Genomic DNA, 68,548 nt, shown 5'->3' on the forward strand with positions numbered 1-68,548 from the left:
TGGAGATTGACGATTCATGTACCACCATGACTTTTCAATCTTCAATATAAAACATACAAGAAAATGAGTATTGGAGGTTGACAATTCATGTATCACCATGACTTTTCAAGTCTCCAACCTCAGAACATAATCGTAAATGGAAATTGAAAATCAACTATTCATGTATCACCATGACTTTTCGGATTTTCAAATTCAACAAACGAACATGTAAGTAAAATCAATAAAAATCGAAATTCAACAAAAATCGAAATATCGCGAAATAAAACATAAAATCATATACTGCGCAAGCGCGAGCATATTCATAAATAACGAGTAATTAACAATAAGCGCGCAAACATGAGATTTCTCTCGTGCGCGAGAAGGGACTCTTAGGTATTCTAGGCCGTTACGTCTAACCACCTATCCTAAAGTCAACGAGCTCTGATACCAATCTGTAACACCCCGACCAAAGGCGGATTATACATCGGGGCGCCACATATTGCTTCATTACTCGCGACACTATTGGTGTCAATATTTATTAATACACATTTTATCGCGCACGCGCAGCGGGGAAAATAAAGAACATAAATCAAACATAAATCAATATATTATAAATTATAACATTCAAACATAACTAACTTGTCCTGATACATTTTAATTCTAGGTCCAAAAGTAAAAACGTCCTACGTGTCCACAAGCTCCAAAACAGCTACTGCAAACCTGAACATGTGTTAAAATAAACGTCAAACACTTGCGTGTTGGTGAGAGATCAAGTTTAATACAATACATAGATAACAATAAAATCTGCGCGCAACATGTGTATGTCTGGTTTTCAACAAGGGTGTAATCTGATCGGGACCAACTCTAAGAGACAAGACTGCCAGTGCTCACAATTGAGCTCACAAACAAGACTAACTGTGCAAGTGTAACAAAAGAGAAAATCATAAACGATAGTTCTCCCGTGTTCATCTAATGGTACCATGAAAACTGCGGAATAGACCGACAAGACGGTTAATGATCCACACATACAAATAAACAGCCAAGTCTACGTCCTCAACACATGTGATACTGCGCGACTAAAGTTCATAAACAGTTTTAAGACTCAAGTTTTGTATGAACACATGAACATCCCAAAGCATTTAAAATAAAAAGGGATTAGATACGAGATAACTCACTTGATAAACGATGCGGTGTAAGATAAAGCAAGAACCAACTTTAAACAAGCACAAGTTAACCTATAAATAAGATTATTGTTTTAATGATTTGTTTTAAGTCTTGATTATAAGTTAGCATAATTAATAAGTAAATTATTATATATATATATTACCGGAAAAGCAGGGCAGAACAGGGAGGAAGACGGAGGCAGAGAGGAAGACGGCAGAGAGAGCAAGGAGCAAGAGAACAGGAGGGATTAAGTGTTTGTGTGTGATGTGTTATGAAAATATTATTATTATTTATAGGAAAACCCTAGGAGACACAAACCCTAGAAAAGGGGAAAAGATCTTTAACAGGATCAAGCAAAAGATATGGAAGATATGGCAGCTGCAGAGGCAAGATAAAGCTGACAGGGAACAGTAACAGGCATGGGCGGTTCAGATAAAGGTACTGGTTAAGCATGGCAAAAGCAGATCTCAAAAGATAATGTCAGTCACTTTTTCTACCAACCAATGGGGGTTGGTACGCATGCTGCGCCGAAAGTAACTATTCAGACATTAGATAGGTTAGGTCAACAGCACAGAAGATAAGACAACACAAAAGCATACAGGCTGGAATAAACAGAAGATACAAGGGTTAAGCGCGGGAAGGCTGAGTGCGCGAGCGCGAAGGCTGGCACAACAATCCTTAGCGTACTGCGGGAAGAATCACAAATCCTTAGCGTGCTGCATGAAGAACAAGAATTCTAAGCGCATCGCGGGAAGAACATACATTCTTAGCGCATTGCGGGAAGAACATGCATTCTTAGCGCGCTGCGAGAAGAGTTCTCTTCACGCATCGCAGGAACAAGATGTCTTCACGCAGGCTTCCATGTAAGGAGTCTGGCGCGTGGAGCTGCAGACATCCTTAGGCGGGAAGAACCAAAGGACAAGCAAAGAGTTAGAAGAAAAGAGGGAAACAAGGCGTAAGGGCGGGACGGCGACAAGAGGGAAAAGAAGGCGGAAAGAGAGAAGGAAGAGGGAGGGGACGGCGGAAAGAGAGAGAGAGAGAGAGAGAGAGGCGGGAAGGAAAAGTATATTATTATTATTAAAAGTAAAATATAAGTATAAATATTAAATAATAAAAGAGAGATCGGGTCAGAGAAACGGGTACCTGGGTCGGGTCGGATCAGGGCAGATGTTACATCTATTTAATTTATTAATATTGATCCTATGGTTTTAATGCATATCAACCATAAACTAGTCAAAAATACACAGTAGATGACCTAACAGAATCCTATTGTATGAAACAATCATCAAAGAAACTGTGAAACAATAAATTCACCAAACAATCCTAAGCACACATATGTATCGAATGAATAACAATAAATCTTTTACTTAATCATAAACCATAACAAAAACAAAATCCAAACTAAAATTCAACGTCAACAAAAGTTCATCATAACCTAGGCGGTTTGAGGATTTAGCCAACCACTATACTCAAGAACAAACCAGATAAACAAGGTTCAAATAATGAGTTCATGACGAAAATAATATATTCAAACCAAATAATAAGGATGTTTGGATGAGTAGGTGTTAAACCATAACGCTCTCTGCCCAAACCAAAGCTTTCTATCTTTTTTCGTGCGTAGGTTTCTTTTCTCTGTTGTAGTTGGCCCTAAAGAATTCCCCTCCAATTATCTTCTTTGACTTGCGCCTCCTTTATAATTTATATGCTCAGCACCCAAAAAAAACCTTTTTCGTCTCCAAACTTTTGTGGACTTTAAATTTCCTTTTGAAAACCAAAAAATGGTCGGCCCACTGCATCTACATAGAATTTATTAATTTTAAGCCCAAATAAAATTAATTAAGTTGACACTAATATAAGCAAATACAATAAAATTGTTTGACGTTGCAAGACCCTGGACCCAACACTCATTCATCTTTCTTTTCTTGTTTTTATATTAGTTTAAATTAATTGTAGCATAATAATATGAATTGTCATTGTCCAAAACGATTAAATATTTGTAATTTGAATTCGAGTGTTTTTTTTCCTTGACCATATTACATTCTTCGCTTAATAATAAAATGTTATTATATATAATTCAAGTTTAGTAAACATGGTGGATAAGAATAATAATAGTAATCAACTATTTACTCGGTGCTCTCAAGTTTAGTAAAAATATTTTATATTAGCTTTTTTTCTTTTAAAACTTTTAAACTTTAAATATGAATCATGAACGCGTATAATTTATAAAAAACAATCTTAAAAATACTTAAAAGTGTAGAAAATATTTATTTAATAATATATATAATTCAGATCATAACAGTACCAACTGAAAATCCCAAAAAATGGGATACAAATACATAAAATACCTGGTACGATACGGAAAATTTAATACTACTTTTCATGTCTACTAATGCACAGCTTGGCTACTTTGTTCGTTTGTTACTTCATAGTTATTTGTTTTACAAATTAATAACATAGTTATATATATATATATATATATAACTTGAGTTTCTAGAATCTTCACAACTTAATCGGGTTTTTATTCTAACCCAACCCTATATATATACACACGCGCGCGCGCGCGCGCGCGTGTGTGTGTGTGTATATAGGGTTTGGATCAAATGCAAATAAAATTACGTGCTAAACGTGAGAATCAAGTACAGTAATTATATATACAAGTAGAGTAATTATGTAATTACATCATAGAGTAATTACGTAATTACTCTATGGTGTAATTACATAATTACTCTACTTGATTCTCATGTTTAGCACGTTAATTTTATTTGTACGTTAACCCTCCTTTATATATATATTATATATATATATACACACACACACACACGCATATATATATATATATATATATATATATATATATATATAGGGTTGGGTTAGAATAAAAACCCACTTGAGTTGTGAAGATTCTAGGAACTCATTCTCAACCACATGTTTTTAATTAAATATTAAATCTTGTGGTTCACAATTAAAGTTAATAAAAAAAAGTTAAAGTTAATTACACTTTCTCTCTAATAAAAACATAAATAAAAACTAGTAAAAAATGTACAAAAATAGCAAAACATTTTTTTTATGTTTTCGATATTTTGTATTAAATATAACAACATATATTACATGTAACAAAAAAAAAATGATGTTACATAGAGTTTTCACGTATTTTCACAAGTGGGTTTTCATTTTATACTTTGCCTATATATATATATAGGGTAAGGATCCTAAGAGAACCATTGGCAAATTGAGAACTTTAAGAACCATTTTGGACCAATAAAAAAACCTCTAAAAAATATTTAAAAAATTATAAAACAAAAAAAAAACAAAAATTTTTAAAAAGTAAAAAAACCAAAATTCTTATATTTCATTCCGGTTTCAGTAAAAAAAACCCAAATTTTTTTTTTCTTTTTAATTCGTATGATACCTATACACATATGTATACTTTCATTTAATCTCTAGTTACGTAATGTACACATATTTACATTATCATTTACCTTAAATTATACATATGTGTATAGGAAAAAACATGTGTGTACATATTATACATATATGTATAATAAAAAACGATTTTTTTTCTTTTTAATTTGTATTATACCTATACACATATGTATACTTTCATTTAATCTCTAGTTACATAATGTAGACATATGTATATTATTATTTATCTTAAATTATACATATGTATATAAGAAAAAAAACATGTGTGTAAATATATGTACATATTATACATATATGTATAATTTAGCTAAACCGAGAATTTTTTTTTACCTTTTTTTAGAAACCGGGATGATAAATATGAACTTTGGTTTTTTTAGTTTTTTTATTTTTGTGTTTTTTTGTTTTATGATTTTTTTTATTTTTGGGTTTTTTTGTTGTCCAAAATGGTTCTCACATTTCTCAATTCCCAAAAAGTTCTCACATGATCCTGATCCTATATATATATATATATAGGGAGAGAATAAAGAGAAAACTCATCTTTAGAGAGAAAATTTAAAAACTCCTAAAGAATTATTTTTAATTAAAAATAAAAAAATATTTTCAAATTTATGTTTTTGCCATTATTCTTATATTTTCTTACTTTTTGCTCGAAAAAAACAAAAAAAAAAACAAAACAAAAACCGTTGTAATACACATACGTATTACTGTGCGACACCGTTGTATTACACATGTGTATTACTATGTATTTTTGAGTTTAATAGTGTTTAATTACATATATTCAATATTTGTGTATTGTATATGTGTAGTAGTGTCTTTATTATATGGAAAAAAATAATAATAAAATAAAAGTCGATGTGGTGCACATATGCGTTAATGTTGTATTACACATATGTACTAATGTGTATATTAGTCTTATATTGCATATATATAATAGTGTGTATCAAATATGTGTAATAGTGTTGTATTCTATGCAATACAAACACTTTTGCATATATGCAATGCACACTATATCGACGAGGTTACTAAAAATGTTTTTTTTTACCCATAACAACATATAAGAATAATGAAAAAAAAAAGAAACTTAAAAAAAAAATTAAAAATAATTTTATAAGAGTTTTTAAGTTTTCTCTTTAAAATGAGTTTTCACTATATATATTATAATTTATGATTTATACTTTGGTTTGTCATAACTTTCTTTCTTTTTTCTTTTTAATATAGTTCTCACATGTATAAACATATATTTGAAAGGATATTTCTGTAAAACAAACCAAACATCTAAACTTTATCAAATTCGTTAAATGCTAATGAAAGCAATAATAATAAAAGTCGAGAAGTTAACTATTGGATTATTTTTGTTGGTGACTTGGCCTTGTGTGAACAAATTGGTGATTATATTGAGAGCGTTATACAAAAGGTCATTGTCAACCAAATTGTGAAATTTATTCCTGAAACATAAATAGGTAGACGTTTTTGCAAGTGTTAATGTAGCAATTCTACAATAACTTCAAGATACGGGACTTTAAAGGTTATGGTTACCAACTTATAGTAACAAAAATATAAGGGGTGTTCACTAACGGATTACGAACCCAAAGCAGTACCTTGACTTCCTGGTGTCACTAATGCTTGTTTTTGTCATAAATATTCATGTTATGATGTGGCTGGCATACAAGTATTTGCCACCATGACCCAACCTTTGTTGCATATGGCGGATTGGCGGTGGTATTGAGGTTTTGGCTGAACATGAGGCTCAACGTTCTGTGGGTGGGAACAGGGACACGGAGAAGATATGATCGAGCAGGTGGTGACGATCCTATGTACAGTATTGTTGACACCTAAATCCTAGTTATGTTTAATGGTGGAAGGTTTTTAATGTCGATCAAGTGTGTTTTTGTTGATTAAGGTTTTTTCTTAATCATTGTTTTTTCTTGATCGATTTCAATATTTATGCTCAGGTAGTGTGATTATGTTTTTTTGTAATATAATTTACTTATGTTAGGGTTGTTATATGGATGATTATGGATCATATTTGATGGCTAATGTGAATCGCTAATAGAGTTCGGATATTTTTTTGAAATTGGAGGGAAATATAGACAGAGGTATGCAAATTACATGCTTGACAACGATAGACACGCAATTAGAACAACATAAAAGGACACAAAATTCTTTTCCCTAAATTATTGGCAGAAAATAGATGGAGGGACTTATAGTGATCCCAACAGAAAACCACGAAGAGTTAACATGTTCATTTTTCAAACGAGGGGCGCAATGGGGTGCCGCCCACAAACCACTTGGGCGCAAATTGAAGTTCTCTCTGTGTTCATATTAAGAAGCAGTCTGTAAAGTTGTGTTCATTAGATTTTTGCACTAAAGTTTTACAATTTTACATGTTGCCCCTCAACTTTGGTAACATAAACGTAAATCACAAAACTTTTTGTCTTTCAACTTTGCCTATCAATATATTACACATTTACAATAAAGCTTTCAACTTTTGTTACAAAACTTTTTGTTGAAATATATGGATGTTTCAGTTCTATAGCGAAAAATATTGAAAATTAAAGAGGATATTATTCTAATATAATTTTGTTTGTTTTGTATGTTGGATTGGACCGAGAACAATACGGGCCGAACTTAAAACTTATGCTGGGTTGAACACGTGTTGGTGGGCCAGGAGCTAAGTGGGCTGCAGTTGGATTTGAGGATTCAAGTAAGGACGAAGTCTATTTGTGTTATGATGAGATGAAATAAGTCTTGGACTTGCACCATATATTTAGGAGACATATTATTCATCGCAATTATGGGTTTTCTCTCGGCGAGTTCATCTTATTTTTTATTAGGGTTTCATTCGGTTAGTCTGGTTTTATTATTGTTCGTCTTTCTTTCATCATCAACTTATTTGTATCAGTAGATGATTATTTGTAATGTTGATCAAGAACTCATATTTGTGAGTTATAAAGGTTTGGGAGGGTTTCTTCGGTTTGGGTTAATATCTAATAAAGTTATGTTGCTTTATTTTGCCACTACATCTTTCTTGTTTGTAAGATTATCTGTGAACTCATATTTGTGAGTTCTAATGGTTTGGGAGGTGTTTTTTCGGTTTGGGATAATATCTAATAAAGTTTTGTCGCTTTATTTCGCCGCTACATCTTTCTTGTATCTAAGATTATCTGTAAATTCTTACACTTTTACTGTAACGAGCCGAACCAATATCGACAGAGTTCTAGTTGTGTTATCGTTGCGTTACATGGTAGCTTTTGAACATGTAATGCATTTAACGTACGGATAAAAAGACTTGTTTTTATTTAATTTGAAACTCCTTTTTTTAATCATTGAGGGTGTTGCTATTCTTTTAATGCCATTTGCCTAGTTTTTAAAAAAAATCCAGTTAATTTCATATTTTGTGCATACTTATGAGAATCTTGTAAACAAATTTATTTCATTATACCTTCCAATATATTGAAGTGATCACTATTTTCTTAGAACCATGTCACTAATTTTACAATGGTCCTAAATAAAGAAATAGAGGTGTAACAAAGGTGTCAGTTGTGGAGAAATGAAAACCATGTAATTTGCCCCTCAAACATGGAAAATGATGTGATTGAGCACCAATCTTGCTGATCCCTCATATACTTAATTTCTAATCAAGCTTAATATTTTCTTTATTATTTTAACATACACTAGATCCTTCATCTTCACCAATTCAAACAAGCAATCTCATTACTTTATATTCCATAACCATGTACACTGATCCATCCGATCATTCAAAACCAGCAGTCGGTCAACCGATGCAACCACCACAAGCACCATACGGTCAAGCATCACATGTGATCACACCGCCGCTAGATGTGATGTATCCCAGCAAATGGTCCAGTGGCCTTTGTGATTGCACCTCTGACATGTCCAATTGTAAGTCTGTAGCTTACCTTTTTGTATAAAGTATTTTGTATTTATAAGTTATAACCGAACAGAACCTCTTAACAAATATAGTTTTAATATTAACGTTACATTAAACTTGTCTGGTAATAGGCTGCATGACGTGCTGGTGTCCATGTATCACGTTCGGACAAATAGCTGAAATTGTGGATAAGGGAACTACTTGTAAGTATGGTTGTCACTTTGATGGTGTACAAATTATTTTGGTTGCAAATAAGGAAATGTTATAAGACAAACTAAAATATTTTGGTTGTGTTTATATGATATATGAATAAATTAAAAGAAAGTATGATTTGATATATTGTGTTAATAAACCTATTAAACTAACTGAATCTTTATAAGTTATAACTAATTTAACAATTAACACGCACACACTTTTAATAAAAAAAAAAAGATGCCGAGAGAATTTATTTTTAAAGTGGGCACAATTTACCGTTACCGCATGTTACATATGTTACATGCATTTACATTACGCATTTGTAGCAAACTATAAATGCTCATTGCATATGTTTCAATGGTCGGCTTGTGTTAAAAAATTATAAAAATTACATGTTTTCTTTGTGCAGTTTTCAAAGTTCTCACAACTCATAGTGGTTTTCAAAATAACCTGATCACACACATATATAATATACTATCTTTTAATTATTTAATTTTAATAAAAAGCTTAAAAAGTAATAAGAAAATTGTCTAAACTATCCAACCATTAATGTCTGACAGATCCAACCATGCTAGCTTGGTTTGTTGTTTCCGAAAACTGTAGTTAGCTTGATCACTGATAAATTTTATTTGACGTGTAAATACAGCTTGTCCGGTGTATGGGACTATTTACTCTATACTTTTGCTACTCGTTGGATTTCAATGGGTATTTAGTTGTCTGTATCGATCTAGAATGAGACAACAATACATGTTGCCCAAGGAACCCTGTAATGACTGTCTTATTCATTATTGTTGCGAGCAATGCGCCTTGTGTCAAGAGTATCGTGAGCTTAAACACCGCGGATATAACATGCTTATTGGTAAACATAAAATAAGTTTATTGATATTCCTCTCTAATTCTAGATTTTATTAATTTGCAATTTATTTAGGATGGCATGGAAACATGGAGAAGCAACCCCAACAAGCCGTCATGACGCCACCATATGCTCAGGAAGGAATGAAACGTTAATCGTGAAGTATTGAGTTCATACATAGCCGTCTCTAAGAATCCCTTTAATTTTTGGGCTTGAGATGAGTGAAAAAGGGCCTCTAAAATCTAAAATCTAAAATCACTTTTTAATATGTGATAAATAATTTTACAATTTTACCAATTGAATTGTATTTTCAAAGTCTAATACGGACCAAAACAAAATAAATGGCCCATATAAAACACAAAGAAAATTTTTTTCTATACATATAAAATGAACACTCATAATAATTCGACCCATGGCATTTGGTTCTTTAGAATTGATTTTGTAGACATTTATTTTAAAACAAAATTATATATAAAAAATATATAATTTTTCTTAACAGTTATGAACGTCTCAGGATACTGGGTCTGGGTGGCTGGCCCGCCCTCCCTTTAGCTGCCTTGAGTGCATATAAACATTTAAGATATGTTATCACAGCTTGTGAGTGTGTTATGAAATTTATTGGTTTTAAAAGTTTGTTTATGGCATGTTCTATAATGATTGTACAAGGTTTAATTTGCTCTTTATGAAGATATATAAATGTAACATGGTTTAATTTAATTTGCCCTTTATGTCCAACAAAAATTGTTTCTTTTAAAAAGATAGGAATTTTAACTAATATTTTCATATAATATATTCGATATCACCTTACAACCGAACCATGGAGCAGATTCGCGTTGGTGAAACCGACTCAAATCATGGTTGTGATCGGTCACCCAAGTACCAATCAAAGTTGGCCGCCTCATCATTTATCATACCCAACGGCTCAGAATGCATGGAATACGGTCACACAAAATTATAGTACAATTCCTAGTTATGCAAAAGCCCCAAACCTAAATTATGACATTAATTAGTAAATCCCCACGCGAAGAACTGCCCTAATGATCAAAACGTGGATGCACAAACACATCGTAACCGTTGTCTATCATCTCTTCCAGTTACCACCACCACACCACTATCACCGTCCTGACTCTGATACGGCTCCTACAAGAACACCAAACAAAACCTAATTAATATCTAGCTCTATGGCATTGAATGATGTTTTATGTAGGGGTGTGCGTGGTGCGGGTTTAGGCTAAAACCAAACCGAAAACCAAAACTTTGGTTTTTGTAATTTTAAAACCGTTCGGTTTTGGTTTTTTTTGGTTTTGGATTTTTTGTTTACGTTTTGGTTTCAGTTCGGTTTCGATTTTTACCATGTGTGAGCCTTGAAAGTTTTAGGCCAAAAAAGAAAATTTGTCGAAAATAATGAATCTAGGTATAAATAATTTTGTTAATTGTTAACTATAGACTATTATACATTGGCCAAAAGTGTTTGAGTTACATATATATTAAATTCTTATAAATTACTTAAAGTATAAACTAAAAAAATAAAAATCTAGAAATTTGGTTCGGTTCGGTTTTTGTTACATGCAAAACCAAAACCGACTGTTAGTTTGGCTTTTACAAAAACATAAAACCAAATCATCAGCTTTTGTTTTGATTCGGTTTAGAATTTTCGGTTTTCTTGCACACCCCTAGTTTTATGAGTATTTAAATCATGTTGTAGCATCCCTAAAATTTTTCCTTTTTTTTGTTTCCGGAGGATTTAAGGTTGCGTTTAGTTATGGTCCTGTTCGTAAAAAAAGTTAATTAATAATAATACTTAAAAAATAAATAAATATTTTTTTATGGAAAAACCCATCAAATAAATATGTTTTTTTTAGAAAATAAGAAAATTCCCTGGGCATCACACACACATATTTAACTTTTTGTAAAAATAAAAGAAAATTTGAATGATTCAAAACCAATTAATTATTTTAAAACAAAAATTGTTAGTACTTTATGTACAAAGTTACGATCAAATTCTGTTATAATAATATATATATTTTTAATAATTTAAATGACGTGAAACAGTTTTGTTCAAGTTGTTTAGTCAACTAGAGGAAACCTTCTGACAATAAAAATGTCTACTATTTTAAGTACGAAGTTACTAACATTTTTTTTATAAAATCTAGAATAATTTTATCATAACCAGATTAGTCACTTAAGTATCACGGAACGTTGTAAACACCTCCGCGATACTTGTAAAGTTGTAGGTCATAAAATGTGAAACGACTAATCGAGTTTATGATAAAATTAGCATTCGTCAATGGGTTGGTCTTTACTACCACCGTAGCTATTGATTCTGAACAACACGTTTATAGTAATGTATTATAAAGACTCTTTAATACTACTAGCGTAACTATCAATTTTGAACAACACGTTTATAGCAATGTATTATAAAGACCCTTTACGACTACTAGCGTAACTATTAGTTATGAACCACTCGTTTATAACAATTTATTAATTATAATTTTGGTTTTTTTCGAATTTATAAGATAGTTTGTGTATGTCTGACATATATTCGATTAACAAAAGGGTTTTATGGAAATTAAAATCAACAATAAAATAATAAAAGAAAAAGTAATCAAAATCAAAACTAACACTTTCAAAGTTTTACTTGGTCAATCAAAATGTCACGGTCATAATTAATAAGTCAATAATATAGTATAATTCATAGCTAATAATATTTGAAGAAATATAATACTATTCAACCAAGTTCTTTTATCAGCATAAACCAAACTTTATAATTATAGTTTTTTAACACGGGTTTTCATTGGGTTATATAGTTTTTTAGGGTTAAGCAAACCTTGACCATGAACTAAAATTAAGCAATAACCAGACTGCTAATGAATCAAATTAACCGATAACTGGAATTATGCGCCAGTTATGGTTAAGAGTGTCTAGTGGTACTGTGGTAGATACATAAAGTTATTGTATGGGTGCACAATACTGATCGGTGGCGTAATATGAGAAGTCGGAGCGGTATCCGGGAGGCAAAACTAGATTCCCAATGGCACAGTGTATTCAAGATCAAAATTAACCAAATAGATAGGATTAGTCTTTTAACAAGAAAAGCGCGATATTTATTAAACTAGAAAATAAGGTTGGACAATACAAAACAGGGTTGGATGATGGGCATTAGCCCACCATTCTATCACTATGAAGCTGTATATGAGAGTGCCCATCGCCGAATGTTAAACGAACCGAAAAGAACTAAAACATTCTTACGGCATGAATATATGCATATATGACTATATGCGGAATATTATGTATATGTGTTAATGTTGTAACAAAAACCTTGAAAATTCATAATTCATTTATAAAATTTTTAGTGGCCTTCTAAAATATAGAGTAAAGGTATACGAATATAACTATTATTGTTCCTTTTTTTCGAACGTCAATTTTGCTTTTAACACCTTAATTTTAATTCTTAGCTTATATTTGCAAGAAATTTGAACCCACAACATCATATTTATTTATAAATTATTTATGATATTTTTCTAAATAGGTTTTTTATCTTAAAATTTAATATTTTTAGGGCTTAAATATCAGGGGACCAAAAACAATGTTTCATTTATCTTGTTTAAGCCACTCAAGAATTACTATTTTATCTAAATGATTCTATTTACCAAGTATTGTTTAAGTATCATTCTTACGAAAGCGTCATGCTAATCTTCTCTGAATCATTCAAACTTTATTGAATGTCCCCAAAGGGACAAAATATGTGGCTCTTTCGAGTTTTCATTTAAAAATGATCACTTACTCAACGCGTCCATAAAGTTGATAAAACCTAATTTAATAAACAACTAATACATATAATTATACCATATTTTGACTATATCAACACATTATATAATACCTATGTGACATATATAGATATTACCTTAATTATTTTGACTTTACAAACACACATCACCAACTTAATACCTATATATTAGTCCACAATATATCCTTCATCCTCACCAATTCAAACAAGCAATTCCATAACTTTATAATAATGTACACTCCATCCGATTATTCACAACCAGTATTCGGTCAATCGATGCCACCACCAGCACCAGCATCACCACAAGCACCATATGGTCAACCATTGCAAACGGCAGCACCACCACAACACATGATGCATGCCGGTCAATGGTCCAGCGGCCTTTGTGATTGCACCTCTGACATGTCCAATTGTAAGTTCGTAACTGACCTTTATGTATAAAGTATTTTGTATTTATAACCAAACCTGTTAACGGATATAGTTTATTAATGTCATGTTACACTTGTCTGGTAATAGGTTGCATGACGTGTTGGTGTCCATGCATTACGTTTGGACAAATAGCTGAACTTGCGGATATGGGAACTACTTGTAAGTGTCTATGTAACTTTGATGGAGTACAAATTATTGTGGTTGCAAACAAGCATTAAAAATATTGTATTCATGAACTATTTTTATAACTAACTTTTTTTAAATACAAGCTTAAAAAATAATAAATATGGTTCAAACTATCAAAACCGTTAAAAGCGACCGACCCTAATCATGCTATTTTTGTTACCTACAACCGTAGTTAGTGATTTGACCTAAAATTATTGTCAAAACAAATTGAATCAGGCCATGAACACCTTTAAAATTCGAGAGTGACAAATTTTATTTGACGTGTAAATACAGCTTGTCCCGTGCATGGGGCCCTTTACACTATCCTTCTACTACTCACGGGATGCCAATGGATATATAGTTGTATGTATCGATCTAAAATGAGACAACAATACATGTTGCCCGAGGAACCCTGCAACGACTGTCTTCTCCATTTTTGTTGCGAGCCATGCGCCATGTGCCAAGAGTATCGTGAGCTTAAGCACCGCGGTTTTAACATGTCTATTGGTAACCTATTATAAGTTTTTTCATCTCCATCTCTCAAACTAACAAGTATAGTAATATTCTAATTCTTGATTTTATTTTATTAATTTTGCTATATTTTTAGGATGGCATGGAAACATGGAACGACAACGCCAACAGGCCGTCGTGACGCCGCCATTTGCTCCGGCTGGAATGAAACGTTAATTATGAAGTGTTGAATGCTTATAAGATGTGTTGTTACAGTCTGTGGGTGTGTTATGAGTTTATTGGTTTTTAAATGAATATAAAAGTTTGTTTGTGAAATGTTCTAAAATGATTGTACATGGTTTAATTTGCCCTTCATTAAGAATTAATAATGTTGCAACTTGCAAGTGTGTTAAGTTCTTTTTAAGTAACACTTCGATCAATATTTGTAACCATGCCCAATTAAAGTTATTCTATTTGGCAAATTGTAACTTTGTTTTCAATAGAGGATTTGCCATTCAAAAGGAAGTTACAGATCAAGTTCTAGATCGATAATCAAATATAATGTAAACGACTAATTCTCGTTTATACTAATTAGAAAATATAACTCATAAAACTGATTACAAACCCTCAAACCCTAACTCGGTTTGACTCTTGATGAACCCTAACTCGGTTGCATCTACTTCTCTTATTCTAATGTCTAACCATAACTCGGCTTATATAGACTAACCAAACTTGCTAGCCAAGACATTACCAAATATAATAAACCCTAATAATTCTTGGGCTGGGCTTTACACTTGGGCCAAACAACAATTGAGCCAACAATCACACCCCCCCCCCCCCAATTGTTGTATCCGACTCACCCAACTTACCCCCTAATTTCCTACTCGAAATTGGCGGATCTTCAACTTTACGCTTGTCATCATTCTCTTGATTCTCCCGAGACTTTTCTTGATCTCTTGCAATGTTCTTTGGGCTCCACCTAGCTTGAAGTAACACTTGCTTCGTTTGATCATTAGACGCCTTCCCTTGGGCTTGAATCTCTTCCTTTACCACGCGTTTAGTTTCTTGAACACTTTTCTTTGAACTTTGAATTTTGGAACTTGGATCTTTGATTGGAATCTGACTCGCAACCGGCTTGTCTTCTTTCAGTCCAACACTTTGAAGATCTGTACTTGAAAAATTCTTCATTCCAATGATATCTTACTTACCGGGACTTGTTATCTTGAGGCTAATCTTGTACAATCGATCCTTGGTCCTTGTCACCTTCATCAAAAGCTTACCTGTATCATCTTTAATGGTTAGCAAATCACGTTTCATGTGAATCTCGCAGCCACCCTCCGTTGCTTGACCAAGACTTATGATATTGCACTGTAGTCTCGGGATGTAGTAGACATCGGTCAACAGGCGTTGCTCCCCCGTTTTCCCTTCAATTAAAACTGACCCTTTTCCTCGAATATCAATACAAGATTCATCTCCGAATTTCACCGTTCCTGTTTTTCTTGTTCATTCAATTCATAAAAGTACGCTTTATTACCCGTCATGTGATTCGATGCTCCGTTGTCGAGATACAAAACATCTTTCTCCATCGGCTTGGTTTCGAAACGCTTTGGAATCACACCGTCTTCATTTAGTAAAACTGTCTTTTGATCACCTTTTATCATAAATAAAGAAGGATCAAAATCATCAACCTTGTTCAAATTAGATTCTTCCTTTTTCTTCATACGTTCCGGGCACATAGTCGCAAAGTGACCAAACTCATCACAGCGGTAACACTGAACTTGTGATCTATACTTTCTTCCTCTTTGACGATCATTCGTTCTTCTTTGTCCCTTATGACTTGACCCACGATCTTGACCACCTCGGTTTCCCAACCATCTTGGTTCTCATTGTCTCGGTCTTGACCTCTAGTTTCATGGCCTCTTCCACGCCCTTGTGAACTCGGCCAACCCTTACCTCGGCTACCGGACTGATCATACGTCTTGCCTTTGTAACTGTTTTCCGATCGATTGAAAAGTAACTGACCTTGCGAATTTGAAGAGCGCGCTCTCTCTCTCGTAGACGTTCCTCAAACGCCTTAAGTCTTCGAATAGCATCTTCAAACATCAAACTATCGAGATCAACACTTTGCTTGATTGAGGCTATGAGTTGAAAGTACTTATCTGGAACCGCATCCAGCAACTTCTTCACCAAGACATCTTGCTCGAACACGTGACCTAGACTCGTTGCCTTTGAAACCATACTTGTTACTTTTCCTGCAAACTCGTCAACAGTCTCGTTTTCCGCCATCTTGAGTTTCTCAAATTCACTTTTCAACATTAGAAGTCGAGCCTTTTGAACTCGCTTGGCCCCACAATACCGTGCCTTCAAAGCCGTCCATATATCCCGGGCATTCTTGTATTGAGAAATTTGAAGAAGAATATCACCATTCACCACTTGGAACAAAAACGATCTTGCCGTTTTATTCTTCTTCGCATCAATAGCCGCTCCCTCTTCTGGTTGAACAACTTCCCATAGGTCTTGATCATCCAATATCGCTTCCACCACAATCGCCCATGTGATGTAGTTTGCTCCATTCAACTTTGGAACTTGCAGTGAAATCCCCCCACTCGCTTTGGGTTGGATTACCGGTCTTTCTTCGTCACCTGTCATTGACGTCGAACCCCATTGCTCCACTACGTTGGGACAAGTACAACCAATAAATTCTGAACAACTTTTCAGAACCGAACCTCTTTGTTCACGAAACCAGGTCAACAAATACCTCTTGCTAAAATAAAAATATTCTTTCCTTTTTTTCTAAATCGTAACCGAAGAAAAAAAAAACTCAAAAGAAACAAAAATTTTCCTTGGTTTGCATTACCTGTGTACACGAACGGAAAGTCCAAAATTTTGACTTTTGTGACACTTAAATTCCTTTGTTCACAAATAATTAATTCACATAAATCGAAAACTCAAATCAAATATCGTTCACTGCCTCTGAAACGAATAAACCACCAATCAATAGAATATTCTTGTTCTTCTAATCTTTGCCTCCGTACAATAAGAACGCCGCCTCAGTTTTGTCCTAACCTGTCACCGTTCGTAGATACCACAATCACCGGAAGAACCGTAATTCCGTTGCTGGAACAAAAAAGTCCGACTGATTATCGATTTCTTGAACTTAGCTCTGATACCAATTCAAGTCCCAGATCAATAATCAAACACGATGTAAACGACTAACTCTCGTTTATATTAATCAGAAAATATAACTCAAAAAACTGATTACAAACCCTCAAACGCTAACTCGGTTTGACTCTTGATGAACCCTAACTCGGTTGCATCTACTTCTCTTATTCTAATTTCTAACCATAACTCGGCTTATATAGACTAACCAAAACCAAGACATTACCAAATATAATAAACCCTAATAATTTTTGGGTTAGGCTTTACACTTGGACCAAACAACAATTGAGCCAACAGCAAACAGTTTGTTTCTCGCTTACCTGTCTCTCTATTGTAATTGGATCATTTAGTGAAATTATCAATGAAAGAACTTTATCATGAAAAAGAAAAAAAAAGATAGTGATTTTAATCAAATATTACAATAAGACGTCTGCATTTGGTAAAATAGATATAAAGCGCCATAAGAAACATCTCGTATATATCTTAAAAATAACAATCGCAAGGAGACCCGGGTGTTCTACCTTATTAATTTTTGTCAATAAAAACTGTTCAGTTAGCGAGTTACATATATGTAACACTGGCTCACTGAGAGGAGTTAGAATAAAAGAGGTCAAAATTCTAGGAGAGGCAGAAAGAGTTGAGAGCCAAAAGAATTGAATTAAACGTTCTTAAATTTTTGTAGTGATTAATTTGCTAAAAAAAAAATACACCACTTGATTAGGCCCATGTAACATTACTAAACCAAGTCAAACTTAATATCAAATGAGGGGGGTGTACGGTGCGGTTTGATGTGGTTTTGGGTTAAAATCAAATCAAACTTTTGTTTTTAGATTTTTGAAGCCGTTCAGTTTCGGTTTTTCTGTTTTGTTTTGTTTTGTTTTGTTTTGTTTTGGTTTCGGATTTTTTGGTTTTTGGTTATTTGAGCTTAAAAATTTTAAGCCCAAAGAAAAGGTTAGTCAGAAAATAATAAATTTAGGTATAAATAATTTTGTTAATTATTAACTTAGTAAGTATTATACATTTGGCCAAAAATATTTGAGTTATATATTTATTTTACACTTATAAATTACTTAAATAAAAAATCAAAAAATTAAAATTTAGAAATCTTGTTCGGTTCGGTTTTTTCGTTTTTATTACATACAAAACCAAAACCGAACCATAAGTTCAGTTTTTACAAAAACATAAAACCATACCGTCGATTTTTGTTTAGATTTCAGTTTTTTTGATTTGAATTTTTCAGTTTCAAATTGATTTTTTCGGTTTCTGCACATCCATATGCCCAACAAAACTCAACCTTGCAAAAAAAAAAAAAACAGAAAAGAAAAGAAAAAGAAACACATAGGCTAGCTAGAAGATCCAACACAATCCCTATAAGCCCACAACCCCATACAACTAACTATACAAGTGTTTAAACCATCAGCCCATCAAGCCTCTATCTATACTCAAGCCCTTGAAGCCCTGAGCTGAGTCAAACACACGTGCAACTAGAGGTGTACAAAACCGGTTTCTTTCTCAAACCGAATCGGTTTATAAACCGAACTGGTTTGGTCAAAGGTTGGTCAAAACCGGCTTGACCCAAACCAGTTCGGTTTACAAACTGGTTTAAAAGCAAGATAGGTCGGCCTGGTCTAGGTCGATTCAGTCTGGTTTAGAACTGGTTAACAGGGAACAAAAATCGGTGGTTTAGGTCGGTTCATGAACCGGTTTGGGTGAAACCGGTTTCCTTATCAAACCGGTTCGGGTCGGTTTACCATAAAAGTGTCCCAAACCGTTTTTTTTACACCTCTACGTGCAGCCCTTGCAAACTATCAAAACCCAATACATAATACTATAAAAGTGGTCCAAGCACAAGAACCCATATAGTCATATTAAGCATGCGTACACCCAGGGCTTAGCCCAATAGTATAAGAAACTAAAGCACTAGCTTTAGCCCCCAAAATTTTGAGGCTCATTTAAAAAAAAAAGATTATCCATTTAACGTTCATATTAATATATAATTGCATTTTAACTCATAATTAATGCGTAGTCTGGTGGTATTCTTTTGTTCCATGGAGGCACAAGGTCGAATCCCCTCCCCTTGCCCTTCGTTCAATTTATTGTTTGTGCAATAAATTTTAATTGTTTTTTTTTTTTTACTTTTTAAAATACATGTAATATAATTTCTAATACTTGTTCTCTATTAGAATAAAATATTAGATTTGATTAGAATACATGTTCGCTATTTGATTAGAAAAAAAAGTTTATCATGTTGGTCGTTTTGATTGTTTCTTTTCAAGAATGCTATATTATATTTTTATTATGATATATACATACATACGTCATCGACCCTCACAACTCACTATCAACGGACTTTCATGGGCTAAGGTTTCTAAAGTTTGATTATTTTCATCAATCTTTCATGATTCAAGATTTCATTTTCATGATTCAAGATTCTTGCTTAGTTGAATATTGGCGTAATTTTCTCCTTCATTAAGTCTACTAAATTCCTTAGTTGGTTTATGTTAAAGTACTTTTTATTTGTCTTATAGTTTTTGATTTTGAATCGGAGTAGCTAAAACAATATCCCATATAAAATCTTATTAGTTACTTTCATCATATTTCGACGTGTTATGATTGTAAGCAAAAAAATTATATATTTTGGAAAAAAGGCCCAATATATTTTAATTCGCTTTAGGTCACCAAAAAGGTTGGACCGCCACTACGTACACCAGTTATACGATCCAAAATATAATACAAAATTAAACATTTATAGTTGAAGTAACGCAACCAATCCCGAAATCTACTTGGAGGAAAGAAGGAGCTCTAGATGGAACGAGATGATCACTCGCTCCACGTTTAATGAAAAAAAAATATGGCAAGCCAATCTCATGCAATAATGCAGGGATAATAAACCAAACAACCCCCGATTGGCGAATCAACCAGGACAAGCACTAATGAGCATTTGTACCGACACAAACATAATCTGGCAGGTGGTTAAATTGCATATTTCATTCTAACTTTTCAACCACTCTTTTAATTACTAGATATCTTTAGCAAGATTCTAGTTACTTACGGGTTTAGTGCTCTTGCCATGTGTTTATGATTATCATCATGATTAACTTAGTAGATTCGAGATTAAAGTGTTATTCTCCTTTGACTAATTGTCTTTTAAGTGCTTTGAGCATATCATCATCATCATCATCATCATCATCGTACTCAGTACGATGTTATTAGTTATTTTTATTTTTATTTTGTATGTTAGTTTAAAAACACCAACTTTCGATTGATCGGTTAAACAATAACAACGGTCTAATATTGAGAGCCACTGTGTCCACTGTCGAGGATTAATAACCGCTTTTAAAATTAGCTATATTACTATCGGATAGATACAATTGCCTATTGTCTGTGTTGCTTAGGTGAAAAATTATTTAAAAAATCCATATTTATACGAGAAATATTTAAAAATGTATTTATACACTTCATGCACATCAATATAGGGATGAGATCGGTACCGTACTTGTACCTGTATCCGTACCCGAAAGTACCTGTACCTAAAAATAGTAAATCTGGATGCCCGTACTCGTACCCAATTTTATGGTCCGGGTACCGGTACAGGTGTTTTCGAGTATGACACTCGCTTTGGTACCACTTTGTTATTAAAAAAAATTCTCCACTAAACTTGATATGAAATATAAAATCCATTCATAATCAAGTAATGAATTCCAAAACAAACAAAGTCTCCCAAAAATAAATGTTTAAATCAACATAACTTATGTAAAGAAAGTTAACATTCGTTTAATCTTTGCTAATCATCTTTTCATTTTCCATTTCTTTGTTTATTGCTTCCTCAATTTTTATAAAAAAACAAGAGAGAAGGAACTGATTCAACTGATATATATTATGTTTTGAAAAGCCCGCTTGAAAGTTAAGTTATGAGTGTTGGAAACCTAATAAAAGCTTTTTTATATTCTAAACGGGTACTAGTACCCGTAATACCCGTACCTGTATCTGAAAGTACTCGTACCTAAAATTAGTAAATTTGGTTACCCGTACCTGATAGACACACACGGGTATATAGATACGGGTATTAAACGGATACGGGTATTCAGGAAAAAAAATCTCATCCCTTCTTCAATACAAATGTGTACAATTATTGAAAACGACCAAAATAGCTTTGAGACAAAGCTCACATGGGAAAATCTTATAATGAAGATAAAGAGATGCAATTTAAAAGGCATCAACATCAGGAATTTACTGCCTTTGAACACAAATTTAACGAGATCAATATTAAGAAAAGCTTGAAAAGTTTCCAACAACATTGATCAATGGAGATAGAGACGGCAGCAGGTAGAAACGATAATTAGATGGTGATGAATAGTCGAGGTTTAAAATATCTGGTTAGTTGATGAGACTGAGAGAGCCACAGTTAAATTATTGATATTTTTAATATTTGGTATACCCTATCTACGGTCAAGTTATTTGAAAATTTTTAAACTTAACTCTAAATCGAAAAACTGATTTTAACTCAAATTATACTACTCAAATGATGAGAAAAACGTAAAATAAATTTATAATATGTATAACATAAATGAAAAAAATGTATTTTTATCACCAAAAAAGAAAAAGAAAAAGACACATTATATATTTCGAAATCGAATATCCGTGTCATGTCGGTTTGAAATTTATAAACCTAATTCCATAACACTTGTGTTTTGGGTCATTTAGCTAATGGTTATGTGAAGGTGGCATGACATCACTTTTTGATTAACTAACTTTTTGTATAACACATACTAAGAGCGTTCTCATCCCACCCCTTATCCCTAAACCAAAAATTACACTAAAGTTCATTATATTTTCTCTCTCTATTTCAATTAAATAATATTTTTTATATCTTTTATTATTACCTTTTGTCTTTCATTCACTCACAGCCACTCTCAAAATATATTAAAAAATTATAAGGGATAAACAGTAACTTTTAAAATATACAGAAAAATCACTATTTTTTTCTAAAATATAAAAACTCTTCACTCACAAAACCCTGAATCACTCTCTAAATTATAAAAACACCTCTCACATTAAATGAGGGGTTGGATGAGAATGCTCTTAGTATTTTAGTTTTCTAAATTTGATTCTAAGTTATAACTAACACTAGGTTAGAGCCCGTGTTCCACACGGGTGAAAAATATAATAAAAATAAAAGATTATTATATGTAATACGTAAATTTAATTGTTTCATATAATAATTTTTTATTTATGAATTTTTTTATTAAGTTTTTGATATTTTATGCAATGTAATTTTAAGTTGAAAACCAAATCTTGATGTTTGATTTATTTCAAATAAATTATTCATTCCGATATTGTTATATTAAATATCGTGTGTAAAAAATGATATTTATAACAAAATGTTGTCACAAATTTAAAAACTTATTTTATAAAAACTAAGGTCTTGTTGTAAAATAAAGAGAGAAACGATGAACAATCTTAAATTGTTGTGTTAAAGAGATATGAGAAGACAATGTCATATTTTGAATTATGAAAATGTTAACAATTAAATATAATTTTGATTTTATACTTAAAGAGAAATCACATTTATATATGTTAAGTCAAGAAATCAAACACAATTACCATTTTAGTGGAGTTGGTAAGCACATTTGGTTTAAAACATGAGGTCTTGGGTTTGAAACCCGTATCACACAATAATATATTTTTCTAAATTTTATAAAGCCTTACGGGTCATGGGTTACAATAGGAAAACGGGTCATGGGTCATTATATAATAGGAAATAAGGACATAGCATCTACTTGGCATCCTATATGGAGTGCCTAGTTAAATGTCGTATGGATAACTTATATTGATTTAATAGTATATTTAGATTATATTAGATGTGATAAGAATATGCCTTATAACATAACATCACTTTCTAATACAAATAATTTCATCATTTCATTTCATTAGTACCAGTAAACTTTATATTATCAATTTAGTGAATATGAAAAATCTGAAAAATACATATTTTTAAACCTATATCTTTGCACATATATAAATTAGTTTTTATCCCTTGTATTACGAGTTTGTTTACATTATTTGTTTCTAATTTTTATATATTTTTTTGGATTTTAATTTTATTTATTGTAAGAAAATTAATACTAGCATACTCAGGGTTTGATGACGAAAAAGTATTACAAATAAATCAGATGTTATAACCCAGTTTAAAAGCTATCTGGTTTTGGTGAGACCCATGACCAATTTATTTATTTTTACTAATAAAATTGTTTCTTTACTATAAATAATATTTAAAAAAATAAATCAGATATTAATTTTTAGTATATCCCTATTTTATAGGATTTTCGGATCAAATATTTGGTGAGATTAATTTTTAATTTAATGAGATGTTATAACCCGTTTATGGGCTATCTCAGTTTGATAAGATCCATATCCGTGAATTCAGATCAAATGCATTAGAAACCTCCATTTACAAATAAAGCAATCTGATATCTTAAGAAAATTTAGAAAGCAACCAAAAAACTTTTAATGGTTTTGTTTATATATATTTAAGATATAATCATTACATACATCAAAATGATAATTTTATGGATTTTTCTAAAATCATGGTTGACTTGGAACTCTAAGTCTTGCAAGTGGATAACATAAATGTAATGTGCCTATTATTACTGCATTGATAGATAAGAAGCTTATGGTTTTGGTGTTATCGTGTCCCTTCATTTGCCAATAGAGCTTGTCACTATTAGGATTGTGTTCTCACACGAGATTATTCTTCCTTTCCTTTTTTCGAAATAATCATTTGAAATCATTTATTTATAAAATAAACTGTGAAGTAACACTAAATCGAAATGGACAGTCCGATCGGGTATTTCCTCAGATGTGAGTATTTTGAAGTGTTATGAGAGCAGATCCAAGCTAATGCCTACAAAACAGAACATTTGAGCATATGTTATTAGTTATTTTTATTTTGTATGTTAGTAGATTCGAGATTAAAGTGTTATTCTCCTTTGACTAATTGTCTTTTAAGTGCTTTGAGCATATGTTATTAGTTATTTTTACTTTGTATGTTAGTTTAAAAACACCAACTTTCGATTGATCGGTTAAACAATAACAACGGTCTAATATTGAGAGCCACTGTGTCCACTGTCGAGGATTAATAACCGCTTCTTACAATTAGCTATATTACTATCGGATAGATGCAATTGCCTATTGTCTGTGTTGCTTAGGTGAAAAATTATTTAAAAAATCCATATTTATACGAGAAATATTTAAAAATGTATTTATACACTTCATGCACATCAATATAGGGATGAGATCGGTACCGTACTTGTACCTGTATCTGTACCCGAAAGCACCTGTACCTAAAAATAGTAAATCTGGATGCCCGTACTCGTACCCAATTTTATGGTCCGGGTACCGGTACAGGTGTTTTCGAGTATGACACTCGCTTTGGTACCACTTTGTTATTAAAAAAAATTCTCCACTAAACTTGATATGAAATATAAAATCCATTCATAATCAAGTAATGAATTCCAAAACAAACAAAGTCTCCCAAAAATAAATGTTTAAAACAACATAACTTATGTAAAGAAAGTTAACATTCGTTTAATCTTTGCTAATCATCTTTTCATTTTCCATTTCTTTATTTATTGCTTCCTCAATTTTTATAAAAAAACAAGAGAGAAGGAACTGATTCAACTGATATATATTATGTTTTGAAAAGCCCGCTTGAAAGTTAAGTTATGAGTGTTAGAAACCTAATAAAAGCTTTTTTATATTCTAAACGGGTACTAGTACCCGTAATACCCGTACCTGTATCTGAAAGTACTCGTACCTAAAATTAGTAAATTTGGTTACCCGTACCTGATAGACACACACGGGTATATAGATACGGGTATTAAACGGATACGGGTATTCAGGAAAAAAAATCTCATCCCTTCTTCAATACAAATGTGTACAATTATTGAAAATGACCAAAATAGCTTTGAGACAAAGCTCACATGGGAAAATCTTATAATGAAGATAAAGAGATGCAATTTAAAAGGCATCAACATCAGGAATTTATTGCCTTTGAACACAAATTTAACGAGATCAATATTAAGAAAAGCTTGAAAAGTTTCCAACAACATTGATCAATGGAGATAGAGACGGCAACAGGTAGAAACGATAATTAGATGGTGATGAATAGTCGAGGTTTAAAATATCTGGTTAGTTGATGAGACTGAGAGAGCCACAGTTAAATTATTGATATTTTAATATTTGGAATACCCTATCTACGGTCAAGTTATTTGAAAATTTTTAAACTTAACTCTAAATCGAAAAACTGATTTTAACTCAAATTATACTACTCAAATGATGAGAAAAACGTAAAATAAATTTATAATATGTAAACATAAATGAAAAAAATGTATTTTTATCACCAAAAAAGAAAAAGAAAAAGACACATTATATATTTCGAAATCGAATATCCGTGTCATGTCGGTTTGAAATTTATAAACCTAATTCCATAACACTTGTGTTTTGGGTCATTTAGCTAATGGTTATGTGAAGGTGGCATGACATCACTTTTTGATTAACTAACTTTTTGTATAACACATAAACTTAGAGCATTCTCATCCCACCCTTTATCCCTAAACCAAAAATTACACTAAAGTTCATTATATTTTCTCTCTCTATTTCAATTAAATAATACTTTTTATAGCTTTTATTATTACCTTTTCTCTTTCATTCACTCACAGCCACTCTCAAAATATATTAAAAAATTAAAAGGGATGAACAGTAACTTTTAAAATATACAGAAAAATCACTATTTTTTACTAAAATATAAAAACTCTCCACTCACAAAATCCTAAATCACTCTCTAAATTATAAAAACACCCCTCACATTAAATGAGGGGTTGGATGAGAATGCTCTTAGTATTTTAGTTTTCTAAATTTGATTCTAAGTTATAACTAACACTAGGTTAGAGCCCATATTCCACACGGGTGAAAAATATAATAAAAATAAAAGATTATTATTTGTAATACGTAAATTTAATTGTTTCATATAATTTATTTATGAATTTTTTTATTAAGTTTTTGATATTTTATGCAATGTAATTTTAAGTTGAAAACCAAATCTTGATGTTTGATTTATTTCAAATAAATTATTCATTCCGATATTGTTATATTAAATATCGTGTGTAAAAAATGATATTTATAACAAAATGTTGTCACAAATTTAAAAACTTATTTTATAAAAACTAAGGTCTTGTTGTAAAATAAAGAGAGAAACGATGAACAATCTTAAATTGTTGTGTTAAAGAGATATGAGAAGACAATGTCATATTTAGAATTATGAAAATGTTAACAATTAAATATAATTTTGATTTTATACTTAAAGAGAAATCACATTTATATATGTTAAGTCAAGAAATCAAACACAATTACCATTTTAGTGGAGTTGGTAAGCACATTTGGTTTAAAACATGAGGTCTTGGGTTTGAAACCCGTATCACACAATAATATATTTTTCTAAATTTTATAAAGCCTTACGGGTCATGGGTTACAATAGGAAAACGGGTCATGGGTCATAATATAATAGGAAATAAGGACATAGCATCTACTTGGCATCCTATATGGAATGCCTAGTTAAATGTAACTTATATTGATTTAATAGTATATTTAGATTATATTAGATGTGATAAGAATATGCCTTATAACATAACATCACTTTCTAATACAAATAATTTCATCATTTCATTTCATTAGTACCAGTAAACTTTATATTATCAATTTAGTGAATATGAACAATCTGAAAAATACATATTTTTAAACCTATATCTTTGCACATATATAAATTAGTTTTTATCCCTTGTATTACGAGTTTGTTTACATTATTTGTTTCTAATTTTTATATATATTTTTGGATTTTAATTTTATTTATTGTAAGAAAATTAATACTAACATACTCAGGGTTTGATGACGAAAAAGTATTACAAATAAATCAGATGTTATAACCCAGTTTAAAAGCTATTTGGGTTTGGTGAGACCCATGACCAATTTATTTATTTTTACTAATAAAATTGTTTCTTTACTATAAATAATATTTAAAAAAATAAATCAGATATTAATTTTTAGTATATCCCTATTTTATAGGATTTTCGGATCAAATATTTGGTGAGATTAATTTTTAATTCAATGAGATTTTATAACTCGTTTATGGGCTATCTCAGTTTGGTAAGATTCATATCCGTGAATTCAGATCAAATGCATTAGAAACCTCCATTAAAAATAAAGCAATCTGATAGCTTAAGAAAATTTAGAGAGTAACCAAAAAACTTTTAATGGTTTTGTTTATATATATTTAAGATATAATCATTACATACATCAAAATAATAATTTTATGGATTTTTCTAAAATCATGGTTGACTTGGAACTCTAAGTCTTGCAAGTGGATAACATAAATGTAATGTGCCTATTATTATTGCATTGATAGATAAGAAGCTTATGGTTTTGGTGTTATCGTGTCCCTTCATTTGCCAATAGAGCTTGTCACTATTAGGATTGTGTTCTCACACGAGATTATTCTTCCTTTCCTTTTTTCGAAATAATCATTTGAAATCATTTATTTATAAAATAAACTGTGAACTAACACTAAATCGAAATGGATAGTCCGATCAGGTATTTCCTCAGATGTGAGTATTTTGAAGTGTTATGAGAGCAGATTCAAGCTAATGCCTGCAAAACAGAACACCGTTGAGTCTCGCTACGGGAAGGACAGAGTGGGGGGTCTTCCCGTAACCACCCTCCGGCGTGAGAATCAGTACTGTATCTTAGTCGGAAATAATACGAGTACCGGATATTGCGTAAGGCTTGGGAGTGTGAATGAATACCTTGAAGAGATGATCTTCGTATTTATAGCCGAGGGTATGGGAAGGTGATTAGTGGAGTTGTCATTGTCAAGTTATTCCCTTTCTACCTGAATGGACACGTGTCGAGCCTTTGTTGGGTGTGACAGCCTAGACCCGTTTACTGGACAGCCATTATCTGTGCATGTCATGGGATGGCCAGTACGTGTCCAGGTGTCATCTTTCCGTTGGCTGATGTCGCTATCAGGTGGTATTAGGAGGATCTTCTAGAAATATTTTGTTACAACTGCTCTTCCATACGTGTGATGAGTCCCTGAGAGGCCGTTTCAGTTTCCGACTTAATTGCAAAAACTTTTCCTCTAATCTTCTTATCTTCTTCTTCCTTTGATCTTCCAAGTTTTCCGATCAATCATGGCTGGTGGTAAGAAGAAGGGTAGCAAGGTTAAAGAGGGCAAGAAGGATACGTCGAAGGGGTTGGTGGAAAATATATGCATCAACTGGAAACTGTCTGATTTCTAAGACATTGTCAGCCTTTATGGGTCGGCGCCGGAGTGGGGGCCGGAGCTTCCTTCTCCTGGTTCTACGGCTGACCAGCCGCCGGCCGGGAAGATTGCTTTGTATGGTGAGTCTTTCACCACAGGCAATTTCCGATTGCCCATCACTAGGTTTTTGGTGATTTCCTGGTTGCATCCGAGATTCATATTTCTCAGTTGCCCGTTCGGGGTCATGAGGCTCCGACATTTCGAGTTTTGCTGTAGAGTCCTCGAGATGGAGCCTACGGTGGATCTCTACCTCGCGATCTATAAAATTCAAACCCGTGGCAGCTAGTTTAGCTTCGTCGTTCAGGGAAAAGCAATAGGGACTGGGCCTTCGAGGAGTGCTCATGAATGGAAGAACAAGTTCTTGTGCGTTAATGCAGACGTTATTCTGCTAGCCATGACCCACCGCTCGCTGACTACCAAATTTTCCCTTCCTGCTGCCGACACGGAGGGTTAGGAGTGGTTCCAGAAGTTGACGCGGACTCCTACTCCTATGGGTCTGATCCCTGAGTCCGCGTTGGTTCAGGTGGGGATGAGCCACCTATGGCGATATCCTGCGGAGCAGCCATACTTCTCCCGAGACGACGGACGTAAGCTTTTCCTCTACTGTGTCTGTTGATGTTCTTTATGCCTTTTTTATGCATGTTTGCTCTCTTTTTCCTTTTCTTACAGGGGAATGTTCGTTGTTTGAAGTTCTTGTTCCCACCGTCGTGGGGGATATGTTCAGGATGCCCTTGGAGATGTATCAAGAGCCTGTTCTTGATCACTTCAAGGGTAATTTCCTTTTTCCCACCTGTGGTCACACAGAGCCGGTAGTCACCGAGTCCGCGGTGGCTCAAGGTGTGTACATTCTTAACCCTAAACCTCTTACCGTTATGCATCCGGATGGGACAATAGTCCTTTCTTCTAGTGAAGAGTCTTCTAGTGAAGATTCGAATAGTGAAGAGTCTCCATCCGGTCATCAGGAGAGTTTTCATGCTGGCGTTGTACGTGCTATTGCAGATTTGATCCATCGCAGGAAGAGGGCGGATATTGCTGGTGTATCCGGTCTGAATAAGGATTCTGACGCCAATGAGCCAGCTGGTGGTGAGGCTACTGTGGACACCGATGATCTCGCTGGTGGGGAGGTGTCCTCGACTTCTGATCTCACTGGTGGAGGGGCAACCGGCAGAGCCGAGGAACCCGTCGGTGGTGAGGCAGCCAAAGGTGCCGGTGACCTTGCCAGTGGGGAGGTTACCATAGCTGGGGGAGGGTCCCCCCCCCCCTTAAGAAGATCTGATTGACCCGGCTCCAGGATCGGGTCAAGAGTAGGACTTCTATACGGTATCCTGCAGGTAACTGAATGCGTAATCTTCATGGACTCATGTTGTAAACGTCTAACTTTTGTTTCTGGATCAACAGCTGTCGCTGCGCAGCATCCGCCTTCCCCGCCTCCGGAGGTTTTGCAGGCGAGGGTTGGCGAGGATGTGCCTCTCAAGGATGTTGATATGCCGCCACCCGAGGTAGTGGTGGAAACTGAGGTTGTTGTAACACCCCGACCAAAGGCGGATTATACATCGGGGCGCCACATATTGTTTCATTACTCGTGACACTATTTGGTGTCAATATTTAATAAATATATTCATTCACGCAAGCGCAACGTATACATAAGATATAAATAAACCAACTTAAATCAATATATTATAAATCAAAATATTCGAACAGCAAAAACTTGTCTTGATACATTTTAATCTAGGTCCAAAATAAAGAACTTCCTACGTGTCCTTAAGCTCCCAAAACGGCTACAGCAAACCTGAACATGTGTTAAAATAAACGTCAAACACTTTCGTGTTGGTGAGAAATCAAGTTTAATACAATACATAGATAACAATAAATCTGCGCGCAACATGTGTATGTCTGGTTTTCAACAAGGGTGTAATCTGATCGGGACCAACTCTAAGAGACAAGACTGCCAGTGCTCACAATTGAGCTCACAAACAAGACTAACTGTGCATGTGTATACAAAAGAGAAAATCATAAACGAATGTTCTCCCGTGTTCATCTAATGGTACCATGAAAACTGCGGAATAGACCGTCCATACGGTTAATGATCCACACATACAAATAAACAGCCAAGTTTACGTCCTCAACACATGGGATACTGCGCGACTAAAGTTCATAAACAGTTTAAGACTCAAGTTTTGTATGAACACATGAACATCCCAAAGCATTTAAAATAAAAGGGATTAGATACGAGATAACTCACTTGATAAACGATGCGGTGTAAGATAAAGCAAGAACCAACTTTAAACAAGCACAAGTTATCCTATAAATAAGATTATTGTTTTAATGATCTGTTTTAAGTCTTGATTATAAGTTAGCATAATTAAAAAGTAAATTATTATATATAATATATATATATATTACCGGAAAAGCAGGGAAGAACAAGGAGGAAGACGGAGGCAAGAGAGGAGACGGCAGGAGGACAACGGCAGAGAGCAAAAAGGGAGGAAGAGATAATAAGAGAGATTAAGTGTTTGTGTGTGATGTGTTATGAAAATATTATTATTATTTATAGGAAAACCCTAGGAGACATAAACCCTAGAAAAAGGGGAAAAGATTTCAAAAAGTAAAAGAAAAGATATCAACGGTAAAAAGTTCTGAAAAGTAAAGATATCAAAAGATATGGCAGCTGCAGGGGGCAAGATAAAGCTGACAGGGAACAGTAAAAAGCATGGGCGGATCAGATAAAGGTACTGGTCAAGCATGGCAAAAGCAGATCTCAAAAGATAATGTCAGTCACTTTATCTACCAACCAATGGGGTTGGTACGCATGCAGCGCCGAAAGTAACTATTCAGACATTAGATAGGTTAGGTCAACAGCACAGAAGATAAGACAACACAAAGCATACAGGCTGGAATAAACAGAAGATACAAGGGTTAAGCGCGGGAAGGCTGAGTGCGCGAGCGCGAAGGCTGGCACAACAATCCTTAGCGCACTGCGGGAAGAATCACAAATCCTTCGCGTGCTGCGTGAAGAACAAGAATTCTAAGCGCATCGCGGGAAGAACATACATTCTTAGCGCATTGCGGGAAGAACATACATTCTTAGCGCGCTGCGAGAAGAGTTCTCTCCACGCATCGCAGGAACAAGATGTCTTCACGCAGGCTTCCATGTAAGGAGTCTGGCGCGTGGAGCTGCAGACATCCTTAAGCGGGAGGAACCAAAGGACAAGCAAAGAGTTAGAAGAAAAAGAGGAAACAAGGCTTAAGGGCGGGACAGCGACAAGAGGGAACAGAAGGCGGAAAGAGAGAAGAGGGATGGGACGGCGGAAAGAAAGAGAGAGAGAGGCGGGAAGGAAAATATATATATATTATTATTAAAAGTAAAATATAAGTATAAATAAATATTAAATCATAAAAGAAAGAGATCGGGTCAGAGAAACGGGTACCTGGGTCGGGTCGGATCGGGCAGATGTCACAGTCTCCCCTACTTTAAGAAATTTCGTCCCGAAATTTATCTCGAAGTAGGTTGCGCAGAGAACAGGTGCGGGTACTTGATCTTCATTTGATCTTCCCTTTCCCATGTAAACTCGGCTCCGCGCTTGGACTCCCAACGAATTTTCACGATAGGGATACGACTGCGCTTGGTTTGCTTTACCTCGCGATCCATAATCTCAACAGGCTTCTCAACAAAATGCATAGTTTCATCGACTTGAACTTCATCAAGTGGAATGTGAAGGTTCTCGTCAGCTAAACACTTCTTGAGATTGGATACATGGAACGTTGGATGCACATTACTGAGCGCGGGCGGCAGGTCTAGTCTGTAGGCAACTTTTCCTACGCGCGCGAGAATCTTGAATGGTCCAACATATCGAGGAGCAAGCTTACCCTTCTTCCCAAAGCGGACAACACCTTTCCAAGGCGACACTTTGAGGAGAACAAGATCACCAACTTGAAATTCGAGAGGCTTTCGCCTACGATCTGCGTAACTCTTCTGTCGGCTTCGGGCAGTCAGCAGATGATCACGGATCTTGGCGATTTTATCGGTTGTCTCTTGAACAAGTTCGGGTCCTGTGATTTGAGTTTCACCCACTTCGCTCCAACAGATCGGGGAGCGGCACTTACGACCGTAAAGTGCTTCAAATGGGGCCATACCGATACTGGAATGATAGCTGTTATTATAAGAGAACTCGATCAAAGGCAGGTGTGAATCCCAATTACCTCCAAAATCAAGAACACAAGATCGAAGCATATCCTCAAGAGTTTGAATAGTTCGCTCAGACTGACCGTCAGTCTGAGGATGATATGCCGTACTCATGTCCAAGCGAGTTCCTAGCGCAGATTGGAGAGATTTCCAAAAGCGAGATATAAAACGGCCATCGCGATCGGATATGATGCTCAAAGGAGTACCATGGCGGCAGACAATTTCCTTGACATAAAGCTGCGCGAGCTGCTCAACACGGTAGTTTTCACGAATGGGCAGAAAGTGAGCAGACTTAGTCAATCGATCCACTATTACCCAAATGCTATCATGTTTGCTTGCTGTCAAAGGTAACTTGGTAATAAAGTCCATCGCTACACATTCCCATTTCCACGTAGGAATTTCTGGTTGTTCGAGCAAACCAGACGGGCGTTGGTGTTCAGCTTTTACTTTAGAACAAGTCAGGCATTTAGCTACGAACACAGCAATATCCTTCTTCATACCGGGCCACCAATAAGTAATGCGCAAATCCTTGTACATCTTATCAGCGCCAGGATGAATAGAATACCGAGATTTATGCGCTTCACACAGGATATCAGCGCGAAGATTCTCATTAAAGGGAATCCAGATGCGATTAAGATAGCAGAGAATTCCACTCAGATTAGAAACAAAATGCGCTTCCGCGCCACACGCTAACTCGGCGCGAAGGTTACCATTACTGATGGATGCGCGCTGCGCGTCACGAATGCGCGATTCAAGGTTGCTTTGAATTGGCGCAAAGTGAAGCTGGGTGCGCGGCAAGATACAGTTAAGCTGGCTGGGTTTACGGCTGAGCGCATCGGCTACCACATTAGCCTTACCAGGATGATACCGGATCTCACAATCGTAATCGCTGATGAGTTCGTTCCATCGGCGTTGCCTCATGTTAAGTTCCTTCTGATCAAAGATATGCTGAAGGCTTTTATGGTCGGTGTAGAGGATACACTTAGTACCATAAAGGTAGTGTCTCCAGATCTTCAAGGCAAAAACAACTGCACCAAGTTCGAGATCGTGGGTTGTATAATTCTTTTCATGAATCCTAAGTTGCCTTGATGCGTAAGCGATAACCTTGCCTCGTTGCATAAGAACACAACCGAGACCTTGGTTGGAGGCATCGCAGTACACGACAAAATCATCATTACCCTCAGGTAGCGCAAGAACAGGAGCTTCACACAACAAACGCTTGAGCGTCAGAAAGGCTTCTTCTTGCTTCGAGCCCCAAATATACGGCTTACCTTTGTGCGTCAGAGCTGTTAAAGGCAAAGCGATCTTCGAGAAGTTCGAAATGAAGCGCCGGTAATAACCAGCTAAGCCTAGAAAAGAACGGATCTCAGAAGGAGAGGATGGCGTAATCCAGTTCTTGATTGCTTCAATCTTGGATGGGTCGACATGAATACCCATCTTGTTTACAACATGACCAAGAAACTGTACTTCATCAGACCAAAATTCACACTTTGAAAGCTTAGCATAGAGCTGCTCGGTTCGAAGCTTCTGCAACACTAACCGAAGATGTTGCTCATGCTCGGCCTTGGTCTTAGAATACACCAGAACATCATCGATAAACACAATCACGAATTTATCCAAGAAAGGCCTAAACACCCGATTCATTAGATCCATGAAAACGGCGGGTGCGTTGGTCAAACCGAAGGACATGACCAAGAATTCAAAATGGCCATAACGAGTTCGAAAAGCAGTCTTCGGAACATCTTCATCGCGGATGCGCAACTGGTGATAGCCAGAGCGGAGATCAATCTTCGAGAAACAAGAGGCACCTTGGAGTTGATCAAAGAGGTCGTCAATGCGCGGTAAGGGATACCGGTTCTTAATGGTGAGTTTGTTCAACTCGCGGTAATCAATACACATGCGAAACGATCCATCTTTCTTTTTAACGAACAACACCGGAGCACCCCAGGGCGAAGAGCTAGGGCGAATAAATCCTTTAGCAGTCAACTCTTGAAGTTGGCTGGCCAATTCTTGCATCTCAGCGGGTGCAAGACGATAAGGAGATTTAGCCACGGGGGAAGCACCAGGGACAAGATCAATACGAAACTCGACTTCACGAGCGGGAGGGATACCAGGAAGATCATCAGGAAAAACTTCAGGGAAATCACGCACGACAGGGATATCGCGAAGCTTCTTTTCTTCAGCAGGTTTAACCACATGGGCTAGAAATGCAACACACTTCTTCCGCATGAGTCTTTGGGCTTCGGCGCAAGACATAAGCTTAAGACCACTGGAGGGTTTTTCGCCGTAGATGTGAAGATCACCATTCTCTCGAGGTATGCGAATCAATTTCTTGGCGCAAATAACTTCGGCGCGATTCTTCGAAAGCCAGTCCATACCAATAATAACATCAAAGCTTCCAAGAGGCATGGGGATGAGGTCGATTAGAAAATCGTTTTCGTTAAGGTTAAGCGTGCAATCTTTAATCACCGAGTTAATTAAAATAGTTTCACCGTTAGCCAATTCAACTGAAAAATTCTCTTTTAAATCGCTGCGCGGTCGCGCAAGCTTCTGCTCGAAGGCGCGAGAGATAAAACTTCGATCGGCGCCAGTATCAAAAAGTATAGAAGCATAAAATCCGTTAAGCAAAAATGTACCATTAACTACGTCATTATTCGCTTGCGCTTGGTGCGCGGTTATGTTAAAAGCTCGTCCACGCGTCACTTGGTTCGAAATCTGGTTCACCGGATTCGCTTGTGTAATCTGAACTTGTAGTCTCGGGCACGCGTTCCGGAAATGACTGGGATCACCGCAGTTAAAGCACGATCTGGGTCGTGGGTTTTGGTAGATTGATTGTGGGTTCTGCGGGTAGACTGGTGGTGTTGGCGCAATTGGATTGGCGAGAGGGACTCTACAGTTTTCTACAAGGTGACCAGTGCGGCCACATCGGGTACAAAGTCGACACGGGGTCTGGGTTGGGTGGTGAAATCTACAGGTTGGGCAAAAGGGATGGTTTCCTGTGTAAGGTTTCTTAGTTGGCGGGGCAGGGAGTGCTGGATTGGTTAAGGCATAGTTATGGACTGCAGGAGGTGCTGGGTAGGTTGACAGTGGGTTAGGCGTGTAAACTGGGGGTTGGTAAACGGGTTGCTGGACAATGGGCGGGTTGGTAAGCGCATAGGCCTTGCGCCTGCGCTTGAGGTTGTTACGGTTTGAGGGTTCTGGTTTGGTTTCTGCGGGTTCAGGGACAGTTTTGGTGGTTTTGGTCTTCTCAGTTCCCCGCAGGAACAGGGTTCCTGCTCTGACATGGTTGTCGCTAAGCACAGCGGCCAACTCGATGGCGTCAGAGAGGGTAACTGGGTTTCTGGCCCATACAGAATCTTGAATTTCCATGGGGAGACCCCCAAGGAATTTCTCGATTGCTCGGCGTGAAGGGGTAACAAGGTGAGGGACAAGCAAACTTAGTTCGTGGAAGCGCGTCGCGTACTCGCGCGCTTCACCGCTGTACTGCTTCAAGTTCCAGAATTCTTCCTCCAGGCGCTTAACTTCGTTGGGAGGGCAGAATTCTCGCGTAAGAATTTCCTTGAATTCCTCCCATGTCATGCTAGAAGCAGCCTCTGCGCCACGCGCATGAGCTACTCCATTCCACCATGTAAGCGCTCTGGATTCCAGGACACTGGAAGCATATAGGGTTCGTCTTTCTGAGGGGCATTGGGTGTGAAGGAAAGTGTTTTCTATCTTCTCGAGCCACTGGAGCATCACGGTGGCTCCTTCAAGACCTGTGAACTTTGGAGGGTTACCCGCGTTAAAGGACTTAATGTTATAACTCGAGGTGTTGGTATTGTTTTGGCTCAAAGCTTGGGCTATTGCGGCGGCCATTTCCTGGGAACGTTGCTGTCTACGCATGCGCGAGGCTTCTCTTCTCTGAAATCGGCGAGATAGCGGAGGCATTCTATAAAAATTTTAATTTTAGTTAATATCTTGGCTTTTATCGCAAAGTTTTAATCTTATAAAGCTTGGTTTCACGGAGTTAGATGCTATCAAAAGTTAAAGTAAAATAAATGACCCAAAATGCAGACTTAATAAAGGTAACAAATTCGAATCAGAAATCGACAATTCATGTATCACCATGACTTTCCGAATTCCCAATTTAAAATATACGAGTAAACGAGTATTGGAGATTGACGATTCATGTATCACCATGACTTTCCAATCTTCAATATAAAATATACAAGAAAATGAGTATTGGAGGTTGACAATTCATGTATCACCATGACTTTTCAAGTCTCCAACCTCAGAACATAATCGTAAATGGAAATTGAAAATCAACTATTCATGTATCACCATGACTTTTCGGATTTTCAAATCCCACAAACGAATATGTAAGTAAAATCAATAAAAATCGAAATTCAACCAAAATCGAAATATCGCGAAATAAAACATAAAATCATATACTGCGCGAGTGCGAGCATATTCATAAATAACGAGTAATTAACAATAAGCGCGCAAACATGAGATTTCTCTCATGCGCGAGAAGGGACTCTTAGGTATTCTAGGCCGTTACGTCTAACCACCTATCCTAAAGTCAACGAGCTCTGATACCAATCTGTAACACCCCGACCAAAGGCGGATTATACATCGGGGCGCCACATATTGTTTCATTACTCGTGACACTATTTGGTGTCAATATTTAATAAATATATTCATTCACGCAAGCGCAACGTATACATAAGATATAAATAAACCAACTTAAATCAATATATTATAAATCAAAATATTCGAACAGCAAAAACTTGTCTTGATACATTTTAATCTAGGTCCAAAATAAAGAACTTCCTACGTGTCCTTAAGCTCCCAAAACGGCTACAGCAAACCTGAACATGTGTTAAAATAAACGTCAAACACTTTCGTGTTGGTGAGAAATCAAGTTTAATACAATACATAGATAACAATAAATCTGCGCGCAACATGTGTATGTCTGGTTTTCAACAAGGGTGTAATCTGATCGGGACCAACTCTAAGAGACAAGACTGCCAGTGCTCACAATTGAGCTCACAAACAAGACTAACTGTGCATGTGTATACAAAAGAGAAAATCATAAACGAATGTTCTCCCGTGTTCATCTAATGGTACCATGAAAACTGCGGAATAGACCGTCCATACGGTTAATGATCCACACATACAAATAAACAGCCAAGTTTACGTCCTCAACACATGGGATACTGCGCGACTAAAGTTCATAAACAGTTTAAGACTCAAGTTTTGTATGAACACATGAACATCCCAAAGCATTTAAAATAAAAGGGATTAGATACGAGATAACTCACTTGATAAACGATGCGGTGTAAGATAAAGCAAGAACCAACTTTAAACAAGCACAAGTTATCCTATAAATAAGATTATTGTTTTAATGATCTGTTTTAAGTCTTGATTATAAGTTAGCATAATTAATAAGTAAATTATTATATATAATATATATATATATTACCGGAAAAGCAGGGAAGAACAAGGAGGAAGACGGAGGCAAGAGAGGAGACGGCAGGAGGACAACGGCAGAGAGCAAAAAGGGAGGAAGAGATAATAAGAGAGATTAAGTGTTTGTGTGTGATGTGTTATGAAAATATTATTATTATTTATAGGAAAACCCTAGGAGACATAAACCCTAGAAAAAGGGGAAAAGATTTCAAAAAGTAAAAGAAAAGATATCAACGGTAAAAAGTTCTGAAAAGTAAAGATATCAAAAGATATGGCAGCTGCAGGGGGCAAGATAAAGCTGACAGGGAACAGTAAAAAGCATGGGCGGATCAGATAAAGGTACTGGTCAAGCATGGCAAAAGCAGATCTCAAAAGATAATGTCAGTCACTTTATCTACCAACCAATGGGGTTGGTACGCATGCAGCGCCGAAAGTAACTATTCAGACATTAGATAGGTTAGGTCAACAGCACAGAAGATAAGACAACACAAAGCATACAGGCTGGAATAAACAGAAGATACAAGGGTTAAGCGCGGGAAGGCTGAGTGCGCGAGCGCGAAGGCTGGCACAACAATCCTTAGCGCACTGCGGGAAGAATCACAAATCCTTCGCGTGCTGCGTGAAGAACAAGAATTCTAAGCGCATCGCGGGAAGAACATACATTCTTAGCGCATTGCGGGAAGAACATACATTCTTAGCGCGCTGCGAGAAGAGTTCTCTCCACGCATCGCAGGAACAAGATGTCTTCACGCAGGCTTCCATGTAAGGAGTCTGGCGCGTGGAGCTGCAGACATCCTTAAGCGGGAGGAACCAAAGGACAAGCAAAGAGTTAGAAGAAAAAGAGGAAACAAGGCTTAAGGGCGGGACAGCGACAAGAGGGAACAGAAGGCGGAAAGAGAGAAGAGGGATGGGACGGCGGAAAGAAAGAGAGAGAGAGGCGGGAAGGAAAATATATATATATTATTATTAAAAGTAAAATATAAGTATAAATAAATATTAAATCATAAAAGAAAGAGATCGGGTCAGAGAAACGGGTACCTGGGTCGGGTCGGATCGGGCAGATGTCACAGTTGTGTCTCCCAAGGATAAAACTGAGACTCCCCCAGTTTCCACGGGTGAAAAGGGGGAATCCTCCAATCCTTTATCTCAGGATCAGGGGGATTCTCTTTTTCGTCCTTCATGGAATCTTGGCCCGGACGCGCTCTTTACTGATCCGTGTGTGTGTCAAGAATTATTTGAACATTGCCTCCCACCCTCTGAGTGTAACAGGATACACACCCAAACGCAGGCTAGTTTGGCGCAATTACTTAGCTATCATTTGGCTAATGTGTTGTTAACTAGTCGTGAGGTATTCAAGGGTTGGGTGGTTGGGCAAACCGACTTTGAACGCGCCGTTCAACGCATGGTCGAAGCTGAAGCGGCGAGGGATGCTGCCCAGGCGGAGGCTAGGAAGAAAGAACCTGCTCTCGTGACTATTCAGGAGGAGAATAAATGTTTGAAGGAGCGGGTAGCCGCTCAGGTCGAGTTTATCCCCGCCCGGGATGAGGAGGTCCGGAGGCTTGTGTCCAAGGTCCAGGAGAAGGACGACCGCCATGCCTCTGTTACTGAAGAGAAGGCGAGTCTGGAGAAGGCCTTCACTGATGCCTCAGATGAACGGCACTGGCTTCTTAAATTTGGCATCCCCAAGGTAGATACTTCGATTATCTATTTGTCTTATGAGAATATCATGCCGACTCTTTCTTGGCCCAGATTGTCAGGCTCATCAAGGAAGGGCCTGAGCTTGGGGATTGCTTAGCTGATTTGCTGGTCAGCTCGTCGTGGGTGGGTCGCCAAGCTGGTTTCTAGGAGGGGTACACCATGTCTCACGAGGGACGTCCTACAGAGTTTGAGCTTCAAAGCTAGGATTGTCAAAAGGAATATGACGGGCGGATTGATTCTTTTGATAATCTTTCCTTTGACATCCTGAAGTACATAGACGAGAACCATCGCGAGCCCACTGCTGTTGGTGAGCTGCGCCTTCATGTGAATAAGCTGCTCGCGGAGGCTGAGGACAAGGAGGGCCCCCCGCGACGAATAGAATGATAGTGTAGATTTATCAATGTATGACGTGTCTTTTTCTTGTTCTTTTTTGTAACTTGCATTTCGATAATGTATGACGTGTCAGCCAAAGCATTTAGTTTGTCCAGTTACTGTAGAACTAGTAGTTCGCCGATTATATTTGAGGTTTGACAGATGTGACAGGTCTGCACTGCGCTGAAAAAGGTCTGACAGCTGGCTCATGCCGTATCTTGGGATTTTAAATTTTCGACTTTTGGTTTTCCAGCCCGACGTGTCACAATCTAATTGGTAGATAGTTGCATTGCAGTATTTCACACATTAAATGCTGCCACTATATATATCCGTCGATCATTCTTCGTCTTCCTTATTTTGTGTTGAAAAGCTGAATTAATCGTTGCTGGAATTTCCTGAAGTAATTGTCTCTTCTCCTTTAAGAAATTTCTTTTATCTGATTTCGTAGCAACCATAGCTCGTTGTAACCAATATTTGGCAGATTATATGGCGTCGACGAAACCTGATTATCAAACCATTGACTCTGTCACCATTGATTGGGACGTCAAAGGGTTTCAAGACGTCATCAATGCTTATGGTATAGCTCCAGAATGGGAACCGGAATTTCCAGCTCCTGGTTCGACGACGAGCCGACCTCCGGTGGGGAAGATGGCTGTGTTTGCCGAGTTCTTCGGCTCCGGGAATCTTCGATTTCCGGTTACCCGGTTTCTGGGTAAGTTGATAACTGGGAATATGATTCATATTTCCCAGCTTCATGCATCGGCGATGATGCGCATGCGCCATTTTGAATTTTGTTGCCGGGCGCATGGCATCGTGCCTACCATTCACAAGTTCGGCGTGTTCTACCGTTTGCATGGTAGGGGTGGCCGGTATGTTTGCCTTCCGACTGATCAGAAGGCAATTGCTATGGACACACCTCTCCTGGACTCGCATTGGGCCAGGAAATTCTTTTGGATTCAGGAGGACGTGATCCCGTCTTCCATGTACTGGCATTCGGTGGACCAGCCATTGCTTGCCCTTCTGTTCGTTGATCGTCCGGAAAGGCATGGGTGGTACCAACAATTGATCCATACCCCTACTCCCATGCACCTCATCTCCGAGTCTGCCCTTGTGAAGGCTGGGATGAGCCACCCGTGGCCTTATCCGGACGATGTGCCATACTTCTGGAAGCCAGATGGATGTAAGTAAATTCGTAATATTTTCTAAGCTTATCCCGGTTTCTGACCTTGGTTTATTGTGCAGCGGAAGGTCTTCTACTGTCTGTTTTTCTTGTGGGTGTGCCTGGGGTTATGCACCTTGCTGCCCGCGATAGGAAGGAACTTTCTATCCTTGACAAGACCAATGATAGTTTTTTATTTTCTCAACAAACCCTACAGGAACCTGTGGTTTCTGAGGGCTTGTTTGCGACAGGTAATTTGCCCTTGATAAGACTGGGGATAGTTTCTTGTGTCTTCTCGTCGGTTGACGAATGTGTTTGTGATGTAGCTTTTGGTCGCAAGAGGAAGGAATCGTCTTCCAGTGACGTTCCGCTGGTGGTGGCTGGTGGAGAACCGGGAATGGGCCCTTCTTCGCCTCCCTCTTCTTTGAAAGCGAAGAGGAAACGCCTTCATGACCGTGTTGCAGTCCGTATGTAGGGTGTTTCAGGTATCTTTCGATGAATTGAATGAAGTTTGTGTTTAGCTGCTTAACTGTATAATTTGTTTATATGCAGACAATGTTATCCTTCTGGACAGTCCACCTGCCAAGGATGACCCTAACAAGTCATCTACTGCTGATAAAGGGAAGTCCAAGTAGGATTCTGCTTCCCCTGTTGTCTGGAGGTTGTCTTCTACGGGATCGCCACCCTTGCCTCCGCCCATTGCTCGTGATACTGAAGAATCGACTGGGCGGATCTCAGTGCCTCTCCCGCCTCATCCTTCCACGGATAAAGAGGAGGGGGGTCATACTTTGCAGGGGGTTGTCTCCCGGCACGTTCCTGAGTGGAATCTGACTACCTCCTCCCGATTCTCTGACGGGGAGGTTTTATTTTAATTTCCTACACGAGGGAGTGCCCCCTACGGAACGTGAGTACCAGCGGAACCGGTCCCGGGTATTTGTTGGCAATTCATATATATATCATCTAGCCAACCTGGTTTCCACAACCCAAGAGATATACCAGGATTGGAACTACATGGGGCGAAATTGGGGTTCTTAGGAGAACCTGTTGGAGGAGCTCCGGGCAGAAAGGGAAAAATATCGTCTCGCGGCTAACACCGAAAGGTGGAAGTTGAGAGATTCTAAACGGGCTCTCCAGCAGGTTAGGCAGCAGCAAGCTGCTGCTGTTAAGGAGTTGGAGGAGGCGTGTCGGCGACAGAATGCTAGATTTGAGACCGCACGCGCTCTAACCCGTGCCCGTGAGGCTGAGCTTGTTAAGGAAGAGGAAGCCAAGCAAGATGTTGAAGCTCGCCTTGCAACTCAGGAAGAGACTCTTAGTGCTCTTTGTGCTCCTGCTGCTGAAAAGGATCAATTAATTGAAGATCTGATCAAGGAAAACACCAAGTACATCGGTGAGCAGGGCGTTCTGAAGTTAAGTGCTGAGGGAGCTTCTTCAGACTGTGCTTAGTTGATGCGGGAAGGTTTTCCCAAGGTATGGGTTCCCCTGTCTTTATCATAACTTGTAAATTTGTTTTGCTGATTCTTGAATCATTTTCGTAGGTTATCTCCCGTATTCACAAAGGAGATGAGTTAGGAAACTGCCTTGCTGACCTTCTATGTGCATCAAGTGATTCGGGGCTTAAGGCAGGCTTCCAGAAGGGGATAACCTTTGCTCGGGAGGGGCGTCCTTCGGAGGAGTTTGACCTTCAAGTGGATGTGGATGGGAAGTATGATTTGCAAATGGATGCTTTTGACCAACTGCATTTTCCCATCCAGGATGCTATCCAAAGCTTTGCTGAGGCGGCGGATGGCGTTCGCCAGCTCCGCGACTATCTTCGTGAAGAATAATTTTGTTGTATATATTATTTTTCTATTGTTCCTGTAATCCCTTTTTTGAATGTATATATGGCATTAAATTTATATTTTGTCTTGTATGAGTACAATATAAATGTGTGTGAGCTAAATTCGTCATGTATCCAAAATATAGGATTAGGATAAGTATTGGCACGCAGGCCTATCCGTACATGAACTAATATTCTAAGAAATTTTTAATTGGGTAATTGTGCAACTATATTCGTATTAGCATCATTTCAAATAACGAAATTTGGTACGCAGACCGAAATAACAGGCACGCAGGCCAGTAAGGGGGCGCGCATGCCTGAAATAAAAATTCAAACTTCTAAATATAACACACCTTCGCAGTTGTGCGACGTTCCAAGTCTTGGGAATATGAGTACCATCCAATTTTTTCAGCTTGTATGCACCCTTTCCTAGTATTTAGACAATTTCGTATGGGCCTTCCCAAGTCGGTGCTAATTTTCCTGGCAATTCGGCATTTTATGCTTCGTTGTTGCGAAAGACATAGTCCCCTTTGTGGAATTCGCAGATTTTCACCTGCGTATCGTAATATCTTTGAAGTTGGTTCTTGTATTTGCTTTCGCGTATGGCCGCCAACTCACGTCTTTCTTCCAGGAGGTCCAGGTTCATTCTAAGTTCTTTCTCACTGTCTTCTATCATGAGGGTTCTTGCGGATGGGAGCCCAATCTCGGCCGGAATCATTGCTTCTATGCCATAAATCAAGCTGAATGGTGTCTCTGAGTTGCTTATCTTTTTACTGGTGCAATGTGCCCATAACACATGGGGTAATTCGTCGACCCACCCCGTTCGTTTGGTTCCCAATCTGGCCTTGATGCCCTCTTTGATGCTACGATTAGCTCGCTCGACCTGCCCGTTGGCTTGCGGATGGGCAACTGATGTGAATAGTTGTTTTATTTTTACTCAGATAACCATTCCTGGAGGCCGCTGTCTGTGAATTGCGTACCGTTATCGCTGACTAGCGTCTGGGGGAGGCCGAAACGAGAGATAATATATTCCCATAGGAATTTCTTCACATTCGTCGCTGTAATGTGGGCCAATGGTTTGGCCTCCACCCACTTTTTGAAATAGTCTATGGCGACTAACAAGAACTTCACACACACGGGGGCCTCGGGGAATGGTCCCATGATGTCTATGGCCCACTTCTTGGAAAGGCCATGCTGCAGTGACTGGGACTAAGTCATTCTGAGGACGCAACGTCCGGGGCGCGTGTCTTTGGCAGGAATCACATTTCTGGATTTCTTTGAGGGCGTCCATGTGCATACCCGGCCAATAATATCCTGCGTTCATTATTTTTGCTACCACCATCCTTGGTCCTGTGTGTAACCCGCAGATGCCTTAGTGGATTTCTCGGATCACATAATTGGCATCATCGGCATCTACACACCTGAGTAGCAGACCGAGGAAGGACTTGCCGAAGAGGACGTCACCGTGAAGTTAATAGCATAACGCCTTGTGGCGGGCCTTTCTTGCTTCTATTTTGTCTTCCGATAGGGTGCCGGATGACAAGTACTCAATCAGGGGTGTCATCCACGAGACTGTGCCAGTCTGGATGACCATTACTTAATGTTGAGGTACGGATGGTCTATCCAAGATCTCGATCCTCACATCTCTGCCCATATGTTCAAAACTGGTGGATACCAACTTGCTTAAAGCGTCCGCGGGTCGATGTTCACTTCTTTTAATGTGGACTACTTTGCATGAAGTGAACTGTTTCATGAGGTCCTTGGCCTGGGACAGGTATGAAGCCATAACATCATTTTTCTTCATAGGTCCCCGATACCTGCCATGCAATGAGCATGGAATCGACCCGGGCTTCTAGGAACTTCACACCTAGCTTTCTCGCGATCCGCAGCCCGGCCAAGAATGTCTCGTATTCTGCTTCATTATTTGTACTTTTAAAGTTTAGCTTAATGGCATAAGTAAATTCTTGGCCGTCTGGGTTGATCAACTTTATTGTCGCGCCTGATCCCTCTCCGCTTGATGCTCCGTCCGTAAATAGAGTCCATTGTTGACTTTCGTCTGGAGGGGTTGGGGGTTGCTGCTCGAACAAGCATTCTTGGGCTTTTCCGGTTGGTAGTTCTGTGACGAAGTATGCCAAGACCTGACCTTTGATTACGGGTCTAGGTTTATACTCAATTGAGTGTTCACCTAGCTCAAATGCCCATTTGGCAAGTCGTCCGGACAACTCGAATTTACTCAGTACGTTCTTCAACTTATAATCAGTTAACACATGTATCGGGTGACCTTGGAAGTACATTTTTAACCTCCGCGCCGCGTATACTAGTGCCAGAACCAGTTTTTCAAGCATCAAGTACCGAGTTTCGGCATCTGTTAGTGTTCTGATAACGTAGTATATTGGCGTTTTGATGGTCTTTCGATCCGTCAAGAGGACTGCTTCAATTGCAATATCCGAAGCGAATAGGTACAATGTGAGGGGCTAACCCTCTCGAGGTGCGGTCAGCGTAGGCAGCTCTATTTGGCACTTTTTGACTTCAAGGAAGGCTTGTTCTGCTTCTGGTGTCCATTTGAAATGTGCCTTTTTCAGGCAATTCCGCAATGTGGACACGAAGGGGCGTGACTTGGCTGCGTGGTTTGCAAGGAACCTATTCAAAGCAACCAACCTTCCGTTCAATGTCTGGACTTATTTCACCGAGGATGGGAAAGGCATCCGCGCAATGGCTTGCACCTTTTCTGGGTTTGCTTTGAATCCTTCCCCGGTAACGATTACTCCTAGAAATTTACCCTCCTCCATACCGAATGAGAATTTTGAGGGGTTAAGCTTCATGTTTATTTTCCTTAGTGTGGAGAAAACATCTTCGATATCGCAAAGCATCTGATCTTCCTCCACGCTTTTGATGACCAGGTCATCCATATATACTTCTAAATTTTTCCCGATCTGATCTTAAAAAGTATTGTCCATTAGGCGCTGATACGTGGCACCCGCGTTTTTTAGACCTAACGGCATCATTTTGTAACAAAATGTGCCTTGGTCTGTACGGTAAGCAGTTTTGTCTTCGTCGTGGGCTGCCATCCGTATCTGGTGATACCCTTTGTAAGCATCTAAGAAGCACTTGAATTTGAAGGGTGCCACCGCGTCTACCTTGAGATCGATTTCTGGGAGAGGGTAACAATCTTTGGGGCATGCTTTATTTAAATCTTTGAAATCGATACACATCCGCCATGAACCATTGCCTTTAGGAACCATCACTAGGTTTGCAACCCAGGTTTGATACTAAATCTCGCGGATGATACCCGCGTGCAACAGATCCTGTACTTGCTCATTCATGGCTTTGGTATGTTCAGGCCCCATCTTTCTCTTGTTCTGAACAATCGATGTATACGCCGGATGTTCTGAAATTTCTCACGGAACGCCCGTCATATCTGAAGGCTTCCAAGCAAAGATATCTGCGTTCTTGATTAGCAACTGTTTTAGAAAGGCCCGTATTGTTTCTGAGATAGTCGCCCCGATTGTAGAAGTTTGTTCCAGATATTCCGGATGGATAACACATTTCTCAGTCTCTGTTCGCGTTGTCTTTTGAGGGACCTTTGCAGGTTTCGATCCTTCTATTGCATAGCAATGTTTGTTGACCCGGATAATGGCTATTCCTGTTTGCGTGGGAACACCTACTGCGCCGTGTGCCGTGGAAGGATTGGCATTGAAGTCACTAATTGCCTCTCGCCCCAAGATTATGTCATGTTTTGATCTCGCGGGTAGGACGAGGAACTCAACGTCCTTGGTCCTTGTGTGAGTTCCATCACTTAACATAACCGGGAATGCTATGACCCCCTTGGGATGCATGACTTCATACCCGAACTTGGAGACTGGGGTGTGCACAGGCTTTAGCTTTGCCTCATCTTCATCGTCCAACTGTTCGAAACATTGTCCATACATTATGTCGGAAGTACTTCCAGTGTCAAAGAAAACATATTGTGACCGATAATGACCAAACAGGGCCGTGACGATTAGAGGTTGCTTCATGCATGGGCCTCCTTTTATTCTCGGAAAATTACGGGTTCGCTTTTCCACTCATCTTCATCCGCCTTTATCCGTTTAAACTTCCGAGCGTGTCCCACCAGAATTATGTGAACATTCAAGTTTTTAATCTGCTTTCGCGGGGGACCCTTGTCTGTGGGAGTTGTATTCTTTCGTGGACCTTGTCGTACGTTTTTGAGTAGGTGGTCGAGTTTCCCAAACTTTATGGCGGATTCGATCTCATTCTTCAAGCTTATGCACTCGTTTGTATCATGTCCGATGTCTTCGTGGAACATGCAGTGCTTGTTCGGATTCAAGTTTACTCGCTTGGTCAGCGGTTGGGGTTTCTTGAATTCGATGTTTTCTGTTGTCAAGATTTCTGACGGTGTTTTCTTCAAGGGGGTCCAATGTTGCCGGTCGGATTTGCCCGTTCTATCTTTCTGTTTTTGCCCGATCAGTGATCTGGCATCAAATTGCTTAGATGAACTTTCCTGGGTCTGGATCCTTGACCATATTGAAACTCTCTCCTCCTTTTTTGGCTGGGCGTTCTGAGATTCGTTCCTTACAGATTGCTTAGGCGCTTCCCGTCCTAGCAACTTCTTTGTTGCTGCAAAGACCTTGGCCGTGGACATGATTCCGTCCCAAGTCTGAGGCATGCCATCTTGGCCCATCAAACATCTGACCATCTCTGGGCTCTTTGCGTTTACTCGGAACGCTCCTCTTAACATGTCTTCACTGATTCCACCAATATTCAACCTTTCATTGTTGAACCTGTTGATAAAGCTTTCCAGTGATTCGTTGTCTCGGCGGACAACACTCAGGTTGTTCTGACGGATCTCGAGTGTGCTTACGCTGCTGACTGAAATGCTGTGAAAATTTTGCTACCAAGTCGTCCCAGCTTTTAATTTGACCGTCAGGTAGCTTCTCGAACCACTCTCTGGCTGCCCCAGTTAGTGTCAATGCGAACATGTGGCACCAATAGGGTAGCGTCCATCCGCTTACTCCGCCAACTGCTGTGAAGTTCAACAAATGATCGCTTAGATCAGACATCCCATTGAATTTTCCCAAATTACTCGGGATTTTGACGTTTGTTGGGAAAGGAGCGGTGGAAATCCGCGGAATGAACTTCGACTTTTCCGCGAATGCCGCAGGGCGGTATGGTTTGGTGAAGTCTTATTCTGCATCGCTGAAGTATTCAACATGCTTTACTAACAGTTTGGGGCGGCTAGAGGTTTTTCTACCATAGTCCCAGCTGCCATCACTCGCGTAATCCTCTTCTTGAAAGATTTCTTTCTGGCGGGTATCTCGTGGGGTTCTGTGGGATAGAGTACGCTGAGTGTGGTGACTTCTTTCACGGATTTTTGCAAGTGACCGACCGGCTGATCTAGAGTTGTCTTCCAACTCTAGGTCTTGGGTGCGCCGGGGTGTCGGCGGTGGAGGCGAAGGTGGCGAGTCATATGTCAGTATTTTGGCTTGTACCTGATCTCGCCTTAATCTTCGCTCGTACTCTTCTTTTAGCTTTTGTTTCTCTTGTTGATACCACTCTTCCGGGGTGAGAATGTTTTTACCTGATCTGACTTGGTAAGTTCTCATTTCGTCCCCATCGTATCTGGGAAATTCTCCGGCTCCGTCTTCCGGAGCCGGAGTTTGAGTGGTCCGTTGGATCTCAGTGACTTTGTGTCTCAGGAACTCTCCGGCCCTGTCTTCCAGGACTGGAGTTCGTGTGTTCCTGCGAGGTGCAAAATCTTCGAATCTTGGAACTTCTCTGGTTCTGTTTTCAAAGCCCGGAGTTCTCGTGCTCTGGCGAAGATCATCCGACACCTGTCCTTCGTGGACTGGATCGTCCAGAATTTCAGTACGATGGGATCTTGCCAGAGCAGCATATGGCTGTTGATTCTGACTCATTTTCAGATCACAGTGAATCGAAAAAAAACCGTAAAAAACCATGTACCTAGCTAAAACCGGATGGCGCCAATGAAGAAACACTAAATCGAACTGGATAGTCCGATCGGGTATTTCCCCATATGTGAGTATTCTAAAGTGTTATGAGAGCATATCCAAGCTAATGCCTGCAAAACAGAACACCGTTGAGTCTCGCTACGAGAAGGACAAAGTGGGGGGGGGGTCTTCCCGTAACCACCCTCCGGCGTGAGAATCAGTACTGTATCTTAATCGGAAATAATGCGAGTACTGGTATATTGCGTAAGGCTTGGGAGTGTGAATGAATACCTTGAAGAGATGATCTTCGTATTTAAAGCCGACGGTGTGGGAAGGTGATTGGTGGAGTTGTCACTGTCAAGTTATTCCCTTTCTACCTGAATGGACACATGTCAAGCCTTTGTTGGGTGTGACAGCCTGGATCCATTTACGGGACAACCATTATCTGTGCACGTCGTGGGATGGCCATTACGTGTCCAGGTGTCATCTTTCCATTGGCTGATATCGCTATCAGGTGGTATTAGGAGGATCTTCTAGAAATAGTTTGTTACAACTGCTCTTCCATATCATGTGGGGATCATACGTGTGATGAGTCCCTTGAGTTGTTTATGGATTCCTTCCGCGGATGCTCGCGTGGCCGTCCGTGGGTTATGATGGAGATCCACAAAGTGTGTCTTGGATTGTGGATGGCTTTACCAGTCCACGTGTTCCTTGCGCGGATGTCTTTCGACGATCCGCGGATTGGATAAGGGATCCGTGGGTGGCGGATGTCTTCTGACGATCCGCAGGTCGGACAAGGGGTATGTGGGTAGTTTTAATACCCTCCCTCTATAAACTGATGCGGGTGAACCGTTCCAGAATGGGATCCAATGAGTCTATAAATAGAAAACCGGTCTCATTCTCGTGCACGTAAATCCAAACGTTCATGTCAGGAAAACGTTCATCTTCAAGCAAGCCATTTGAACAATCAAAGCTCTGATACAAAATGATACCGAATCCACGATAATACTCAAATGGCTCGAGAACGAATGATTAGTTTGTAGACTTCAATTCATATAACTGAATGGTTAGAGACGAATCGAAGGCTCGAGAACAACATTCTTTACAATCTTCTTAATACTTATTTATAGTAGTACCAAGCAATCTTACAGATTAACCAAATAAATAATAGATACGATAATTTAAAAGACTTGATAATTATGAAATTAAGTATTATTAAAATTTTCAAATAATCTTCTATTTCTGTCTTCATAATAAAATGCTACAACATCTAAGAATCACAAGAACCACGTCACACACTAAGAGCATGTTTGGGATTGAGTTTAAAAAATGCTTATTGGCTTATTGGTGTTTTAAAAAAACTAATAAATTATAATGTGTTTGACAATCACAAAAATCTTTCTTATTTTAGCTTTTAGAAGGGTTAAAAAGCAGTTTTGAAAAACCTCAAATCCTGACTTTTTAAAATGGCATTTTGAAAAAGCCAATAAACATTTTCAAACTCAATCCCAAACATGCACTAAGGCTATGTGTGGTGAGGGCGATTTTTGGCACGTGGCGTCACGTCAGCAAATGGGTAATTTTTATTTTAATAGCGTAATGGTTTTATAGCCTCATCGCATCATATATATATATATATATTACACACACATAAAATGTCACACCCAACCTAAAGCGGAAATGCCGGGCCGTGATCCGATTGCTAACAGCTCGAAGATACTATCATAAATATAAATGACAATATCTAATTAATTATTTTGTCCAAATAATACACACAATAATCAAATACAACCAATCAATTCAAATAAATAAATACAACAAGTCTAAATCCATGTATTTCTTTATTATAATCCTAAGGTCTTTCTAAGTGTCCATCTTTAAACTCAGGCAACCTGCATATGCGTAGAAAATGGAGTTTTGTCAACAAACATGTTGAGTGAGTTTATGTCACACCCCGACTAGCACAATGCGGAAGCGTAAAACGGGAATGTAACAGACACCTCTGGTATCAACACATTGTTTATAAAGAAACATTACAAACTAATTTACATTATATTACATTTCTTCGTTCTATCATTGTTTTACAGTCTAGGTGGTACAAACAAAACTAGTTCGTTAACTAAACGTTCTTACTACTAGTATCCTTGCTTCTATTCACATAGCATCAACCACACACCTTGGGCAAGTGACAGATCACCAAATCACTCCGATTTAGGTACACCTGAAAAGCAGTTTAAAACGGGTCAACTACTAGAGTTGGTGAGTTTCACGAGTTTCAAGAAAATAGTAATGAGTATTCACAAGTCAACGCTTGTAATCATGAAATAAGTATGTATGTATGTATGTAAATGATGTAATTATGCTAAGCTACAGTGAAGCCTTGACTGTATGTGGTGCGTGCATCCATTTCCCACGCTCAATCAACCACTGTGGCCCCTTTCCGCCCACAACATGCCCCGAGTAGCTATGTCTAACACTACATAGCCAGTATATATGAATATGGTCACGTGCAAACGGCGCTATGTGACACGGCAACTAGGCCGATTCCGTTTGGGTTTGTCAAACCAATAGTACTATTCACAAGCCACCGGCTCGAAGTTAATCACTGTGATCGTGGGGACTTTCGTGTGTTAGCACTTAGATAATTCACATCAATACATGTTTCAGGTATGTATATGTAATCAAACATACTTTTCACCCCAAAAGTTCATAAAACAGTTTAAAAGTGGGGTCATGAAACTCACAGTTTAGTAGACAATCAGTACTGTATCAGCTCATGGTTTGTTCAGTCCGCTATCAGTAGTTCCTATAATCAATATTATAATAATATTAATATTTTAATATTACTATAATCTCAATAATAAACTGGGCTGTATAACAAATCTGGGTGTAGTTGGACCGCCCAGAAAGTGGCAATAGGCTTAGGTCGTGATGTTGTTCAATGTCTAATACTTAAAACCGAACTTGGCTCAGATTCCCGTTTTCCCAGCTGGGCCAAATTGTTCATTTACGCGTTCAGAAAACAGTTATGGGAAAATAAGCTTGGGTAAATGTATTGGTTAATAAAATGATTAAGTTATAAAGAAGGATCACATACTGGGGTTCCGGATTAGCCATGGGGCCCGTTTCCGTTTATTCAGTTTGATTTGAGAAGAAACGCGCATAATCCACCCGGATTGTCCAGGTTTCTCATAAAAAAGCTCGTTTTTACTTAATTAGTCCAAAAATATGATTTTTGATCACTCTTGGTGTTTTGATATTCCCGCAGGTTCGTTAATCGCGAACTTGCCGGTTTTTATAAAAACTGAATTTATTTAATATTCAAATTAGCATAATTAATTAACCGTTAAGCATTAAATTATGAAAATTTATCCACTTATCAATTAAAATATGAAGATTTTTATAAAAATATTTCTGGAATTATTTACTGATTTATTAATTTATAAAAATTCATTTTATCAGCTATATTTCGCATGAAAATCGTCCGTTTACCCCAAATAATTTCCAAAAATTCCACAAAAATTCCTGAATACTCAAATCATGTCCCAAAACAACCTGTACCAATTCCAGAATGTAAAAAGCACGTGCGATATTCTTTTCGACCCAAATTCGGCTATTAAAATTCACACGAACGCATATACACAAAACACCTTTAGACTTCTTCAAATGATCCCAAAATTCATATGTGATAAAATACATCAAATCTGAGTTTCCAGAAAAATTTCATAATTTTTGAAGTATTTTAGCTATTTTTCCCAAATAAACGTCCCAATTCGGTAATAACTTTGCCAAATATTCTCGGATGGTCAACAAATTAACAAATTTAAACAGGGACTAATTTACATGGTCCCTGATGTTCCTGAAAAATTTCAAGGCCTAAAAATATTCACATCACAACCATAACCTAAACAGCCCGTAAGCGAGTGTTTCGGCATTACCTTAGCGGTTTTGGTTTGTTTTCGCCCTTCTAATCAAGTTTTCACGTTCTTGTGCTTCTATTCAAGCTAGATAAAAGTCCTATATCACAAACCAAGCAGGTTTCATCAATAGAACGGCCCTTTAACTTAGGGTTTCGGCTAGTGCACAAAAACGAACTTTTGAACCGTAAAAACGCCGTTTCAACCCTTTAATCCGTGTTTATGGCCAAAAAAGATCATGATCCTGATTTGAAACTAGGTTTAACATCAAATTATGTTTTTGAATGATTTTTGAGAGTTTTACATGGTTAACTATGATTTTTAACAATCAAGACATGTTTATATGTTGTTAAACGAGTTTAAACGAATCAAAAATCGATTAATCATAAGGTTTTTACCTAGTTTTCTTGCTGGTTTTGGCTGTAGAAGAAGAGTTCCAGAAGTTGTGTTTGAAAATATGTGTAAAAATATCTCAAATCTAGTTTATATGTGAAAGGAAAAAAAAGGGGGGTGGGGTGGCTGTTGCAGCCGGAAGTCCATGGGCCCATTTTGGCCCAAGTTTCTGATTTCTCAAGCCCAAATACGAAAAGCCCAGTCCAAATTTAGTTCGGATTAGGTTTTTGGCGCGAAAAACTTATCTGGTGCGTTAAACAGTGCGAAAACGAGTGTTTTTCGGCTAGTTTTGTGTAAAATTATAAAAACATACTATATGTTTGTAAAAATCAAAAATATTTTCACGGATCGCTTAAAACATTTCAAATAAGTGTTTGGTAAGTCTTTAGGCTTAACGGATGATACAATGCTTGGGTTGTAACTATCTTTCGCATTTAAATCTATAGCTGGTAGTTAAACGAGCATGTTTTCGTTCAACTTGTTTGCTATCAAACTAAGGCCATATTTCTAATATTTTAGCTTGTATAGATCGTATATCACTTATAGATGGCCCTTCGAGATTTCTAGGTCATAACCCGACCCGTTCGGTTAATCGTTCGTTTGTTACGCAAAAGGCGTTTATTTGCTTAATCGGTAAATACGTACTGAGGTGTACCTTGTTTTGGCTCAATGTCACATTCTCCCCCCGTTAGAAAATTCAATTTTGTCTTTGTTTGGAAACAGGTGTGGGTATTTCTTTTTGAATTTGGATTTCCGCTTCCACGTGAATTCGGGTCCCCGTTCTGAGTTCCATCGAACTTTGACTAGAGAGATTTTGTTGTGTCTTAATTATTTTATTTTTCCCTCTAATATTTCCACCGGTTCTTCAACGATATTCAGTTTTTCGTTTATGTTTAAGTCTTTTAATGGCACGATTTTGGTTTCATCGGTAAGACACTTCTTCTGGTTCGAAACGTGAAAGACATCGTGAATAGAACTCAACTCCACAGGAAGTTTCAGTCGGTAAGCTACCGGACCTATCTTAGAAATGACTTCATATGGCCCAATGTATCGCGGAGCTAGTTTACCAGTTTTTCCGAATCGAATGACGCCTTTCCACGGGGATACTTTCAGAAAAACTTTGTCGCGTATTTCAAAGGATAACGGCTTTCTATGAACATCAACATAGCTTTTCTGTCGATCTCGGGCGATTTTCAATTTACTTGTGATCTTACGGGATTTTGTCAGTGGTTTCTTGAATCAAGTCAGATCGTGTAATTTGGGTATCTCCCACCTCAGTCCAACACAAGGGTGATCTACATTTCCGCCCGTACAGCGCTTCATATGGTGCCGCTTGAATGCTACTGTGATAACTATTGTTGTACGAAAATTCAACCAGTGGAAGATGTTGATCCCAATTTCCACCGAAGTCTAGTACACAAGCGCGAAGCAAATCTTCTAAGGTTTGAATGGTTCGCTCAGATTGACCGTCGGTTTGGGGATGGTAGGCGGTACTTAGGTCAATTCGGGTTCCCAAAGCTTCTTGTACGGCTTGCCAGAAACGAGAGGTGAAATGGCTATCACAATCAGAAATAATTGAAACGGGTATGCCATGTCGGGATACGATTTCATTGATGTAGATGTGAGAAATTTTTTCGGTTGTGTAAGTGGTTCGGATTGGAAGGAAGTGTGCGGATTTGGTTAGTCGGTCAACTATCACCCATATTGCATCATTTCCCCGGGAAGTTTTAGGGAGGTGTGTTACAAAATCCATGGTAATTTGTTCCCATTTCCATTGTGGTATTTCCGGTTGGTGCAACATTCCCGAAGGTTTTTGATATTCAGCCTTAACCCTCGCACAAGTTAAACATTTACTGACGTACGTGGCTATATCCTTTTTCATACCGGCCACCAATAATACTCCTTCAAGTCCTTATACATCTTATCTGTTCCTGGGTGAATGGAGTATTTGGACTTATGGGCTTCGTCCATGATCAAGTCATGCAGATTGCTAAAAGTGGGAATCCAAACTCGGTTTTTCCAGTAAAGAATTTCGTCAGTTCTTTCTTCAAAGTTTTGTTCAGTCCCATGTAAGCCTTCATTCTCCAAGTGATCTATTTTCAGAGCTTCATTTTGAGCAATACGAATTTGTTCGGTGAGACTGGTTTGGACAATCATTCCAAGTGCTCGGACCCGTAGTGGTTTGATCCTGTCTTTTCTGCTCAAAGCATCTGCTACTATATTAGCCTTGCCCGGATGGTATCGAATTTCACAGTCATAATCGTTCAATAGCTTTACCCATCTCCTCTGCCTCATGTTTAGTTCTTTCTGGTTGAAAATATGTTGTAGGCTCTTGTGGTCGGTGTATACTGTACATTTGGTGCCATACAAATAGTGCCTCCAGATCTTAAGTGCGAAAATAACCACGCCCAGTTCCAAATCATGGGTAGTATAATTCTTCTCATGCACCTTTATTGTCGGGAAGCATAAGCTATGACTTTATTTCTTTGCATTAATACGCATCCCAACCCTTTCCGGGACGCGTCACAATAAACTACCAGATCATCAGTTCCCTCTGGAAGACTCAGTATCGGGGCTTGGCATAGTTTCTGTTTCAGCAATTGAAAAGCCGCTTCTTGATCTTCTCCCCATACATAAGTACGATCTTTTTGAGTCAAAAGAGTTAGAGGTTGGGCTATGCTGGAAAAGTTAGTAATAAAGCGCCGATAATACCCAGCTAAACCCAAAAATTGGCGGATCTCTTTCGGTGACTTTGGGGCCTGCCAATTTTTAATGGCTTCAATTTTGCTTTGGTCTACATGAATACCGTGTCGGTTAACAACATGCCCTAGAAATTGTACCTCTTGTAACCAGAATTCACATTTTGACAGCTTGGCATACAACTTTTCCTGCCTCAACAGCTCCAACATGGTTCGTAAGTGCTGATCGTGGTCCTCTTTGGTTTTCGAATATATCAAAATGTCATCAATAAACACGATAACAAATTTGTCGAGGTACGGTATACAAACTCGATTCATAAGATCCATGAAAACTGCGGGAGCATTAGTTAGTCCGAACGGCATAACTAGGAATTCGTAGTGGCCATAACGAGTTCGGAACGCCGTTTTAGACACATCTTCCTCTTGAATCTTAACTTGATGGTAGCCGGATCGAAGGTCGATTTTTGAAAAATAGTTTGCCCCTTGAAGTTGGTCAAACAAGTCATCTATTCGTGGAATAGGGTATCGGTTCTTGATGGTAACTTTGTTTAATTCCCGGTAATCGATGCACATTCTAAAACTTCCATCTTTCTTCTTTACGAACAATACCGGTGCTCCCCAAGGAGAATAAGTAGGACGAATGAAACCCATATCTAACAACTCTTGTAACTGGTTAGATAATTCTTGCATTTCAGAGGGTGCAAATCGGTAAGGTGCCTTAGCAATAGGGGCTGATCCTGGGATTAAGTCAATACGGAATTCAATCTGTCGGTTCGGTGGTAATCCAGGTAGATCATCGGGAAAGACATCGAGGTATTCAAGTACAATGGGAATCTCTTATATGCATTTCTCATCAGGGTTCTTTATAGTCACGTTTGCCAAGAATGCTATACAACCTTGGCGTAAACATTTCAACACTTTGAGATGTGACACGAAAGGTAATATCGAACCAGACTTCTCTCCCTGTACCACAATCACCTCACCATTCGAAAAGGGAATTTTAACTGTCTTGTCGTTACACACAATTTCTGCCTTATTCTTGGTTAACCAGTCCATGCCGACAATAACATCGAAACTTCCTAACTCTACCGGGAGTAGGTCAATAAGGAATGGGTGGTCATTAAGAATAATGGAAAAGTTTTGGATTATTTGGTTGACAGTTATAGAGTTACCGTTAGCGAGTTCTATAGTATATGGATTTGTTAGCTCACTAACTGGCATATTATCCAGGGATACAAAGCTAGTGGAAACAAAGCTTCTATCGGCACCAGTATCAAATAATACAGAAGCATATTGATCAGAAACAAAAAATGTACCTGTTACTACGTTCGGGTCTTGTCGTGCTTCCCCAGACCCGATAACGAACGCGCGTCCCCGAGGCGCACTTGAAGTCGATGCTTGGTTCGGTCTAGCATTTATTCTTTGATTCAGCTTAGGGCAATTTCTTCTAATATGATCTGTACTGCCGCATTCATAACCGGCACGGTAGGTTGCTGCGGTTGAAGTTTGTTGGATAGATTGTCACAGTTTACCACCAAGTTTTGACACCAAAATAATGTTAATATGATAAATAAGCAAAACTTAATAAATGCGGTAATGAAATCAAACCATAAGCAAGTAAGTTGTCGATTAAACCATTGCCAAGCGAATCGGGCGCCGGTAAATCAACCATGAGCAAATAAATAGAATAAGACCGTTGCCAAGCGAATCGGGCGGTGGTCAATAGAATGAGAACCCTCTCCAAGGGGATATTTCAAACGATTGCATACAAAGACAAATAAGCACATAAGTAGATTTGATTAAGCACACACAATTACACGTTTGCTATTTGTTGATATGTATGTATAGATATGTATATATATAGTATGATATACGCATATGTCCCCAAAACGTATTAGAAAACTGAGTAAAATAGGGGAATGATAAAACTCACCTTAGATGGAAGTCAAGTGAATATAATTAAGAATAAACGAGTAAACGGATAAGCAAGTCGTCCAATACGCGTCAAACGAGATAATTAATCAGAACCTGAAACTTTGTGATATGAAACTATAAATAAAATCGAACTTAATGCCACTGGAATCAATCCAAACGGATGAGTAGAACTCTAGTTATGTTGAATTAAACGTTTAAGCGAGCTGGTACTGACCAGAATCCGAACAGCCATTCGGAAGTCTGGTTTTGGCCAGTAGCCTTAAAATCATGTTACGAGAATAAAAGTCTTCTGGACCGAACATTGAATCCGACCAGAAGTATGAGAAAACGGATAGTCAAACTTGTTGACTATTTTGCCCTTTAACGAGTTTTAAACGAATTGACCAGTCAATACCCTTCAACCACCGAAATTGATTGAAGGTTATTGACTGGGGAATATATATGAATGTTTCCTATGTTTAAAACTTACCCGAAAAGTGAAAGGATCGTTGAGAAACGGAAGTCAAAGGTCGGTGCATAAGCAAAGTTAACCGTTTATGAGTGTATCTTCAACAATAATGCAAAAACCGAAGAAGATGATGAAGGTTGGAGGTACGTGACGGCTAGGAATTGTGAATTAGGGTTTAGGGATGATTTGTGGTGGAGAAATAATGATATGTTTATATAGGATACACTAAATCGAACTAAATATGGTAACTTACTCGTTTTAGAACTAGATGGGCCTTTAATGATCACCAGTAAATTTCGTTCTTGATCAAGGGTTAATGAGTATGGACATGTATCTAAGATATATTAGTCTTCTTGGGTCTTAAAACACTCGATTATGTCCTAAAATAAGCGATTTCGGGCCAAAAACGAACTAGGAAACAATAATATACGAAACGAGCTGTGCAGGTAGCCCATAGCGTTACGTGGTGGGCCTAGGCCATCCCACCACATGGTGTTCCGGCCAAAAGGAGGAAAATATCATCATTTGTCAACTTTAGTCCCTATAGTTTGGATTTAGGTCATTTAACGAACTTTTTATGCATAGTTTAAGATTTGAACAACATATAAAGTATAAGGGGCCTAAAGTGAACATTATAAACTTAATTATTTATAAACACTTGATTTTTAATAATAATAAAGGTCAAAAAATGTTTCGTTCGTAAACGAATACGGGTTTGGAAAATCCGAAATGTTACATATAAAATAATAATATTAAACCCAAAACACATCAGACGACAAATGCATGCCCCCCCCCCTCACTTATCGCCCTTTTATAGCCTGAGGGCGGTATTATAACCCCCTTGTCGTCAAATCATACATTTTTTCGCCCCACTACACTCAGACCTGATAGCTTAAATATTAATTGAGGTAGTGGAGGACCGGAGGTGCATGTTTATTTTCATAAATGTCTTGTCTCATATTCAAAGTAACTAGCCTTTTCTACACGGCGCGTTGCGCCGGGGCAGTTGGCAAAGCCCCAGTGTTGAAACACGGGCGTTGGTTAAACCCGAAAGTTACGATGATGATTCGACACAAATTCGGGCAGTATCAGCTGCGTTCGTTATGATATAGACACCATTGGTAAAATTTAAGCGTTAAAACCCAAAAAGTTAATTTGCATTAACATATAAAAACATTAACATATAAGAAAACAAAATATTTAAGACGATGTTTATTTGGTTGGCTCACCCGGAATATGGTAAAACCCAAGCGTCGTGGTCCCGAGCATTGAGGTGGTAACTTGACACGAATTCGGTTGGTTTTGATTACGTACATTATAGTACCAGAAATAAAAAAAACAAAAAATATAAAACTCGAGCGTTAAAAATTAAAGCGAATGAGCCAAATTCACATATAAAAAGACTAACATATGAACAAATAAAATATCAAAACGATATTTATTCAATCAGTTAAACTCGTGCCACTGTTAAAATCTGAACGTTGTAGGTCTCGAGCTTTGTGGTGGGGAGTTGGCACGAATTTGGACAATTTCGTTTGTGTTCCTTATGGTGCGTTATTAGCGATATTAGTAAAATCCAAGCGTGAAAACTCATAAAATAAATTCGTCAAATTAGCATATAAAAAATAAATTTAAAACGACGTTTTTCGATCGTTAAAACCCATGCGTTGGTAAAACCGAGTGTTGTCATTCCCAGGCGTGATTCGGCAAATCTTGGGCGTTCGTAAAACCAAAGCATTCTCTGTCACGGGCGTCGTGGCGGTGAGTCAACGCGAATTTGGTTTGTTTTGGTCATGTTCACTATGGTGCCGAAAGCAAAACAAAAGGGTCGGTAAAATCCGAATGTTTTCGGTCCCAGGCGTTGAATCGGTAAAACCTGGGTGTTGGTAAAACTCGAGCGTTGTGGCAATAAGTCAACGCGAATTTGGTCGGTCTTGGTTACGCTCTTGACAGTACCGAAACTAAAAACAAAAGGGTTAATAAACCCAGGCATTGTCGGTCCCGGGCATAAAGGTGGTGAGTCGACGCGAATTCAGTCGAAGGTTACTTTCATTACGGTACTGGAACTAAGTAAAAACGTCGGCAAAATCCAGCTGTTACGGTGGTGATTCTGTATAACCTGAGTGTTGTCAGTCCCGGGTGTTGTGGCAGTGAGTCGACACGAAATCAGTTAGTTTTAATTACGTTCGTTACGATAACGAAACTAAATAACAAAATAAAAGCAAAAAGAACGTGGCCTAATAACAGACCGCCACTTGGCCCAATGAGATGCTAGCGGCACCAAGCTTCTACTTTATATATACTACTTTATATATGCTAGCGGTTTAACATAAACTCGACCTATTTTGCTAAATTTTTGTTTAACTATTTAACTTGAAACTGAGTTAAAACTAAATCTTAACTCACAGTTTTCACCTTGCATTCGTTGAACAATTCAGAAACAATAATAATGAGTAACTAAATACAGGGCCGGCCGGGCCATAGGGCAATGTAGGCGACCGGCCGGGGCACTTAATTTTCAGGGGCACTTAATTTTCGGGATCAAAACGCACATAATATGTTGTTATAACGCGTAATGAATGATGATTAATGTTTCTCCGTTATAGTCTAAATGTTTTACGAGATTTAATTGATTTATAACGTACGTTTTACGGCGTTTTTGATGTTCGCCGGAGTTTTCTCGCCGGATTCCGGCGAGCCGGAAAATCAAAGTAGGGGGTGACGGGTGGGTTTGGGCTGGGTAAAAAACAAATATGTATATTATTTTAAATATTTTACATTTAAGGCCCTTGCAAAATCAAGTTGTTTTAAGATAGAAAATTAAAGTAAAATTACAATTTGAACCTTGCACTTTGAAATATTATAAAAATGTAATAATAAGTTATAAACTTGGATATTTTGTTATATTATACTCGTATTGTTAGAAGATCGTTTAATTAAAAATTAAATCCCGGAGTTTCGTGAATTGGACAAACGAATAGAAAATGAGCTATCGATAAACTTAAATCATCAAGATTGAAATATTAATGATGCACGATAAACATGAATACATTGAAACGACAAATCGGGTCTGTTTAACGAATGCGAATGCAAAATCAAATTCGAATAAAAAAAAGAAATTAACGAATGTTACATGAAACGAATATTGAGAATATTATATATATATATATATACATACATATATATATATACACGCACACACACAAACATATATATATATATATGTGTGTGTGTACACACACATATATTTTTTATATATAAAATATTTTTATGAAAAAAAAAATGTATATTTAATGTTTTACCCTATACAATAACTAGCTTGATATAGTGGCAAAAGGGTATGACTCCTAACCAAAAGGTTGTAGGTTCTAGTCTCACTTGAGACATTTTTAAGCTTATTTTATACAAAAAGTATTTTACACAACCTTAATCATAACCAAGTAAGCTCATTTAAAAATTTAATAGTTTGAACCATTTACGTAAAGCCTAATTTTTATTTTTATTTTTTACTTATATTTCGTTACTCGTTAGAGTTTACGGGCCTTTTTATTTTGGCTCGACCGAGACGTATAAATTCTTGGAGACGGTCCAGACTAAATATAAACTCACAAATTTCCACCTTACATTCTTGAAGTGTTGAACCATTCAAATAATAATAAAAAATTTGGATTCATAATAAAACAAAAAATTAGTACTGTAGCTTAGCTACAGTATCACCGGCCACTTTCATTTATATATAGGTTAATACTTACATTATGCATGTTGTCGCTATTCTCAACATGATAGTATACAAGATTTAATATAAAATAACTAATTAGATAAACATTCATTAAAAAGAATTATACAAGATTTTGTCCTAGCCATTCACAAGCATCACCAACTTGGTGCCTATAAATATTAGTCCACAATGTGTCTTTCATCCTCACAAATCAAACAAGCAATCCAATCATTTTACAATCATGTCCGAGCATTCACAATCCTCATCCGGTCAACCAATGCCGGCATCAGCATCACCAACTCACAGCCATTCTCATTCATCCGGTCAACCAACACCGGCATCACCATGCAGCCAGTCATCAGTTCAACCAACACCAGCATTAGCATCACCACCATGCAGTCAATCATCCGGTCAACCAACACCGACATTAGCATCACCCCAACAACCTATGAACTATGCCGGCCAATGGTCCACAGGCCTTTGTGACTGCATCGACGATGTAACCAATTGTAAGCCTGTAACTTACCTTTATGTATGTCCTATAAACATCATTTTAAAAAGACTTAGTTTTTCTATCTAAAAAGTGTTGACACGACGTAACTGACTGCCTGTTTAACTTCTGTTTCGATGTAAACACTACTCTTTTGTAACAATGAGATGACCCATTAACCTAGATATATTTAATTAACGCGTGTAACATATTTTTAATGATATATAGGCTGCATCACGTTATGGTGTCCATGCATTACATTCGGACAAATTGCTGAAATTGTAGACAAGGGAACTACTTGTAAGTATCTATGCATCTTTTGTTGTGTACATATTCAAGGAACGTGGAACCTATTTTGGATTCTAAAGAGGAATTCGTATTTAAGATTTTGTTCATTAAAAAGATATTAAATGATTTATATATCATGAGTGATACTGTATAATCGATTTTCATAAAAATAAAATAAAATAAGTGAAAGAGACGTAGGATATGGTTTTTTTAATGGGAAAATGACCAAAATGTCCACCACAAAATATCGTCGAATAGACGGCTTTTGATTGTTACTTGACAAGATTCGTAACCAATCATATTCTGCCACTTATCCAAAAATTTCGTCGGGAGCAAAAAAAAAATCTCGTCGAAAGCCAAAAATGTTTCGTTAGAATCCAAAAAAAATCTCGTCAGAAGCCAAAAAATCTCGTTGGAAGGCAAGCAAATCTCGTCGGACCCAAAATAAATCTCTTGAGATGCCTAACAAATCCCACCGGCTGTGACGATTTAAAAGAAAACTATCAACCCTACAATTAATCTTGGTCATTTTCCTTTTTTTTATTACCTTAATCGTATATCCAAATTAACGTTTTAAAAAACCAATTAAGTAAAATTTTGGCTCATAACGAAACTCAGGGCGCATTCGTTTCACAGAATAGAATGGAATTGGAATTGGAATTGGAATTGGAATTTGCATAGGATTTGGAATTAGAAGGATTTGGATTTGGAATCTAAACATTCCAATAGGAATTGGAATTTGAAGGAATTGAAATCCAATTCCATTCTTGATGTGTTCGTTTGACAAATGAATTGGAATCGAGATTTTTTTAACGAGGATAACGGCCGAAACATTTTAGTTTTTTTAGATTTTTTGTTTCTTATTTATATTTCGCGTTATGATTTTTTTTTATTATTAATTTTTAAATTTTTTTAGGGGTTTCTATTATAAGAACCCCTCAAAAAAATATTCAAAAATAATAATAACAAATAGAAAACAAACAAATGTTAAAAACTAAAATGTTTTATTCGTTGTTCTCGTTAAAAAAAAAAATAAACCTCGAGAAAAGATTCCAACAAATTCACTTGAAATCCTTCATATTTCGAAAAGATTTAGAATCCCTTTATTTAAAAGAATTTGAAGGAATTGAATTCCAATTCCTTGACAACCGAACACAACAAAATGGAATTAAGATTTCAATTCCAACGAAACGAACACGCCATGTCATGGGATTTTAATTCCAATTCCTTTGAATTCCCATGAATTCTGTGAAACGAGCGCGCCCTTAAAATATTTTTGTTGTGTATATATTTTTGTTGGTGTATACAAATCATCTAAAAATGCCAATATTTGTAAATTTAATCACTAATATTAAGTTTGATTTGACATGTATACACAGCTTGTGATGATCATGCGGTCCTTTACGCTATACTTATGTTAGTCACCGGCTGTCAATGTATATATTCATGTATATACCGGTCTAAAATGAGAAAACAATACATGTTGCCTGGGGATCCATGTTGTGACTGTTTGCTACATCTTTTTTGCGAGTCTTGCGCCTTGTGTCAAGAGTATCGTGAACTTAAGAACCGCGGATTTAATATGTGTCATGGTAATATTGAAATTAACAACGCTAGATATAATCAGCAAGCATGATCGAGCCGAGCTTAAACGAGCCCGAGATACTCAAAATCGGCTCGTGAAAAACCTCGATCGAGTTGAGCTTAAACAAGCTTGAGCTTGAGCTTGAGCCTAAACATAAGCTCGTTTAATATACGAGCCTGTGCTAATCACTTATCAAGTCTTAACGAGCCTATTTATTTATATAAATTTTATTTAATATATAATTATTAATATACATAAAGTTACTTTATGAGAAAAATAACTAACTAATAAATATTATCTTATATATAAAATATTAAAATTATACGTGAAATATAATATATATATATATATATATACCTGCATATAAACATATAAAATTAATTAATAAATATTAAACGAGCCGAGCTCAGGCTTGGCTCAGCTTGTTTGCAACCCCGTATTGACTATGCATTTTCATAGAAGGGGATACTAATTCTAGATTTGATTCGTTTTGCGATATTTGTTTAGGATGGCATGAAAGCGTGGAGAGGAAAAATAATGTTGTCGTAACGCCACCGTGTGCTCAGGCAGGAATGAAACGTTAATTAGGAAGTGTTGAATGCATGAAGATTTATGATATGATGTTATCACTTCTCCTCGTGTTCTGAGTTTATTGGTTTTAATAATAGGGGTATTTACATATTTCTTCTTCCTAAACTTTGAAATTACATATTTTCTCAAACCATGCTTAAAAAGCATTGTACATTTTGCATTTAAAACTTATATTTTGAGGAAATATATAATTTCAAATGTTAGGAAGGGAAAATATGTAAAAATTCCTAATATGAATATAAAAGTTTGTTTATGATCAAAGTGTTCTTAAAGTTAGTTTTGAACATAGAATATTTTTCTTTTTTTAAATAAATCCATAATCAAATAAAGACACCTAAGTTGGTTAGGAATCATTTGGGCCGACACTAAAATCCTTTCAAAGCTGACGTGACTGTCGTGACAAAACCTTTATATGACGTATGTTGTGAACAAGCTACAAATGAGCCTAAAGAGGAATGATTACTCTAGGAAGATGCCGGCTGTGCTTAGGCAACATAAGAGCCTATACAATGAAGTCCGGATCATTTAGCTTATCTTATTTATACTTATGCTATGTATTTGTCACACTATTTAAGTCTGGATCATTTAGCTTAGACTATGAAATATTAGAAGTTATTTAAGTCTTAAAGGTCCATATGTGGGTCTTCAAGACAGTTATTTAACCCGTCTTTAGCCGCCAATCCTAACTGTAACAACAGTTGTATAACCACCAAAACCATGGCTACATGCCTACAAATAGTCGTCGTGATCTATTATTTGGATGTATATATTCTCTCTAAACGAATTATGGTTTGTTAGTCGGTCAGGTTTCACAAAAGTTGGTTCCCATTGCATAACACTTAGTTATTCTAAGTGGTTACATGTTATGTGGTATAGTTTGTTTATTCACCAACGTTTTGTGTTTGTTTATTTAACAAACTTTGGTAACTTTTGATATATGAATAATAAGAGATTACAAATTGATTAAATAGTAAAAGGAACCTATATTAGGTAACCATAATCATAGAAAATATATGCATGAATATATGCATAATATATGGCCAAACATAAGATGCCAATACTCCCCCTCAAGTTGGAGTGTGTAGGTTTCGAACACCCAATTTGCCAAGTAGAGCATGAAGTTGTAAAGACCCAAGTGCTTTGGTAAATAAATCGGCAATCTGCAACGTAGTAGCAGTGTGAAAAGGTTTAATCTCTTTTGTTTCAACTCGTTCTCGAACAAAGTAGCAGTCCATTTCTACATGCTTTGTCCGTTCGTGAAAAACGGGGTTGTTGGCGATTTGTATGGCAGCCTTATTGTCACAAAAGAGAGGTGTGGGGCCAATGAGTTTAACTTCCAGCTCCTTTAGGAGCCAACAAACTCAAAGAGTCTCACTAACGGTGTTTGCCATGGCTCGATATTCAGCCTCGGCAGAGGAAAGAGAAACCACCGATTACTTCTTAGATTTCCAAGAAATTGGCCCACCACCAAAAAGCAAAACATAGCCTGTCCTCGATCTTCTAGTGAATGGGCAACCCAACCAATCAGAATCAGATTATGCCGTGAGACTCAAACCGCCGTCTTTTGGGAGCAGTATTCCTTGACCAGGTGTGGTTTTCAAATATCGAAGAACTCTATTTGCCGCGTCCATGTGATTCTGTCGCGGATCGGCAACAAATTGACTCAAGATATTTACCGAGTAAGTGAGGTCCGCTCGAGTCGCCTGAAGATAAAGTAGCTGCCCGATCAACCGCCGGTATTGATTTGCATCGACCTCAGGTTCTTTACTTTCTTTATCAAACTTCAGGTTTTGTTCCGTAGGAATCAAGCTTGGACGACACCCTTGCATACCGCTATCTTCAAGTATGTCTAATGTATATTTTCGTTGGCTAAGAACCAACCCCTCGGAGGTACGAGCAACCTCAATGCCCAAAAAATATTTAAGTGTCCCCAAGTCTTTTATGTTGAATAGTTTATCAAGATACTCTTTTGTGGTTTGTATCTTCACATTGTCATTTCCAACAATGATTACATCGTCGACGTATATAAGAGCAGCCACAAAAGAGCCACCCTTTTTATATGTAAATAGGGAATGATCAGCATGTGATTCCTTGAAGCCAAGTGTAGATAAGGCCATGGTAAATTTGTGATACCAATTTCGAGAAGCTTGCTTTAAGCCATATATTGATTTTCTTAGTCGACAAACCTTGTTTCCTTCTTTCTCAAAACCTTGTGGAACTTTCATGTAGACCTCTTCATCTAAGTCTCCATGCAAAAAGGCATTGTTCACGTCTAATTGATGGATGATCCAATCCCTTTTAACTGCAACGGCCAACAAGGTTTGGACGGTAACTAACTTAGCGACCGGAGCAAAAGTATCGTGGAAATCAATTCCCTCCAATTGGGTGAACCCCTTTGAAACGAGCCTCACCTTATGCCTTTCGACTTCACCATTTGGCTTGTATTTTATTTTATAGACCCATTTCGAGTCTATTGCTCGTTTGTCCTTTGGTAATTCCTCAAGAGTCCACGTCTGGTTTGCTTCAAGTGCTTTTATTTCTCGCCTCATTGCCTCTCTCCATTTCTCGTCCTGTACAGCTTGTTTAAAAAATTTTGGCTCGTAGTTTGAGCTGATGGCCGCTAAAAAAGCTTTATGAGTATTGGAGAATTTTTCATAAGAAATAAAATTGGCTAAGGGATATACCGTCGAGGACTCTTGATTTGCAGCGGGTAGTGCATGATCTACGGATGGTGGTAGCTTGACTACATAGTCGTCGAGGTGCTGTGGTCTTGATCGGATCCTCTTTTCCCGAACCGGTTCCTCATTATTTGTTTGCAATGTAGTGTTTAAATGTTCAAATTGGGCATGTGGCCCACTTGATGTGCTTGGTTGTATATTCTGGACATCATCTAGCGGATCAGTGACTTGTGGCATATTTTCAATTTCTTTTTGTGGCCCATAATCATGCCCACTCAAAAAGGTGTCTTCATTTTGAGCATTTAGCCC

General features: G+C 37.6%; 3 protein-coding genes, 1 non-coding gene and 1 pseudogene across 5 annotated transcripts; 3 read left to right on the forward strand and 2 right to left on the reverse strand.

Moving 5' to 3' along the window:
• Positions 1-8,241: 8,241 nt before the first annotated feature.
• LOC143619070 (protein PLANT CADMIUM RESISTANCE 2-like) lies at positions 8,242-9,661 on the forward strand. Its single transcript, XM_077091093.1, has 4 exons — positions 8,242-8,469; positions 8,590-8,661; positions 9,300-9,512; positions 9,582-9,661. The coding sequence occupies exons 1-4, from the start codon at positions 8,301-8,303 to the stop codon at positions 9,659-9,661; spliced, it is 534 nt and encodes a 177-aa protein (XP_076947208.1). The 5' UTR covers positions 8,242-8,300.
• A 3,480-nt stretch (positions 9,662-13,141) lies between these two features.
• On the reverse strand, positions 13,142-13,244 carry LOC143619208 (U6 spliceosomal RNA). The gene has a single exon (XR_013151153.1). It is a non-coding gene; the product is annotated as a U6 spliceosomal RNA (small nuclear RNA).
• A 280-nt stretch (positions 13,245-13,524) lies between these two features.
• Positions 13,525-14,586, forward strand: LOC143619069 (protein PLANT CADMIUM RESISTANCE 2-like). Its single transcript, XM_077091092.1, has 4 exons — positions 13,525-13,705; positions 13,810-13,881; positions 14,182-14,394; positions 14,495-14,586. The coding sequence occupies exons 1-4, from the start codon at positions 13,525-13,527 to the stop codon at positions 14,572-14,574; spliced, it is 546 nt and encodes a 181-aa protein (XP_076947207.1). The 3' UTR covers positions 14,575-14,586.
• Positions 14,587-44,045: 29,459 nt separating this feature from the next.
• LOC143619141 (uncharacterized) lies at positions 44,046-44,840 on the reverse strand. The gene is made up of 2 exons (XM_077091147.1): positions 44,543-44,840; positions 44,046-44,458 (listed from the first exon to the last, which is right to left on the reverse strand). The coding sequence occupies exons 1-2, from the start codon at positions 44,838-44,840 to the stop codon at positions 44,046-44,048; spliced, it is 711 nt and encodes a 236-aa protein (XP_076947262.1).
• An 18,000-nt stretch (positions 44,841-62,840) lies between these two features.
• On the forward strand, positions 62,841-65,021 carry LOC143619143 (protein PLANT CADMIUM RESISTANCE 2 pseudogene; annotated as a pseudogene). The gene is made up of 3 exons (XR_013151144.1): positions 62,841-63,116; positions 63,326-63,397; positions 64,765-65,021. The product of XR_013151144.1 is annotated as a protein PLANT CADMIUM RESISTANCE 2 pseudogene (transcript).
• Positions 65,022-68,548: the final 3,527 nt, after the last annotated feature.

This window comes from Bidens hawaiensis, unplaced genomic scaffold, assembly GCF_021521415.1.
Source record: "Bidens hawaiensis isolate Kalapana, Puna unplaced genomic scaffold, B.hawaiensis_p1.1 tig00002414_1, whole genome shotgun sequence".
NCBI lineage: Eukaryota > Viridiplantae > Streptophyta > Magnoliopsida > Asterales > Asteraceae > Bidens > Bidens hawaiensis.

Bases quoted from the DNA above. Each gene is read 5' to 3' on its own strand.
- LOC143619070 (XM_077091093.1), top strand. From the start codon at position 8,301: ATGTACACTGATCCATCCGATCATTCAAAACCAGCAGTCGGTCAACCG. The intron at 8,662-9,299 runs GTAAGTATGGTT...GTGTAAATACAG, and splicing joins TGTGGATAAGGGAACTACTT to CTTGTCCGGTGTATGGGACT. The intron at 9,513-9,581 runs GTAAACATAAAA...CAATTTATTTAG, and splicing joins CGGATATAACATGCTTATTG to GATGGCATGGAAACATGGAG.
- LOC143619069 (XM_077091092.1), top strand. From the start codon at position 13,525: ATGTACACTCCATCCGATTATTCACAACCAGTATTCGGTCAATCGATG. The intron at 13,706-13,809 runs GTAAGTTCGTAA...GTCTGGTAATAG, and splicing joins CACCTCTGACATGTCCAATT to GTTGCATGACGTGTTGGTGT. The intron at 13,882-14,181 runs GTAAGTGTCTAT...GTGTAAATACAG, and splicing joins TGCGGATATGGGAACTACTT to CTTGTCCCGTGCATGGGGCC.
- LOC143619141 (XM_077091147.1), bottom strand. From the start codon at position 44,840: ATGGACGCCCTCAAAGAAATCCAGAAATGTGATTCCTGCCAAAGACAC. The intron at 44,459-44,542 runs GTCAGCGATAAC...TATTCACATCAG, and splicing joins TCGGCCTCCCCCAGACGCTA to TTGCCCATCCGCAAGCCAAC.